General features: G+C 40.2%; 1 protein-coding gene and 1 non-coding gene across 2 annotated transcripts; both read left to right on the forward strand.

Annotated features, from left to right (window-relative positions):
• The first annotated feature begins 27,823 nt into the window (after positions 1 to 27,823).
• Positions 27,824 to 46,628, forward strand: ASNS (asparagine synthetase (glutamine-hydrolyzing)). Its single transcript, XM_054564011.1, has 12 exons — positions 27,824 to 27,948; positions 31,107 to 31,378; positions 35,044 to 35,281; positions 39,596 to 39,781; positions 40,038 to 40,139; positions 40,580 to 40,707; positions 41,834 to 41,960; positions 43,090 to 43,196; positions 43,878 to 43,978; positions 44,965 to 45,046; positions 45,678 to 45,833; positions 46,327 to 46,628. Exons 2-12 carry the CDS (start codon positions 31,130 to 31,132, stop codon positions 46,534 to 46,536), a joined length of 1,686 nt encoding a protein of 561 aa, XP_054419986.1. The 5' UTR covers positions 27,824 to 27,948; positions 31,107 to 31,129; the 3' UTR covers positions 46,537 to 46,628.
• On the forward strand, positions 38,980 to 39,116 carry LOC129063580 (small Cajal body-specific RNA 11). Its single transcript, XR_008528366.1, has one exon. It is a non-coding gene; the product is annotated as a small Cajal body-specific RNA 11 (non-coding RNA).
• Positions 46,629 to 72,089: the final 25,461 nt, after the last annotated feature.

Here is a 72,089-nt window from a genome sequence, read left to right on the forward strand (position 1 = left end):
ATTTTTATGAGATAATGCTTAAGTAATGGAAATAGCTAAGAAAAATATTTCCCCCCAAAATAGTAGGTAATTTTTCTTAGTTTAGCACACAGTGCTGTGAGGCAGAGCAGCCGAGGTGCTGGTGGGAAGTGCATTGGTTTCTCTCAACAGACCTGGGGATGGAGGGAGCTGCTGGCAGGACCAGGAAGAGCAAGACCTCCAGTCCACGGCTGTGATGTGAGCGGAGGGTGAGGACCAACAGCAGGTCTCACATTGGTAATCAGAGATGCTACTTTGTTTTTTTCAGCACCCTTTTGTGAAAGGCACTATGTTAAGTATTTCTCATCTAGTGATCTCTAATTTTCACAGCTGGTGCTGGAAAGTCGTTTCTCTATTTCTAATTGACAGGAGAAAGAACGAAACAAAGCTCAGAGAAGTAAAACAACTTGCTCAACATCACACAACCTGCAAATGATTTACCCAGGATTCTAGCATTCATATATTATCTGATTCTAAAGCCAAATTCTCTCACAGTTTCATAGGCTGAACATACATCCTGGGCCACCTAACACAGTCCTGACTTATTCCTCTTGCCTTGTGATTTTTAATAGCACTCCCTTTCATTCTCAGAAGTCCTGGGCTAGACAATAAATTATATGATTATCCTACCAATATTTCAACAAGAGCGCTTATAAAAAACAGGCTTTAAGCCAAATAAGGCAGCATCAGTGGTCCTCTTAGGTGTTCCAGAGGTGGCTGGCTGATACAGGAACTATGGATTTAAGAAGAATGGAAATCTGTGAGTCAACTGAAGAGCAGTTAATTGGAGAGGAGGTGTTTTGTGTGAACAGACAGCGTGTGCAACAGACAAATCCCACGGGGCAAGGTAGGCAGAGGGACATGGCCTCTGCAGCCAGAAAAGCCAAGGGACGCCTGGCTGGTTCTCCCACTTTGGTTACTGTTATGTTAAAAGATAATTCTCAAAAAAAAAAAAAAAGTAAGGTAAACTCATGATACTTATTATAAGAGATGAAAAAAATTTCCCCTCCCCCCCTTAGTTTCTTCAGCTGGGCCCTGAAAATTAGACTAACAAAAGACAGATTAATAAGAGAAGAACAAGTTTATTAACACATGCTATGCACATACATGTGAGACACACCCCAATAATGAATAATTCAACAAAGTGGTTAGAACTTTGGCTTAGGTAGTGTCTTAGCAGAGAACGATAAATCTGTAGAGAAGTGACAGAACAAAGGAAAAGACTTTTAAGCTTCCAAGGACAACACACTGTGGGAAGGTAAATACACAGGAAAACTAATGAGAGAGATAGGTGGCTTTAATAGTTTGTTATATGAATATCTTGCGGCACCATCTTGCCTCTGGTGGTCAGGTTACCTCCTTCCTGGTTATGGGAAATGATGGGCAGGGAGGACAGCCTCACAAGGGCGACTTCTGTTCTGCCCGCAGGTAGATGGAGGGCAGAGAGCTCATCCCATGTCTGCTTTCTTCTCAGTCACCTTCACCTCAAAAATAACTGATGCCAGAGTGGCCTATTTTAGGGCAGCTTACCCTGAACCTCTTCTTTATACAGATACAAAAGTGAACATGTTTGTTTAACTCATAAGGAAATCAGGCAGATGTCATTACCTGTGCAAAGGAAAAGTCAAAAATGCTCAGGTGTTTATAGAGCAAAGGGATGCTGAATTGAACCTGCAACTGAATATGATTTTTTTTCCCTGTAGGTTGGCAGGGAACAGAGTTGAATCTCTACAAGACAGGTCCTGGCCTGGTAACCTGGAGGAAGATCTTATGCACAACGCAGAGATTTCTTCTGAAATACACATTCTTTTCTATATCAGACACCTCGTAGGGGGACGATAGCATGGAGGCCTTTGAATTGAGTTCACCGAAGCAGGGATATGTCCACAGTTGGGGAACCCTGGCTATAATAACAGGATAATTTAGGATTCTTGTGGCAGAGGTTGGGGATAGCACCTGAAATGGAGGCCAAAGTCAGGCGCCCAGTGTTGGGGGTCAGAGAGCAGAGCTGTGTGCTGCCAGGCTGCTCCTGCTCCTGGTGGTAGCGTCAGGTCAAAGGCTAAGGAAGCCTCTTGCCAAGTCTCACCACCACCTGAGAGTCATCTCTGTGACTTCAAGGAAGATAATGCTCTGTCTCCCAGTTTCCTGGGAGGAGGTGGGCCTGACTTTAGCTGCCGCCCGATTCCAAGTTGAAACCCTGTCTCTAATCACAAATAAATGATAAATTTGCAATATTATCTTAAGAACAGGAATTTAATGGGCTGTACCCACTTAGCTATATAAAAGAGTAAGGTTTCTTCCCACCTTTGCAATCCCTTCAGCAGGTTGCCTGTGATGTGCATCCCATTCTAGTTTAATGGCTATTTAATAATAACATTCCTTTCTTTCTTGTCTGCCTCTGTGGAGAGGTTTTCTGACTTGGCAGGAGATTGTGTTTTTAATTGTTTCTCCACCAGCAGACACAAGGGGAAGGCAAACGAAGAGGCTTTGAGTACATCGCATCACCAAGGGCATGGCAGGCTATGTTCAGAACCACAGGTGGGGAGCTCTGTGGGGATGGGGCACCCATACCAGGCTGTGGGAGTCACACCCTGGTCCTGGCGAGGCCCTCTCAGCCTCACCACCCTACGACTGTCTGCTGCCTCCAGCCAGCCCAGCTCAGACACCTTCCAGGGTCTCCTGAAGAGAGAGACTCCAGTGCCGCTGAGACAGCCGGCTGGCCTTGTGGCTCTACCTTGTCAGGCTGACGGCTTTCCTGGAGGGGCAACCTCTGCTCCATGGGAGTCCAGCTTCGCAGACTCGGTGGCTAACTGGCGATTTTGACTGTCGGACACTGAGCAAGTGGTGAAATTCACCCACATGAGGAAGGCCAAATTCAATAAGTCATGTTTATTATTGTGATGTCTGGATCTTGGCAGCTTTAGTTGCTGAAGGCCAAGGTGGTAGGGCCCAAAGCCATTTTACGTTTATATGAAGGCTGGATTCTGAGAATGACACCATCCTGTTTGCATTAACATGACCCTGTTACTGCACTGTCTTTGTTGGCACTCTTTAGTTTCCAGAGTCTCCTGGCCAGGCAAATAGTTTGATTATTTATTATAGGAGAGTTTTGGAAAACAGGATAATGTCTACCCAAAGATGTCCATGTCTTTATCCCTGAAACCTGCATTCTTATTATAACCAGTTACCTTATATTTTTTTCAAGATAAAATATGTTACCTTATATGGCAAAATGGACTTTTCAGATGTGACTGAGTGCAGATCTTGAGATGGGGAGATTATCTTGGATTATCTGGTTGGGCCCAAAGTAATCACGAGGACCCTTATAAGAGGAAGGCAGGAGAGTCAGAGTCAGAGTCAGTGAAGGAGATGTGACGACAGTGGAAGCAGAGGTCAGAGTGATGTGAGGAAGAGGCCTTGAGCCTGGGCGCACGGGCCGTATCTAGAGGCTGGAAAATGTAGGGAATCAGCCCTTCCCCTAGAGCCGTCAGAAGAAACGCAGCCCTGCCGACACTTTGCTTTTGGGACTTCTGACCTCCAGGGCTGCAAGATAATAACTTTGTGTTGTTTACATACACTAAGGTTGTCATAATTTGCTCTAGTAGCAATAGGAAACTAATACAGATCCACCAGCTCTTCAAGGGAAAGCATCAACAGTTGGCGCCAAAAACTCTTGTAATCCCTTGTCTCGAAATCATTGTCTCGCTGTATTCACTAATCCTGGATTTGCACGGTGAGCCTTACTCAATGCTAACTGACCCCCCTCCCTGCTGCTTTGAAAGAGCCACTTTAAATCAAACTTCTAATCTTCTGTAAATTCTGATCTTGTCATTCCTTCCCTGCACCCCTCCCTGAGACACTGCCAAAGCTCTGTGAGGCTGGTGGTCTCTCTTATCTTAGTAAACAATGAACTCAGCTCAGTCTTCTCAACAGGTTGCATTTGCTGATATTTGAGCAGCCAGCATTTGACGGTTGGCTGAGTAAGACTATCACCACTGGGTAGTTTTCTTAAGGTACTGCTTCTAGGGATGAACAGCAGCTTTGGCTAATAACAATTCTCGTTTCCAGCTCCCTGGCCAGTAGGTGAAGGGGTGGAGATCACTCATGCTGCGTCCTGCTGGAATATGCCAGCCTCTGCTGGGTTTGAAGTGTATGTCCCTGTCCCTTTCTTGGAGGGCCAGAATTTGGGCAAAGGTGGATTGAGACCTGGGCTCCCTGGGAGCGGCCCTTGAGGCTGGTATCCAGCTCCAGTGGAGATCCTTGTCCAGGTAGTTAGACAGAGAAGTTAGGCTTGGATGGGTATCATCTAACAAGCCTTAGGATTCCCTGGATGTCTGCAACACAAGGGTCTTTCCACACAGGGCTCATGACCACACATCAGGAATTGGTGAACATCCCGGCCCAGAATGCCCTGAGGAGAGTGGTTTGAAATACTCCTGCTACATACCAGTCTCACTGGGAAGGTTTTGAATGAGTCACTGACAGAGAACCTGGCATTGGCTGTCAGTGTTATAATCCCTACTTCCAGCATCGTCTTCCATTTTCATCCCCTTTCATTGCCTTATCACTCCCAATAGGCCAATTTATTCATACATCTACTTCTGGACGTCCATATCCTTTTTCTCCACAGCTCTGCTTGTCGTTTCACATCCTTCCGATCCCAGCCCCAAACCCAAAGTCCATCATATCAATGCCTCTTTCACCAAAAGTCTTACTTTCCTTGGCCTTCCATCCTTTATTTTGGCTGCAATTTGGAGCAAATTCATCTGTGTTAACCAGCCATTTGCTTTCTTCACTTCTGATGCTGGCTGCTAAGTAATGGCACCACTGGAAATGAATGGTCTCTAGCCTGTCTGTGACCTCAGGGATATTCATTCTCCCACTCATTTGTCCCTAGTCACCTCCTCTCCCATTTGCTTTCTCAGGTATTCCAAACTTCCACCAGTATCTGCAAACCCTTTCCCTAACCCTGCCGCTCTTAGCAGATTTCTTGGAGAAAATGGAGAGTTTTTGAAGTATAAGCTCTACCAACTTCCCGTCTACTTTTCTCTGGGCTTACTTACAATGTATTAATTTATTTCTAACCCTTCTCTCCTCTTGGGAGAGAACAGGGGACCCTGCTCTCAGACATCTGTCCCTTCCTCTGGACACTGAATGATATAGCTGCCACGCTCTTCTTTTTTGACTGTACTCCCTAAAGACACTTCTTGCATTGTCCCTCTGCCTCATAATGAGAGGCTGTTGCTTTTTACACGGTCCTTTCTCTAAACCTACCTTTGACCATAACCTCACAATAGGCTGCCATCCTGTGTCTTTCCTGTCCTTGCCTGAAGAACTTTCAGAAAGAAAAGTCTTTGAATGCTGTGTATTCTTCCCCAGCCTGTATCACTGCTATAATACATTACAGTATAGAGAGGAGGTGACGAGACAGGCAGGCAGGCTGGCTATCAAATGATCTCATGGGAATGTGTCATTTCCTGAAGGCATCACAATCTGAGCTTCGAACCTCAGCGCTTGCCTCCACAGTGAAAATGTCCAGGTGTCCCAGAAGTGGTCAGATCTAGGAAGATAGACTTATGGTGACCAAACTCATAGTGATATAACATCAAACCAGCATCCAACATACTACTTTTAAAAGTGAGAGATATTTCTACTCTGTGGACAAGAACTCATTTCCAGTAGTAAAATTACACCAGAAATAAAATTATGTGGAGTTTGTGAGTCAGCATTTTAAGCAACGAGCTTGACTGATTTGTTTGATATTTTAGTGGTTCATGGTTTCAACTGATCACACGTGGAGGTAACTATTTTTAGAACATTGATATTTGGAGAGCTTGGATACCTGCGTTTATAGCTCAGCGTCCTCAGAGTCCCAGGCTTGTGCTGTGCTGATAAATTTTGTCTCCTTGAGTAGAGTCGTGGTTTCCATGTGAGCCATGTCCTCTTCCCGTAAATCCCTGAGGGCCATGGCCGAGCCAGAGTGAAATCTTCTCTTCGTACTCAGTTTTGGCTATGCCGTCCTAGTTAGAATTATGTACTGATTTTACCAATCAGGCTTTCAGAGCTCCAGAGATCTACAGTCTCTACCCTCCCCACAGCCGGGCCGGCCCCCAGTGACTTCCTCATTGCCAAATCCAGGGGCCAGTTTTCACTCCCAGTCCTCCTTAAAAATGTTGACCAGCCTCTGGTTGTTCTGTCATGTTGTTCATTGGCTTCTCACTCTATCCCCTGCTGATTCTCTTCTTGCCTCTCTGACTTGTCCTCCTTAATGTGAAAGGGTATCAGAATATGCCACTTTGGCATAGGAATTATTTTAGCTAAAGGCAATTGAGAAAAAGCAGAAGCAGGAAAAGCTCTCTGCCTTTCCTACACCTTAAAACAGGGCATAAATTTCCCTTTGTGAAGGTATCTCCCTCTCTCCTACCAGGAAGGGAGGAACAATCTCTATCCCTGGAGGTGGAGACAGCACCAAGATGAGTCTAAATAGACAAAACTTTAATAAGTAACTCTTATCTTCCATTAGTTTCCCCACATATTTATCTTCTCACAATTTACTGCCCCTAGAAGCCCAAATCCCTTTCCTTTGTCTAGTTTGGTCTCCACCATTTATTATCCTTTGTTAAAATGGTATGTAAGACCCTGGGCCTAAATACCTATTTGGTTCTTCACTCATTTTCTATGAAGGCTCTGTGTGCATGTAAAAATGAACATCAAATAAAATTTGTATGCCTTTTCTCTAGTTAATCTGTTCTTTGTCAATTTCATCACAGATTCATTAAAAAGAACCTAAGAAGATAGAGGAAAAGTTTTTTCCTCCTGTACAATATCTTTGCTTATCTTCTTCCTACTTATAAAATATTGGCTGTGTTTTAAGTTAAACTCTCTCCTGGTTTTTTTTTTTTTTTAGGGCAACTGATTGTGCTCCCTAAATATTGTGTTGCTACTCAGATCTATGTTATTAGTCACCCAACTAATACTTGTTGAATACCTTCATTGGTCTCTGACCCTTGGGAGCAACTGTGATTAGAACGAATTCCCCACTTTCTTGGAGTTCACTTTCTAGAGAGGTGAGTTTTAAAATAAGGGCATACATGTATAATCTATCACATGGAGATAAGCAGAATGTAGAAAATAAAGCAGATTCAGAACATACTAGAAAAATAATCACTCCTACCGTTTACTATGTTGTCATCTAATTTAATCTTTACAATTTAAACCGCTAAATATTACTAGCCACATTTTGCAGAAGAGGCTCATCATTGTTCAGTCACCACTAATACAAATTAAAGGTAAAACAAGATTTAAACCCAGATAATCCAGCTACAAAACTTATCTTAATCAGCACACTATACTGCAAAATGTTTCAAATGCACATAAGAACGATCTATGGAAATTTTTTTTTAAAAAGTACAGGTGTCTATGTTTTAATCTAATACTACATCTCAATAAACATCTCAGTGGGTGGAGTTACATGGTATATTTTGGAAAAGTGCCAGATAATGTAAAACCCGTTCTTGACTATCTCCTGAATGTCTGCCAAGAATCTTAGTTTAACATGTACATAACAGAACACACTGTTTTCTTCCCAAACCTCCTCCTCTCCCTGTTTTTCATATTTATTAATAAAATGACCATCCTTATGAATTTAACTCAGGCACTGTATGTTAGTCTGGCCCCATCCAGAGAGGGAAACCACACTGGAAGGAGAAAGTTTAATATAAAAGACTATTAATTGTAAGAGGGAATAGAAGTAACAAGAGATGGGCTAGGAAGAGGGGAAAAGAACTGACACGCCCCCGGGAACAGGAGACCGAAGGGGCAGCCAGGCTGAGGTCGGGGGCACCCGCTCCGTTCCAGGCTGAGACCAGACCTTGCCGGAGGGGGCTCAGCCCGCTCACTGGTCGGGAGAGGAGTCGCTGTGACGCAGTGCCGGTGGAACGTGCCAGAAATGAATCCTCTGGGGCGCCAAGGGAAGCTGCTCACAGGGGGGTGTGTCAGTGGAGGCATTTCACTACAAAACCTTCTGAGGGGCGGTGACAGGGGAAGCGGCTGGCCGCCGGGGAAAACTGCGGGCGGCACGGGAGCGAGCGCAGCAAGACGCGCGTGCTTCGCCAGAACCCGGAAGCAAAGCCTGTGCCTCCTGTGCCCTCTACTGGCAAAGCGTAACGTTGCGCCAGTTGGCAAAGGAAAGACAATTAGAGGCCCACGTTTACTCCACAGAGCAGGCTTTGGGTGAATCGGGAGCTGGTGGCTATCGATGGCTAACTGGTACAGGGGAAACCATCCCAGGTTCTGTCTCCCCTCATCTTTCTGGCCCACTTGGCACCATGTCTTACGGAGCTTGCCCTGAAGGTGTCTGGGCTTCTCCATGGCTGCTTCATCATCTTCTGTGTCCTTAATGCTCTGCTCTCCTGCTTCTCCGTAGTTCACATTCCAGCTCTCCTTCCCATTGCTTCCAGAGACATGGTCCTTAAAGTGTAAAATGCATCTCTTGATGGATTATGTTAAAAATTCCTCTATGCATTATACACGCGAAACCAAGAGGTCCGGTACTAACTCGTCTAAAATGGCGACAAATGAACATGGCAATGCAAGATTGTATCTGGAGACTAGAAATTCTCTTCTTGAATTTTCCACCCTGGTTTTTAGCCAGTTGAATTACGGTTTGGAAGCAATCAGTGCACTCACGGAATCGTATGAGACAACCAATGGACTGGAGAACTAAAGATCAGAAGCTTTTTAAAAATTTGTATTTCAAATACTGAAAGAGAAGTCCTTTTAGGTCCTAGATTGAAGAGAAAAAAATATGATTATTTGGTTATTGACTAATAACCAACTTAATTAGTGAGTGCTTGCTGTATACACTGCCTCGAAGGTGCTCATACCTGGGCAGGGCCGGTTGCTCCGTGAGGCACAGTGTTGAGGACCTACAAAGAAAATGTTTTCATTTCTTTTAAAGTTAGGAGGAAAAAATGAACTTTTAGGTTAAAGAAAATATTTTAACATAATATTAATATATCTGTATACCAGAAAAGTTATAAAATATAAAATTTAAGGGTTTTTTTAATAGAGGGAAGGATCCATAAAGGCAAAGTGCTAAGGGCCCCGGAGAGTCATAGTGTGGCCGATGGCTAGGGACTCGGACCTAAGCTGGGCATCTAGTTCAGTGTTTTCTAATCTGTGGCTCATGGACTCATAGTTGTTACTCTTGTATATTGTATGTAGACTGAATGATAATCTCTGAAAAACAATTAGATGTACCTTAGTGATGAATAAGATGGGAATTTATGTTAAAGTGATTCTAAAGTCATTCTTTCATATATATTCTCAGCAATGATTACCAAGACAATAACTACTATGATGCATGTCTGGAAAAGGTCCATATAATTTTGTGATGTTAGGAAAGTCTTCCATAAACTAAAATGGCTGAGAAGCACTAATTTGGTAGATCTGCACAGCAACCATGTCAACACTTTCAAAATCTTAATTATTATAACTGAAACTCTCTAGGCTGATCCAGGCAGGATATGTTCATTTATGCCAGAGATTTTAAACATATTTCATCTCATGGCACATACAAACTAATTACTGAAATTCTGCATAACAGCAAAAACTATATTTTTTGCTGATCTGACAAAATAGGTATAATTTTGATTTAGTCCCAGCAGATGGTTATTGTGTTGGCTGTTGTCTTTTTTTTCTTCTTCTTTTTTGACAATCTAAGGGAAAAGGGGTCAGTGCCCTGGCTAAATATTCAGGTATCGCATATTCTAAAAATTCTTTTGGCATACTGGTTGAAAATCATTGATGTAGGCCAAGGGCATACATGTACCATATGGTAAATCAGAGAGACGACTGACCCTGATCTTGTCTTAGAAGCGGAGGATTTTATTCCGAATTTCCCATAACCTAGTTAAATGACTGATAAATTCTTCCAGTCTTTACAACGGATCTCTAAATTGTGAATGGGGCTGACTTTGGAGAAGGTGCACATATATAATTTCCTTTTGTTTTGTGTTTAGTTCTAAAAGAGAGGGTACTTATTTTTTTTTAATTTTTTATCCTAGTTAAAGCCATTCTGTCCTTAGTCAATGCCTCTAGGTCAGCAGTACTATAGTAAAATACCAGTCTTCTACCATCCTAGAAAGTTCTTGTAGAAAGAAAATGGGCTTCATATTTGGACAAACCTAAGTAGAAATCTTTAATGAACGTTTTCTGGTTATATGTCTTTGGAAAATCACTTAATTCCTCTTGAACATAAGTTGCTTTTTTTCCTTGTAAAATGGAGAGAAAAATATTTTCCCCCAGATATTTCCCATTCTTACTGAGCCAACTTCTGGGTTCAATATCCTCTTATTTTGTCAAACAACAAGATTAAAATGAGAGAGTGAGTACAGCTTTGTCCAGAAACCAGTATAACACTTGAAATTCTATTTTAACTCTATAGAAGTTTACTGATTTTATTTGTAAAGTAAATATGGATTTCTTAAAAATTATCATTATATTAAATTCATAATTGCCAGATTAATCTATCAAATATCTGGTACTTCTTACTGCTATAATGTTTCATATTTTCATGCCATTTTCCCCCACATGTATCACTCTAATTCAGACTTCTATTTCTTTCAAAAATTTAAAAAAAAATTTCTGTACAATGTTTTGCAACCACTATGTTCCATCTAATTCTAAAGTATTTCCATCATTCCAAAGTAAAATCCCTCACCCTTTAAGCAGTTTGTCCCTACTCTGTCCTTCCCCCAATTCCTGACAACCAGCAGTCTGCAGTCTGTCTGTATGGAATTATCTATTCAGTGTGTTTCATATAAATGAAATGATACAACAATGTGTGACCTTTGGGTCTGGCTTCTTTCATTTATGGTAATGTTTCTGAGACTCATTCATATTATAACAGGTATCTCCACTTTATTCCTTGTTATGACTAAATTTGTATCTACATACATTATTCTATTGAGTGTGTTTATCACAGTTTGTTTATTCATGCTTCTACCAGAGGACATTTGATCAGTTTGGCTATTGTGAGTAGTGTTGCTACAGACATTCCTGTATATGTATTTCTTTGAAGTCTGGGGACTGAACCTGCAGCCTAGGCATGTGCTCTGACTGGGAATTGAACTGGTGACCTTTAACTTTGCAGGACAATGCCCAACCAACCAAGCCTTGCTGGCCAGGGCTCTATATTTAACTTTTTGAGGAACTGCCAAAATGATTCCCACAATGGCTGAACCATTTTACGCCCATACCAGTGTGTGAGGGTCCCAATTTTTCCACATCCTGCCTTAATAAAATACTGACTTTGCAAGGTTGCTAAGTGACTTAACTGAGATGGGAGTTCCAGAAGGAAAGCAATGAGCAGCCATCCTTATAGCGCCCTCTCATCGAGATTGCTCAGTACTTGTGTCAATCAGGGACACACATGGCTTTGCAGAGTTCACACGTCCACTGGTTTTGCTCACACAGGCACCGAGGCCGAATGCTTGGCTGCGGCAGAGCTGAGCAGGCGGTCGCAGGACAGAGGCTTCCTTGGGACGGCCTTCCTTTGTCCATGTTCATCGCAGCTCCCTCTCCATTTCCCCGTCCATGCGCCCTCTCTCTTGCTACCTGGTCTCTAGTCAGAAGGCATTTTTTTTTTTCTGTAAACAATAATAATTATAATTATATTTTCTAAATTTAATATTCAAACAATATTATAATGAAACATATGGAAACCAAAATAATGTGCCAAATTTCATTAGCTTGAGCAACTACTGTCATTTTATATAGTGCTTTCCTAGCCCAAAGTCCTAAATGTTCTGAGCATAGGTCAGTGATTTTCACTTCAAAACCCATGTGTCAGCAGGGAAAATTTGAAATATACCTGTGTCTGGATTCTCCTCTAGAACTATGGATTCATTGTCTCTGGAGTAAGATCCCCAAATCTGCTGTTTCTTGGTTTCATTGTGATATTCATCCACAGTCAGGACTGTGAACCACAGGAGAACATAGATCTTTTTTATTTGACTTTCAATTTACAAGTCTACTACCTAAAATCAACAAATTATAGTCATCTGTCATGGTTAATATTTGTTAGAAATATTTTAAAACTTGTTTTATAATCTTTTCAGCATCTGCCCTCCCCTATTTTAAGTACCCCCCTTTCACAATGCAGGCCTGTGAGGCAGAACAAAGGGCGGCCTATGTGGGCGGCAGGGAAGTGTCTGGTCTGAAGCAGCCTCAAGTCTGAAGGGGTGGGGCAGGCGAGAGGGTCTCTAACTCTGATGGGCAGCGGAGGTGTGTATACATTCAGAGGGCGAATACCAAGTCATGTGTTTATAATAACTGACATTTATCAACCCCCCACCAGGTTCTGGGGAGTGTGTTTGGTGTGTTACAAACACTCTCTTTAATTCTTGAGATAATCCTCCAATACAGCAGATGAGGGATAAAGTAACTCACCTAAACCCACATCCTCTTGGCTTCTCCGCCAAGACAGCTTACTGAGAATCAAGCTGGGGAGACATTTGGTTAACACCATCATTCGGAACTTGGAGGGAGTGAGTGGTTGGCCAGTAGTAGCGCCAGAGACAGGAGGTTATGGACGCTGGGCTTTGACCTGTTCGGCTTGAATACGCAGCCCAGGGCATGGCACAGCTGTGGTCCCTCAGGTTTTCTGGGAGAAAAGCTTCTTGTGCTCCAATGTATACACTGCGGGGAAAGGCAGCCAGGGTCTCCCACTCTGACTGGCCAGGCCCCTACTGGACATGGCCTTCATTATGAATCTTTGGACCACCTGAAGGTTATTTTGAGACAGCTTAAATGGGGTGGTGGCTAGAATGTTACTGTGCCAGGGAAAAATGGGGGACTGGGGAACTTATACTGAGAGGTCTGGGCAGAGAGAGAGGAATGGTAACTTGCTCTGGGCAGATTGGAGGTTGGAGGGGTAGTGATATCGTATCACTGGAAAACTTTGGTTAACAGTATAGTAGTCCCAGCCATGGCGGAGGATAATACAGGGCATACTTACAGATGTATAGGTCAGGACGCCTGTGGGAAATGAAGGCCATTGTATCTGAAGGACATTGGCAGCCAGGGCTAAGAGAGCAGGTGGTTATATTGTAGCCTCTAGGACCCAGAGAGATACCTCTTACATGGGTGCCACCACCGAAAGACCCTGAGAGTTGAATGTTTAGTATCTCACATAAAAATGTCAAGGGCGGAGGAGGGGACGGCAGGGCTGGAGGTGAAGATATCTACTATCGGTCAAAGCCTGGTCATTTGTATTTCCTGATAAAGCCCCCTCAGCTCTCTATCCTGCTCAGGCTTCCCTGAAGTCCCCCAGGATCTCACCCAAATACAGCTATAGATGGGTAACCCTTTCCTGCCGGCTCTGGGGCCCGCTGGCTGTTTCTGGTGTAGACAAGTTTTGGGAGTGGGGATCCCTCTCTTCTTTCCTGGAAGTCTAGTTTCTAGGTTGTCTGCTGAGTAATTCTGGCTACTGAAAACAGAGCAAAGGGTAAAAGTGCATCTCTGTGCTGGATTTCTTATTCCCTTTATGATTATACAATTAATCAATATTTATTGAACCTTTACATGCTATGTGCTCCAGCATCCTGGGAGGGTTCCAGCACTGGCTGTGGAGTCACACTGCCTCGGTTTGAATTACAGCTTTACTGATGTGATTTTGAGCAGTTTATTCAATTTCTTTGGACCTTGGTTTCTTTTTCTGTAACACAGTATGATATTAAAAGCTACCTTTTCATTGGGTTGTTGCTGGGATTCAAAAAATGAATTAGCACATGTTTCATGCTGAGATCGGTGCCTGAAAAAGGATAAGCCTTCAAAAGGCACTGGGAGAAAATGTACAGATAGAAGGGATATGACCTGGTTGGAGTGAAGAGGTCTCTGACCACTTCAGAGTAGGTGGCTTTTGCTGAAGTGGTGTCATTAGAGCTTCAAGCTCATGATACAAAGCAACTTGTTATGCTGAGATCTGAGGGTAGAGCGGTCCCAGTAGAGGAAACAGCAAAAGCAAAGTCCTAAGGTGTGAATAATCTTGGGAGGTGTGAGGAGGGGAATAGTCCAAGGTGTATGGGGTATGGTTAGCAAGGGACTGATATCAAATGATGTCTGAGAGGGAGGTAGGCAGGGGCCTGCTCAGGAAAAGCTTGAGGAGTTTGGGTTTAGTTCTGGGGGTGAATGAAACGCCTTCAAGGGTTTTGAAGGGGGAAGCATCATGATCTGATTTGTGTTTTTGTGAAATTCCCTTGGCTGCTGTAAGGAACTAAGGTTGAATCGGAGAGAACAGGCAACCCCTCTTTGTAAGCTCTATGTGCTCATGGGGTCAACCCTCGTTCACTGTTCTCTCCTGCTTTCTGAGATGAGTGCCTCACAGAGGTCTACAGCTTCCACTCTTGGCTGGAGCCTCAGTCATGCAAGGCAGTCCCTTTTTTGGTCATTATTCATTCTTCTCTTTAAGTCACCTGTCGACCACTTACTCTTAGCAGACAATGCTGCCTTGAAGGAAATAGAGGCCTTAGGGACAACCCTTTTGAACCTAATGTCCCTTCTCATTAGGTTTACTGATCACCTCTGCTTACCCTAACACCCTGCTGTTTGTTCCTGGGGAAGTAGAATCTGGATCTTTGCCAAGTAATCTCTTCACATTCAAGACCCCGAGAGAGGTACCAGTGTCCTTGAAGTTTTCATTCTGGAAGTAGGAGGTGGACAATAAACAATCCAGCAAAGAAGATTACTCAGACAGCAATAGAGCTGTGGAAGCAACAGAGCTGTGAAGGCAAAGGGAGATGCAAATAGACTGTGGGAGGGGAGAGGAGCTACTTCAATTGACAGTGCCAGGAAGTTTCTCTAAGGAGGTGATATCGGATCTGCAATAAGAATAACAGGAAGATCGGGAAGGTCAGAAGAAAGAGCACTCTGGGAGGGGAACGAGCAGGTGTAAAGGGCTTAAGATAGGAAAGCGCTGTGCTGCCAGAGGAAAGGAAAGGTGGCCATTGTGCTCAGTCTGTTAGTCAAAGGGGGAGCGTAGGGGGAGATGAGGTGAGAGAGATAGTCAGAGGTTCCTTCACCTTGAGCCTCTTTGCCAAGGGTAGGGATTGTATTTTAAATGCAGTGGAAAACACTGAAGGTTTGAAGCAGGGGGATACTATCTAATTCACACTTTTAAAAGATTCCTTGGGTAACTGTACAGAGAATTGCTTTTTGGAGGAATGAGATAAAACCAGGACACTGATTGATTGTCTAGTAGGTCGGGAGAGAGATGGTAGTAACCTGAACCAGGGTGGTTGTGATAGAGAACAGAGAAAGGGCAGATGGACTGGGATTTATTCTGGTAGCAGAACTAAAGTAATCCAATAACGGAGTGGATCTGGGAGGGGAAGAAAGGGCAGTGGAGTGACCCTCCTCCCACCTTTTAAAAATAAAAAAAGATTATTCTTTGTTTTGAATTAAAGTCTTCCTGTTTTGAATTTAAATTACAATCTCTTACCCTATATATTTCTTACCTGAGCGATTGACATAAAGGCACCACCTGCATGTTGCTGCTTCCCTCATCTCTCTCTTCACACTGAGGTGGTTTCAGGACAATGATTACTAACTCACTCACAAATCCAGGCTTGACTTTTAGTCTCTGTCCACAGTACTCAATGAAAATTGGGATGATATTCACCTCTTTCCTGGCTAGTTAAAACTCTTGTTTCATTGGTTCTTTCCTGGTTCTCTCACCTTTTCCTTCTCATTTGACTATTATCTTGGCGCCCATGAAGCTGCTTTGATTTTTCTCTTTTGTTTCTCAGGAGGAAAAATCGCTTTTCCTGTTTGACTTGCATGACTTCGACTCCTGGACATGTCTGATAATTTGCAAATCCATATGTAATAATGATTGCACTTAGCTTTGTGCAATCATTATATGCCAGCACATCTCTAATCCCTACGTCATGTTATATCATTTTTTGTATACTGAGATGTAGTATCACAATCCCTACATTGAAATGAGGGAACTGATCCATAATAGTTAAGGACATTACCCAAGATCACACAGTCAACAAGTGGCAGACCTTAGATTTGAACACAGGTCTGAACCCTAAAATCCTCTTATAACAAATGTGATCTACCGCCTTCCAATATTCCCACTCATTCCAAGTCCACCCTTTCCTATAAACTACACAAAACTCCACTACACAAAACTCCTTCTTTTGTATTTATTTTGCTTCATAAGTCTATCCTGCTTTCAGTCTCCAAATCTAGAAACATCCTTGGCTTCTTCCTCTCCATCATCCTCTGTCAAATTGGTCTTAATGTCCAGCAGCATTTAGTTCGCAAATGTCATGGCAAGTATGTGTTGCTGATATCATCTTCTGCCTCCTAACTGATTTTCTGGGCTGGTCTTTCCACCAGCCCACTAGTCCTGCGCACCATTACCTGATACTTTTAAATAAATCTGATCTTACCACTTTGCTTAAAAACCTCTCTTAGCTGCTTGAGTTCTTGTTGCCTACCAATCTCTGTAGCATTCATCTGAGGTCTATCACAATTGGCCCCATCTATGTTTTCTGTTTATAATCGTCTTCATACGCATGTCAAATATAATTTTTTCAGATGTATATCGATGATATATAAGGAACAAAATACAGAATAATTTTAAAGTATTACTAAATTTATAGTGACTTCTCATTGTGAATATCTCGATCAGGGAGATATCAAAAGTATCACTACTTTTACATGGGGTACTTCAATTTTTTTTTAATGTATTAAAAACAGTGTCTCACAAGTAAAAAAAAATACTGATTAGTCTCCCTTTTGATTGCTTATCATTTCATAAAAGCTTTCTGTGGGGTTTTAGAGTTTAATAATATTAATGAGCATGATTAGCCAGTGTAGTGCTAAGGGCGTGGGCCCTGTAGCCAAAGTCATACCTGGCCTGAATAATGAAATGAGGTATTTGGGTGATGACCTGTATGTGTATGGGGTTACTAGTCCTAGGATCTTTACAAAGTTGGGGAGAGTTTAATTTTCATTCTTAACAGCTCATTAGAAAGAACTTTTATACGTATCCATCCTTCATGTAGGCTTCAGTATGGAAATGGAGATGAAATCAAAAGAAAAAGTAATAGTTAGTTTTAATACTATATCCAGTGCAATTTGGTCTTCATCTGTGTCCTGTTGAAAGCAGGGGATCGACACTGTTTTCCAGGCTAGAGCAGCCACCTGCTTCTGGCAGCATCGCCGGGGCGACTCGCTCTGGGTGGCGAATGAGGAGGTTGGGCTCTGGGGTTGGACATATTGGGTTAAAAAAGATATGTCATAAAATACTACATTTTAAACATTTCTCATGTTCAATATAGAAACAAAGCCTATTTTTGTGAGGTTAATGGACATTTAAATAAGATAGAGTGGAACTTGAAAAGATTACTAAATAATGATTTCTTTATCCATGGTACCATGTACCCAAATTTCTCACTTCCATTTAGTGTTTAAAATTTACAGGCTGGATGAACCTTAACCCTTGTTTAGTCTAGCTCCTTATTTCACAAGTATAAAAATACCAAGAGGCCAAGTGAGATCCGTTGGTCATATCATAAGATGGTTACGTAATTGGGAATAGGCTGAAGAGTCGCCTTGCCTGGTACTGCCTATCTCTACTGATGCAAAAATTTATCTATAATCAAATGCTAATGAGATATTAAATGGATTGAATGGAACAAATAAGTGAGAATCTTCTTAATTCTGGCCACTGGGCTGGTGCTGTTGTGTATAGTGATGAATAAATATAGTTCCTTGATCTGAAATGGTGCTTAGGAATTCATAACACTAGCTGCACATAAGAATCACTTGGGGGAGGTCTTTAAACTTATCCATGTCTGGACCTTACCCAGAGTCTGAAATCAGAATGTTTTAAACTCTTTGTCTGGGATGTGACCCACATATAAGATCTTAACACAACTAAATAAGTATTACTTAGGATAGAATGATGACTGTGATGGAAGTAAGAAGTGCTTTGGGAACAAAGAGGAAGGAGGGTTTGCCTGGAGATTAGAAATAAGGCTTTGGGACACTGGATGAAGAATACTTCCAGTGTATCTCACCTATCATTAATTCAACAAATACATTTGGAGCCAAATGTCTCAACAAATACATTTGGAGTCAAACAAATTACAATTAGAATTTGGGACGGGGGGATATGACTAGAGGTCAAATAACAACAAGAATTTATAATCCTTCCCAAAAGAGATGTAAACAAATGTGGAAGCTCCTTTTTTTTATAGAGCAATAAACCAGGCAACCTCCAAGTTTTAGGTAAGGCAGGTCCTTAGAATTAAGATCCAGATCAGCCCTGGATTTTTATTACTCTCATTTGCATTTGTGTTCTGACATCTGGCTCAAAGATACAGCCACAGGGTTTTCTCCTCTCCCTTTATCCTTCCTCCCAACATTTGTTTCTGTCCCCAGACCTCTTTTCTTCTCATCCTATAGTTTGGAGTGCAGTTGGCCCGACCGCTGCAACCGAGGCCCCGCCCCATCTGGAGACCTAGTTCATTCTTGCAGAAATGAGGTAGTATCATCAATAGTAATGAAATATCAAGACAGGTGGGAGTGGGAGGAGCAGAGGGAAGGCTGAGAGCAGCTGAGGGCAGATGGAGCCCACCCCACCCGCTCTCCCTTTCCTCTGTATGTTACAGTAACCTCATGAATTGCCATATGCCAGAAAGTCATAATTTTACATACATAAATCCATACAAATTTGTATAAATCCCTAAAATAAATGATGGTGATGTGACAAGAACCCTCTAACATACTATCTCAACCAATGAATTGAGACTACTTTAGCTTCTATCCTTTTATATTCTTCCCATCCACCAACTGTTTATATCTCATTTTCTTTCCTTTCTAGCTTAAGTCCATGGTCTGTTACAATAGGAACAATTGTAAGTAGAAATCCTGGTCCTTGTGATATAACTGGATTTTGTGATAGAGGCAGGGTCGATGGAGGGCAGGGCTTGAGGTCTCAAGTGGACAAACTCGAAGAAGGCTATTTAAAGGGCACTGCAGTTTAAAGAAGTTATGCTATTTATCCAATAAAATATTTAAGATTTAAAAATAATTCAAAATATTTGTCCAGGGGAATAAAACATAAACATTCCATGAAGGAGTCACAATGTTTCTTCCGGAGAGCAGTAGACTAAGAAAACATTGAGATTTTATCTTTAGGATACATGACAAGATGTTCTGTTTTTTGTGGAAGCTGCTGTTCTTCTTCATCAGTTTTCCCCCCTTGTTGATTGCATGTCATATGGATACCTATATCTCCGGATCTGGACAAGTTTTAAGGGTGAGGGAGAGCAGGTTGCTTTGTGGTAGTGCTAGCGAGGCAAGTTGTGATTGGGTGGTGGTTGGAACTTGGCCACTTAACAGTTTAGGGTTAAAGGACAAGGGAAAGCTCAAAGGAATTCCAATCTGGCAGTTTGGTCAGTTCTGTATTTGTACATACTTGGCCTAGGCACTGGATCTTCCTTACTGAAGGGCCTCTCACTTTGCAAAGGGCTCTGGTGGCCACACTCCTGCCTCTTGAGTTTATATGCTGAAGATTCTTGGTGCCAGGTAATCCTGAGGACAGGGGTGGCACATTCACAGTGCTGTCTCTGTCAAATAACTCCAGGATTGCATTAATCACCAATCTGCTGTGAGGGAGGAGAACCAGTTTTAAACTGGTCAATGTGATTTGTGTGCTGTTTCAGGTATAGTATTCTGGAATTTCTGGAAAGCTCCAGCTTAAGGAATAAAGTTGGGAGTCATCAGCCTGTAAATTTTTCTAAAGGCATGATATTAGATTAGGTTGCTGAGTGAGTGATATGTGTAGATTTTTAAAAAATAGTAAGGAGGTCCAAGGACTGATTGTCCACTGTTAAGAGATTGAGATGATAATAAGGAACCAGCAAAAGAGATAGAGTAGCTGTTGAAAAAGGGGGAAATCAAGAGAATGTGTGTCCAGAAAGCCAACGGTTTAAAGGAAAGGCAGTGATTAATTGTATAACGTGTTGCTGATAGGACAACTCAGGCAAGGACTAAGAAATGACCTTTGGGTTTTGCAGTTGTGAGGGTTGCTGGTAATTTTTGCAGAATGTGGAAGAGAAAGCCTTTTGGAGTATGCTTAGGAGAGAATAAAAGAACTGTGAAAATGAGGAATTTAGGCCAACTACTGGAAGGGTTTTACTGTTGAAGGTAAACAGAGAAATAAAGTAGATGAAGGAAGAAATAGAGTCAGAGTCAAGAATTTGTTGTTCGTTTTGTTAGGATGGAAGAAATAACAAGGCCACGCACTGAGGGGGAACTTCCTAGAGAGGCCCGCTTCAGCTGCGTTAATGCTATTAATTAGCCCCTTCCTGTTCTTAAGCCAAATTACGTTCTTTCTCTTAGAATTATAGATCCCCTTTTAATAATTAAGCTTTCAGACTTCTAGAAAAGCTGAATGCTCTGTGTACTGCTTCTACCCTGTCCTCAAAGTACTTTTTGTTCATGTCAAGAGAGATATCCTCATTAACAGATCTAATGGTTAATTTTCTGCTCCATAACTGCTTAGTAGGTTTGTTCTGATCCATCCTCCTCCCTGTTGCCAACTTTTTCACTGGCATCCAGGTCACCGCCTCTCCTGATTTTTCTTTTCTCTTCTACTCCTTCTAAGTCTGTTTGCCTGTTTCTGCTGTACCTGCCCCTTCAGAGTTGGCACCCCTGAAGCCCTGCCTTTCATTATCCCGTCTTACCCGCTTCTAAAGTTATCAGCTCCGATCCTTTGGCTTCGATTTCTACCTGTATTCACGGTTCAGTTATCTATTGTAATAATAATGGCATTTAATATTTACTAAGCAATTACTATTATGTGTCAGGCACTTTGCTAACTGATGTATTTGCCTTGTCTCTCTCATTCAGTCCACACCAAATACTCATCCGAATCTAACAGTTCTCATTTTCAAGTAAGGAAGTTTATGCTCAGAAGTCTCCAAATCTTGTCCAATCCCATGGAGTCACTAAATGGTAAAGCTTCGATTTAACCCATTGTCTACTTGACTCTAAAGCTGTTGTTATACTACTGTGTTTTATTGTCTTCTAAAACTCTAACTCAGCTCTCCTTAGTTTTAGATGACTACACCCATCCAACCACCTGATGGCATTTCTATCTTAGTAGACATTAAACTAAACTCAATATTACTTACTGCTCATTCCAGCCCTTTTCCTACCCTGCAAATGTCCCTTTTTCAATATCTCCTCTTCTGCTATATCTTTTCTTTTCTTTCTTTCTTTTTTTTTTTTAGCATGGCTTCTCCTTTAGCCCATTCCCTAAGCCTAGAACATTCTGGATTTTCCCTCCCCCTCCCCCTTGGTCTCTAAGTGACTGCAGAGGTGCCAGGTCACTCCTGTGCTGCGGACATTCTCTAATCAACCTCCTGCCGATGGGCTACTGCTGCCGACCTTGGTTCTCACCACTGCCTTCCAGGTTAGCTTTGAAAAAGTCAGCCTGATCATTGCACTTACCTTACAAACCTCCCGTGGCCCGTCACCTCCACTGTCATTTCCATTCTCTTTAAATTTTAACTGTGTAATTGGCCTTGTCTATCAGAGACATCATCGACATACGTGAAGAATTATATTTCAAGATGTATGTGGATGCTATTATGCTGAAAAAACAAAATGTCTCAAAATCTTTACTACATTTTTACTGGCTTGTTATTTTTCTCAGTCAATGGGAAACAAAATGTACAACTATTCTTATATGAGACTGCTCATTTTTGACATTAAAAGAGACATTCATATTCATAATTACATACTAACTAGATTATTTTCATGTAAAAGTTCTTGTTTTAGTTAGTCATCTCAGCCAGAGCTATTCTCTGGATGCCGACCCTACAGCTAGGGTGTATTGATTTTACATAATAAACTTTGGCGTCATAGGAGTGACAGTGGGGATGGGTACGTGGAGATAAGAAGATGGGGATGTTGACACCAGTCTTTTCAAAACAGGAATGAAATTAATTCTATGTTCTTAATATATCAATTAAAATAATTTAAAAATGTCTCTTGTCCTCTGTTATAGTTTCCAGTTGAAAAATGCAAGCAAAGTCTGGAAAAGATCATACTGAGTAATAACTATATTTTAAGATAGCACAACCTGAGCCTCAGTTGTGTCCTTTAGTAAAAAGGATAATCATCTTGTATAAGTCAGTCTCCCAGAAAACAGAGAATGGACTCAGGTGTCACATCCATTTGGGTTCAAACTCTGGATACACTCCTGCATAACGGTGTGATCATGAGCAAGTCCTGCCCTATCCCTGATTCTGGATTATCTTTAAATGGGGGAAATCCTATTTGCAATGTAAATGTGAGGGTTCTTGGGAGTAAATATCAATAAGTGATAATTTCTCATCCTACCTTGGAATGCCCTAAATAGCTCACATCTATTTAGTTTTAACAGAACTCTTAGAAAGAACTAGAAAGTTTATTTATTTCAGCTCCATTATTTTACAGATGTGGAAACACAAGAAGGTCACATGAGTGGCCAAAGAAACACATCATAAACTATTTGTGTACCTGGGAATGGACCTTAATATTCTACAAAGGTATATTGGGTTGAATAAAATGCAACATTAAGTTGTTATTAACATGAGGTTAGCTTTTTATTATGTACATTTTTGTAGTCAATGAATACCAAAGGATAGCTACTATCATCATGTGGTATAGTCTAATTATTATATATTTTTTTAATTCTAGAAAAGGATCTACCTACCAAAAAAAAAAGAAAGAAAGACACATTGATAAAAACAAATGTGGTTGATATTTAAAAACATTTTACAAACTAGCCTAAATGTTTTATTTGGCAGAGGAGGATTTCATTCTGATTCCTCAGTGACTCAGGTCAAATAACTTTAAATGCTCCAAGGCTGCTTTTAGAGTGAGACTTTCATGTCGGGGTAGGATAAGATGTGGGAAAATAGGCCAACATAATTTAGTTTTCATTTGTGTCTAATAATTAAGAGAGGATATGAACCACCTTTTACTGCAGTTAAATCCACCATATCCTCAGTTATAGGTTAGATCAATGTATCGGTTAGGGTTCTGATAGGAAGCAGATGGCACACTCCAGTAGGGGCTAATTACAGAAATGTGGGCAGGATTTGGGAAGAGCAAGAGTTCAGTACCCATGCGCTAGGACTGAAGGGGAAGAGGAGATAGGAGTTCCTGGAATGTGAGGAGAAGGGGGTATGGATAGGGCCAAGAGACAGGCTCTGAGGACTTCAGGAGAGGAATTTTGTGGTAAGGGGGTCAGGCAGAGAAATACTCTGAAATTTCTCCTTCCCACCCTCCGCGTCTCCTTGAAGTGTCTCCCTTTGGACAGTTGCACTGGAGGAGGAGGGCAAGGGAGCCAGGGCACAAAGTGAGGTGGAAAAAGATGTTGGAGTGGCTCTGGAGGGATAAGTAGAAGACATTCAGCACAGCCAACCAAACTAAATAACATATCAAGTATCTGTCTTCCACTGCGTAGACAGGGTGCTAAGGCAAATGGGATCTGGCTTTATACAGATTATGATTTCAGTTCTTTATGATTTAATTCAAACAGTGTGTGTTCAACGAAATCCCTCAACTTCTCTGAGTCTCATTTTTACCTTTGTAAAATGTGGATAGAAGACCTACTTGCCCAGGTTGTTTTCAGGTTCAAGAAAGATTATGTATGTAGATGAGGACATAGCAAAGTCTGTTTGATGGCTGAAAACTTTAGGGCAATAGGAACCTTAGAACTTAGTCATCTATCATCTTTGTTCTTGTCTGTCAACTACTTAGTCTCCGCTGCATGCTCTGTGCTTATGGAATTTATATTCTTAGCAATTTTTGAACTAGTCAGGAATGTATTGTATGGGGATATCAAATTTGTATATTCTACAAGCATTGACTGTAGTCTGATCTTAGTATGTCTTGCATGTGTAATTTTACTATTTCTAATTTATTTTGGTGCTGATGTGACTAATAAAATACAAACTTATTTAAGAGTTATGAAATCATGTTACCTTGTTTATTTTTATTTTTTATCATGGTGGTATATTTTCTCCATGAAAGGGATACTAAAAGCACACTATCTTCTTGTGGGGTCAGGTCAAGAAAACCTTGTCTGTGTGTGTGATTCTAAAAGGAATTTTTTTATTTAAAATGTTTAGGGACCTCTAACCTATAATATTTTGGCTATCAACTTGACTTAGACTCTTATGAGGAAATTTGAGGCCTTAAAGATATGTTTCTGAGGACCAGTCTTTCCCTGTACTGAGTAATAAACTTGAGGGCAGTACTGGTTTGATAGTGCCTTTAAAATGGAGACTCTCCCCTTTCAAACTCTCAGTGCAGATTATAAATAGGGAAAAAGTCTAATTTTAGGGTCATGCTCCAATGTAGGAATGGGTATGAAATCTCAAAAAGAAATATATTTAATCCTGAATGGGAATCATTCATGTTCAGTAAAAATAACAGAGGCTACGTCAGCCCCTTGCTCTCTGCCTGCATCTCCAGTACAACCCAGCCCTACTTGCCATTTTAGTACATAGGCAGAATGTGAGGAGAAGCGAATGATCTATAGATCTAGACAACCCTGATTCCACATCCTGGATCTACAAGTAGCAGGTGTGTGAATTTGGATAATTCACTTCTAACTGAGCCTAATGTAAATATATCAAGATTACAAGGCTATTTTGAGTTTCAGTGAGATAGATTGCATTGTGAAAAGAAATTAATTTCCCTCCTTGGGTGCTATGGCTCTACAGAGTTCTCATCACTTTAGTACTTAGAATTTCAGGACTGGAGGGACTTCCGGTCAAGGTGGAGGCATAGGCAGACATGGCTTATCTCTCCGCACAACCACATCAAAATTACAACTAAAATATAGAACAACCAACACTCAGAACCATCAGAAATTGAGTTGAATGGAAGTCTGACAATTACGGAATTAAAGAAACCATATCCATTCAGACTGGTAGGAGGGGCACAGATGTGGAACCAACTGGTCCCACACTCACATGCGGTGGATAAAAATTTGGGAGGGATATCTTGGGAGCAAGGAATCCCAGCCCCACACCAGGTTCCCCAGCCCAGGGTTCCTGTGCCAGGAATATAAGTCCCCTCAACTTCTGGCTGCAAAAACTAGTGGGGATTGAGTTGGTGGAAGAAAATTCTGGAGCCCCAAGCAGCTCCTCTTGAAGAACCCACAGACTCACCTACTCAGGCTCACTTCCTCTGAGCTCTAGCACCAGGGTAGCATCTTGAAAGGCACCAGTGGTATACAGGGAGAAAGTGAAGTGTCTGGCATCACGGTGAGCAGAGGCAGTTGTCCCTTTGCTAAACCCTCCCCCCACAGAGCCAGTAGGCTGGTACCATATCTGAGACTCCATCAACCTGGCTAACACTGTTTGACTTGCCTTGGAGATCCACAGAAGCTCTGCCCCACCCAACTTATAGGCCCACCCAAGCTGCTTTTCCATGTGAATTATTGGTCTTGGTGCATGCTTTGCAACTTCCTAAATCCTATCAAATAAACAACATCTGGCTTCAGTGAGCCCCAGGCTTGGCATTAGCAACAGCCAGATTAGAACCACAGCTTGGCTTTGCCTGGGAATCTCAAAACCCAGCACAAGTAGCAGCCATCTCAGATGGCTTTATAGGTCAGGCAGGGTGCCTGGGCAAAACAGGTGGAGAATGACCTTGGCCTGCACTACCCAGGAAACCCCAGGGCCAGCGCATCTAGTGGACAGCTGCAGACCTTGTCGGAGCACCACCACCCTGTCCCTGAACAGCTGATCCTTCACCAACAGTGGAGGCTGGTGGTCAGTGGTCACAGCCAATTCTTGCAACTGACTTGCCTGGGTAAATCCCTTCTATTGACCAGCCAACAGCAACCAAGGCTCAACTACAAGAAGAGGGTATTCTCAGCCCACACGAAGGGTGCACCTCAAGTACCCAGCTTGGGTGATAAGGGAGGCTGTACCACTGGACCCTACAGAACACCCACTACATTGGGCCACACTACCAAGACACAGAGTCAAAGCATCTCTATCTAATACATAGAGAAAAACACAGGGAAGCTGCCAAAATGAGGAGACAAAGAAATATGGCCCAAATGAAAGAACAGATCAAAACTCCAGAAAAAGAGCTAAATAAAATGGGAGATAAGCAATCTATCAGATGCAGAGTTCAAAACACTGGTTATAAGGATGCTCAAGGAACTTGGTGAGGACCTCAGTAGCATAAAATATATCCAGTCAGAAATGAAGGATTCACTAATTGAAATAAAGAACAGTTTATAGGGAAACAATAGTAACGTGGATGAAGCTGAGAATCAAATCAATGATTTGGAACACAAGGAAGCAAAAAACAACCAATCAGAACAAGAAGAAGAAAAAAGAATACAGAAAAATGGGGATAGTACAAGCAGCCTCTGGGACAACTTCAAGAGGTCCAACATTCACGTCATGGGGTGCCAGAAGGAGAAGAGAAAAGAGCAAGAAATTGGAAATCTATTTGAAAAAGTAATGAAAGAACACTTCGCTAATTTGGTGAAGGAAGTAGCCATGCAAGTCCAGGAAGCACAGAGAGTCCCAAACAAGATGGATGCAAGGAGGCCCACTCCAAGATACATAATATTTAAAATGGCGAAGGTTAAAGATAGAGAATCTTAAAAGCAGCAAGAGAAAAGAAGTTAGTTACCAGATGGGAGGGGGGTGAGGAAGAATGGATAAAGGGGTGAGAGGATTAAGAAGTACAAATAGGTAGTTTTAGAATGGCCATGTGAATGTAAAGTACAGTATAGGAAATGGAGTAGCCAAAGGAGTAGCCACTTACACGTGTGACCCATGGACATGAACAATGGTGGGGGGATTGCCTAATGGAGGGTGGGTGTTGAGTGGAGGGGGGTAACGGGGGAAAACCCAGGGGAACTGTAATAGCATAATCAATAAAATATAATTTTTAAAAAAAGACCCCATTTTGGGACTGGAGGTATCCAAGTCATCTCTTATTTCCTTATTTTAAAGATAGAAACATAAGGAGGTTATAGGACGTACCTATGGTCATATAAGTAGTTAGTGATAAAATTCAGACCGGAGCTCAGTGTTTTCCAGAAACTGAAATTTGTTAGCCACCGAATATAATGAGGAATCGAGTTCAATACATGTTTGAGAACCTACCTAATGGTATCCACTGAGCTGATCCTGGGACTCAAAAGGTGAAGATATCAACACAACCAAGAAGGTGACATCTGGTGGAACACAAATACGAGACAACCACATCCCAAATTTAATGGTGATCCATCACAAAATACAAATACACTGAGCTATATCCAGGGGTAGAATATAATGAAATCTAGTTTGTATTTAATAAAAAGGATACTTTTCCAGCGATTCCTATCTGCCTAACTGTCAGGAGGAACTATAACACTCCTAATGACCTTGCAGTTAAGGATATGAGGGAGATCTGATGCCGAAAGGATGCTGCAATTAATTTTATGAGTATTTATACGAACCAAGTGTAGAAGACGACCTAACTGTCAGAACAGCAGGCAAGGTAACCCTAGCAGTCGATGGGGACCCTGTCTGACCTCTGAGCCTATTCTTCAGCTAACACTTTAAGGAGCCGGAAACGGAGCCTTTCCTTCCAGTTCCCCCGCCCCTCGCTCCGCGCATCGTCCTGCTCCGCCTGCCGGGCCACGCCCACGCCCCTGCCGGCGCTGGCGTTGGTTGGTCCCCGCAGGTCTGATGAAACTTCCCGCAGCATTACAGGAGCTAGACGGCTATAAAGTGAGAGAAGGCCTGCTGCCCCACCCCGCCCGCCTGCTGACGGCTCTCCGAGTCCCTGCTCTGCCACCATCTGTTCACCCTCCCGGCTCGTGCCCAGGTAAACCTGGCTCCTGCGGCCCAGCGCAGCGCCCCTCCCTGCACCGCTGGGGACTGCCCCGTGAGGGGATGGCGGATGCGCTGTAGCCTGGCCCCGCAGGTGGGAGGGTAGGCGCGGATCCCGGGTCCTGTTTCTGCTGAGGCTCCTGCGGCTTCTCCCGGGTTGCCGGGTAGCCAGTAGAGGGCGGAGCCGACTGTCGTGCACGTGGGAGCGAGCCCGAGAAGAAAGACCTCTGTCGTGGTGCCCGGTGGGAGGCCCGCGGCTTCGGCGAGAAGATGGCTTAGGCAGCTGCGGCCTAAGTTGCCCCCTGTGAATTGTATTATTTTTTATTATATTGCATAGAAGCGTGTGGAAATTTTCGCAGGCAGGAGGCCTTTCCGGGCACCGGCCGGAGGGTGCACGTGGCCTGGGTGTAGTTGGGACTTCCCGGGGGACTTGGTATCGTAGTCTCCTGGTCCAGGGGGAGAGTCTCTGGGGTTGTGGGTCTCGGCCTCGGGGTCCGTACTGACCTCCTCTCTTCCGGCTGCCTCCTTTTGCCTAGCCATCTCCTTTCCCCGGCTCAAGTGACTTGATGAGCAAACCTTGTCAAAAGGTATCTGTTGAAGGCGACAGGCGGCGTGGGATAGGAATAAAGGCAAAAGAACTGGCATACCCATTTTCCATGGATATCTATTCTATACGACTGGTTTGAGATTAACGTTACTATTTTGAGTAAATACCCAGTTTTCTTCTCGTTCCGTGTCCCACGTTATTTCTCTATGGTCTGTTGCCCTGGGGGCTTGACTAATGATTTAAAAGCACTGAGAACTCCTTTTTTCTTCATTGATCGCATTGCTGAAAGATTGGTTAGAGACAGTTTAGTCTTGCACCTGACCAGGATTGGTTGCCGAGATCTTAATGTAAAAATAAAGTGGTATGAAGTTTAAGTAGTTAGTAATTAGAATAGAACGCACTGAAACAACACTATGCAAGTTCGGTAACGGCTAGTCACATGTAACTCTAGTGAGAAATTGAAATGCTAGCTAGTTCCAATTGCTATGTATTGTAAGTGTAAAATATACCGGGTGTTGATGATTTAATAGAGAAAAGCAATGTAACATGTCTCCTCTATAATTGTTTATACTGATTACATGTTGGAATGATACTATTTTCAGTAAATTGTGTTAAATAAAATATATTTAACATTAATTTCACCTTTTCTCCCTTTTTAAATGGAGCGACTAGTATATTTAAAATTACGTATGCGGCTCACATTTATGTTGGGCAGCACTGCTCTAGAAGTTTATGAGGAAATACAGAAAATTGTTAGGAACAAGGAACAGCAGTAGGAAAAAGCACTGCAATAGGACCTTTGCCCTCTAATGAGACTGATTCCTATAAAAATAGGTGATGGTTTTAATTTGCTGTTTTCTGCTGGAGAAATAAGTGAGCTTCACAAACTTGTTACCTCTCTCCCCTCCAAGTTAGTGGTTATAGTATTTCGCTTTAGCAGACTTAATAGGATTCTCTAAGCAACAATGGGAGGACCCAGGTAAATAAAGGATTCACCGATGACCTCACCTGGTTTTCAAAGCACTTTCCCAGCCCACTTTTTTAAAAATTTAAGTTTCAGTTATACAACACTGATTTGATATCTGTCTACACTACAGAGTGATCACCCCCCAAAAGTCTAGTTATTATCCACGGCCATACAGTTGACCCCCTTCATGCCTTTTGCCCACCTTCTAACCCATTTCTCTGGTATCCATCAATCTGTTGTTCTCTGTATCTATGAGTTTTTGTTTTGTTTTTTAGATTTCACATATAAGTGATAGAGTACTTATCTTCTAACTTACTTCACTTAGTATTATACCCTCATGGTCCATCCCGGTTACTGCAAATCGCAAGCTTTCATTTTTTTTTTATGGCTGATTAGTATTCCATTATATATATACATATTATATATATATGGTATAGAGTCAAAGGGAGATGACTTATCAATAGTAATCTCAGTTAAATCTCAATGAATTTTCCCACTAAATCTCAAAGTAAATATCTCATGATTAGCTATTTGGCCCAGTGTGTGGAAGAGACTGTATAAGGCATGTGATAGTTTATTTTCAAGTTGCTTGAATTAATACCATATTTCATTAATTTGATCTAGTCTCATTAAAACGCCAAACAAGCTTTGGTTCATTTAGATAGAAATGAGATGCCCTCAGATGATTGCTCAAAATGACTGGTATAACTTGAATATATTTTTTTTCTTTATGATCTTTGTCCCAAGTTATCTAGTCATTTGCTGCAAATTTGCATTTTTAAAAAAATACCAGAATAGTTTCCAAATTAATATTTTGGTAAAATAACTGTTTTGAACATTTTGTATCTCTGCCAACATAATTTTTTTTTGTTGTTATAAAGCCAGGATATCTGTATCAGATAATATTGCTTTGTTTTCCTCTTTATAATTTCTTGTGTCACATTTGAATAAATCATTTAGATGTTAGTTAGAAGTTGTGAAATGCTTGTAAGAGCTGTATAGCTTAATATTACACTTTAGCGATATGTATCATTTCCATTCTACCTACCATATTCTATTTGCAGTTACTACAGGTAAAGAGAGTACATTTAATTGTCGAGGAGACTATAGTAATCTAGAGAGTCTCATGGATTTTTGAGGGCTTTTGAGATTCTGGGCTGAAGAGAGCGGGGCTGGGATCTCTGGGTAGATTGGAGCCCGCCTACATGAGCATCTGCATCTTGGCAGTAACCTGGGATGCGGAACAGAATGTGTCCTGAACACCGCCAGCTCTAGCTGACCAAACCCTAAGGCGAAAGACATGCAGGCTTTGGGTGCTAAGCTTCAGTAGCTGGCTGGACATGAAGGTTACCCATCTTTTCTGAATACTTTTAAGTAAATTGAAATAGTCTCTGCTCCTTTGTGCCTGCCAACCTAATGAAAAATGGCTGTAAGAAAAGATAGTTTATATGTATATATTTTTGAGTATACGATCTTTAGTATATTTTTTCATTACTATTTAGTCCCTGTATATCCCCTTCCCCCAAGATAGGTTAGATTTTGATCTTCGAAGTGGTTTATGCAAGGTTTTGGAATCAAGATTTAATACAAACTTGGAACAGATACTGAGTATTTAAGTGATCTGCTTTTCTCTCCGTAGAGAGCCCATAACTCCATCGCACCATGTGTGGCATTTGGGCCCTCTTTGGCAGCGATGACTGCCTTTCGGCTCAGTGTCTGAGTGCTATGAAGATTGCACACAGGGGCCCAGATGCATTTCGCTTTGAGAATGTCAATGGATATACCAACTGTTGCTTTGGATTTCATCGGTTGGCAGTGGTGGACCCACTGTTTGGAATGCAACCAATTCGCGTGAAGAAATTTCCTTATTTGTGGCTATGTTACAATGGAGAAATCTACAACCACCAGAAGGTAGACAAAATGAAGCCAGAATATGTCTTGATGTGATTAACCCTCATAGCTTGTTGGTTACAATCATTTTATATATTTTGTATAATGATTTTTACTTTACAAAGCACTTTCCACGTTTGTGATGTTATTTGTTCCAGTTATGTAGATAAGGACCTAATGCATAAAGAAGGGAAGCGACTTGGTCTTGCACAAAAAAAGATAAAATGAGGATTACAATTCAGGTTCTTTAACTCTTTGAATCTTTTTTCCCCTATTATGAATTTATATATTAACTAGTGCTAGGCTCTGTGGTAGGTGCTGGGGATACAGTGGTAAATAAGAGACGGCATTGTCTGCGCCGTCAATGGAGTTTATTGGGAAGCAGACAAAAAATCATTGTACAAATAACAGGCATTCTGAAAACATGAATATGGAACTGATGGATACAGGAGATCCAGTTTTAGGAAAGGTGGTCAGAGAAGGCTTCTTGAGAAATTGACACTTGAACTGAGAAGCAGTGGACAAGGATCAGCCAGCAAGGCTGGGAAGAGCATTTCGTGTAGAGGGAATAGCCTATGTAGAAGTCCTGCAGCAGGAAGCAGCCCTGGGGTAGTCCTAAGGACACACGAGAGAGTGGGGAAGGCAGGCAGGACCAGATCAAACAGGAGTTGGTATAGTAAGGGCGTTGGATACTATTCTAAGAGCAGGGAGATTTGAGGATTTTAAGGCAGGGATAGAATTTAATAGCTTGGAGGTGATTCTGTGTGCAGGTTTTCTACAATGCTGCCCTTAAGATTTTTATTGTCACTGCATACTTCCACTTAATCAGAGCCACAGGACAGAACAGTGGCCTGATGCAGCGGAGTGCAAGTAGGCCTTTTAGCAGCATTAAAATGGGAGCAGCTTTCTAATCTGGTGAAAATTTACTCTGAGGATGAGAGTGGGTGAGGGGATGGGAATTCTGACCCGAGGAAGCTAAATTTGCAAGAAGCTTTCAATCTGGAATTATTTGGCTAGTGTTTCACGAGAAACTTTTTAATCTAAAACTTGCAGGGGTTTTGTTTGTTTGTCAGCCTCATTTCCAACTTTTAATTTTGAGAAGTTCAAACTTACAAAATGTACCTAACAATGGAAATCTGTGTTGAATAATTGTTAATGTTTTGCCATATTGGCTTTATCTTTCTATCTCCCTATATTTATACACATACATGTTTTCAATTGTATTTAGAGTATATTACAGATATTAACTTCTAAACATGGAAGCATTTATCTCTTAAGAATAAGGACATTCTTCAACCTAACACCCGTATTACTATTAAACCTAAGAAATCGACGATACCATCTAATATCTAGTTCATATTTTCCCGGTTGTCCCAAGAATATATTTATAGCTGCTTTTTTGTTTGGTTTGGTTTGGTTTGGTTTATTTTGAGCCAGATTTCATTTAATGTTCGTACCTTTGGTAGTGATGTCTCTGGGTATTTTTTAAGCCTCCATAATATATGCCTATCATTCATGGGTAGGGCTTTATATATTCAAGCTACCCTTTGGACATTTTTATCTCTAAACAGTAGCTTTTGCCATAGTTTTTTGTTAGTTTATAGGAACACTGTCAATGATAGGCTTCTCACTTGAAAAATTTTTATAGTTTTTCACTGAATTCCTTTCACATTTTATTAAGGGCCTACTATATATACATCAAGCATCGTTTATTTAGGTGTTTGAAAATGAAATGATGAACAGATAAGGTAGCAGTGGCGTTTCATACTAGTCGGAAGACAGGAGAGAAGCAATTAAAACATCTTTCTTACTGAGCCAAACTAGTACCAAATACATGAGAGAGCCAGGTTGTACTATGGCACTATCAGCCTGACTTTCACCTTGAATGAGGCAGGAAGTTCCTTGTTTACTTGAACAGCATTGCTGCTTTTGTGTGTTTTGTTAACAGTTATAAAAAGTTAAATATTTTGAAAATATTTCTATTATAAATTAGCCAAATATGTTTTTATTTTCAAAAGCAGAGAGGTTCCATTGCTTTTATCGGTCACCTATGGTAATGCAGTATGAACAGCTAAAAATCTGCCTGTAAAGATTAATGGGCATTTTAAGCTCATACAGTATTCTGCAACGTAAGCTCCAAAGCCCTCCTGTTTTTGGCGAAAATAAAATTTGCTACTAAAACACAGCCTGAGGTGTATTGGGAGTGGAGGGAGAGTAAGTCAGGGCCAGGAGGAATCTGAGTAAAGGCTGGGCATGGAGGGGCCCTCTCCCTGCAGGGGTGACAGAGGCTTGCAGCCGAGTCCAGAGGTGCTAGGATTTTTGGATGGGGGCAAGATAAGGGGGCTTTTGTCTCAGGAGAGTAGTAGGAAGTGGTGCACGTGAATCATGGTCCCATAGATGACCTGTGAAGTTCAGGCCCGAGAGAGGTGCTGACATGGTGGGGGATGGGGGTGGGAAACTTGGGAAGTTGTTGCTTGCTGAAATCATTGGATGCTTTAGCGTCATTTATCCTTCAGGTGCTTAAGTCCAGAAGGGTCAGCGGAAGACCATTCCCAAACCCCACCTGCCAGTGACAGAGATCATCCCTGACAGTCTCTCAGAGTAGGGAGGGGCACCCAGGAGGTAGCTTTGTAGACACTGGAGGCAGCCAAAGCCCATTTTTGGACTTTGAGTCCAGTTCTGTGAGGTCTTAGAGACAAAAGGCTCACAAATTTATAAAGCAAGTGATACTGTGAGGCATGTTTTATAGGCTAGACATATGCAAACATGTAGACTTACCTTTTGAAATATAAAAACATGTTTTAAATGTTTAAACTTACCTAGAATTTCCACTTGATTTTCTACGAACCCTTTTCTCTCCATTGTCAACCAAAAACCATGAGGTATGTACAAGAAAGAGAAACATGCTAAGGGCTTTTCACCCTCACAGTTTGCCAGTGGCGGTAGAGAGCCCCAGAGTTTGGGGGCATAACTTAAACCTCTTTCTCTGTACGCGGTGATAGTGGTGGTCCCTTCGCTGTTCCTTTGGGATGTGTGCACTAATAAGCTCCACTGTCATCTTGTCCATCAGTGAGAAGCAGCTGCATTTCCACCGCGGCCGTGGGAGGACTGGATGTCATTGTCCTCCCCTAGGGACCAGCTGCTTGGTTTTGGACCCTGTGTCTCTATTGTCCTGATGGAATCATTTATTTGTCAGGGAATAGTGACAAATACTTTTGCTTTCTGTTTTCATAGGTAGATCTTTAAGGCTGAACTAGAAGAAACTTGGCCAATACTATCTTCCCAAACCAAAATCTTGTAGTAGCAGAAGATATATTTCTAGTGTCATGGCAACTGGACAACCTATTTGCTTAACTTACATATGTATATATGTAAATATATTTGTATTACCTACACAGTATGTACATAATATGCATTTCCATCCCTCCATGTATTACTCTTCTGGTACATTGTCTCTGCATTCTGTTTATCGAATGCAACTAAAATATTCACAGGTTTAGCTTTTATAAAGAATGTGTAGGATTGCGAGTTCAAACAAGCTACATTTTTTAATGCCATGATTCTTCTAAATCACAAACGTGCATGAAATGATCAGTCAGCACAGAAATATTGAAACAGCTTGGAAAAAAATTATTAGCGAATGCACAAGGAATCTAACATTTTTATTTTGCTATTGCTTCCTTAAGCTGCAGCGCCATTTTGAATTTGACTATCAGACCAGAGTGGATGGTGAGATAATTCTTCATCTTTATGGCAAAGGAGGAATTGAGCAAACAGTTCGCATGCTGGATGGGGTATTTGCGTTCATTTTACTGGATACAGCCAATAAGAAAGTGTTCCTGGGCAGAGACACTTATGGAGTCAGACCTTTGTTTAAAGCTATGACAGAAGATGGATTTTTGGCTGTGTGTTCAGAAGCTAAAGGTAATGATAGAATTTTTGTATAGATTTTCATTATTATCCTGGATTTTGTGTGTGTGTGTATGTGTGTGTGTGTGTGTGTGTGTATGTGTGTTTTTCCCTAGGTCATATTTGCAAATCCCATAGGGAGCAATATAAAATTTTACAATCGACTACATAAGTCACAGATCCTCTGAGCTTTGTGTCTTTTAGGCAAGGAGTTGGATTCTCCTTTTTAGTACTTAAATTCTGTGATCCTTGAAGTACAAATCTGTGTAGTAAAATCACTTAATTTTTCTTGTGCAGATAAGCATTGCATCTACTTTGGTCCTGTATGTGCTGGCAAGTTTACCTATATCATATTGTAATGTTAGGGTTGGCACTACAATTACCTCACTGTGTTATCAGGCCACAGATGCAGCAAATATTTATTTAGCATTTTGAAAACAACTTTATTGATGATATTATTCACATACCATACAATTCACTCACTCAAAGTATATAATTCAGTGGTTTTTAGTATATTCACAGATATCTGCAATGAAAATTCCTGTCAATTTTAGAAAATTTTTTATCACCTCAAAAACTTTGATCCTTTTAGCTATTACTCCCTGTCCCTCTATATCCATCAATCACTGAACCTCTCTATGGGTTTTCCTATTCAGGACATTTCATGTAAGTGGGAATGTGTCTGTCATATGTGGGCTTTTGTGACTGGTTTCTTTCACTTGCATAATATTTTCAAAATTTGTGTATCTTGTAGCATGTGTAGATACTTACCTTTTTTTTTTTTTTAACTTTGTGTGGACAAAAGATATTCCATTACATGGATGTACCACATTTTGTTTATCCATTTGTCAGTGGATGGATATCCCTATCCCTATTTGTCAGTGGATTGTTTCTCCCTATTGGCTGTTATGAGTAATACTACTGTAAATATTTATGGACAAGTTTTTGTGTGGACATATGTTTTCATTTCTCATGGGTGTATGCCTAGGGGCGGACTTGCTGGGTCACGTGGTAGCTGTGTGTTTAATTGTTTGAGGAACTGCCACTGTTTTCCAAAGTGGCTGCACCATTTTATATTTCCAGCAGTAGCATGTGAGGGTTTTGGTTTCTCATCCTCACAGACACTTTTTTTCTGACTTTTGATTCTAGCCATTCTAATACATATGAAGTACTAGTTCATTGTAATTTGATTTGCTTTTCCCTGGTGACAATGATGTTAAGCATCTTTTCTTGTTTGCATGCCATTTGTATATCTTCCTTGGAGAAATATCTATTTAGTTCCTTTTTTTCCCCTGTTGAGAATCATTTAATTTATTAATGTTTTTAAAAATTAATAGACTACTTTTTTAGAGTAGTTTTAGGTTTCAGAAAAATTGAACAGAAAGTACAGAATTCCCATACCGGGTGGGACAGAAGTAGGTTTACACTTATGAGTACACAGAACAGTGTATTCTTGTATTATTATTTATTAATTATTGTATTATTTGCCATATGAACAACTGTAAACCAACTTTTGTCCCACCCTGTATATTCCTCCAACTATGTTCAGCGAGGTTGCAGAATACATGATCAATATGCAAAAATCACTTGTATTTGACACATGTGCAGTGAACACTATACACTTGTAATGAATAATCTAAAAATGAAATTAAGGAAACAATTTTATGTATAATAGCATCAAAAGGAATAAGAGACTTAATATTAAGTTTAACAAAAGAAATGTAAAACTTGTACTCTGAAAACTATAAAACATTGTTGAGAGAAATGAACGATTTAAAAAAATGGAAAATCATCCCATGATCATGAATCAAAACCATAACGTTTAGTTAAGATGAAAGTACTCCCCAAAGTGACTGTCACATTGGTGTGACCCCTGTACAAATCCCAAATGACTTCTTTGTAGAGATTGACAAACTGACTCTAAAATCCGTATGGAGGTACAGGGACCCAGGATTGCCAAAAGAATCCTGGGAAAGAACAAAGCAGGAGGACCTACACTTCCTGATTTCAAGACTTAACTATAAAGTAAGAGTAAACAGGACAGGATGGTGCTGGCACAAGGACAGATGTATAGACCAGTAGAACAGAATTGAGAGTCCAGGAAATGAATCCATACATCTGTAGTCAACTGGTTTTCGACAAGGGCACCAAAACCATTCAATGGGGAAAGAATAATCTCTTCTACAACTGGTGCTGGCACAGCTGGATATACACATGCAAATAAGTGAAGTTGGACCTTTACCTCACACCATATACAAAAATTAAAATGGGATCCAAATGTAAGGGCCACAACTAGAAAATTCTTAGAAGAAAACATAGAGGTAAATCTTCGTGACATTGTGTTTTACAGAGATTTCTTAGATATGACACCAAAAACAAGCGACAAAAGAAAAGTAGATAAATTGAACTTCATCACAAAAAACACTTCTGTGCTAAAAAAGAACAACACCGAGAAAATGAAAACAACCCACAGAATGGAAGAAAATACTTGCAAGCCATAGTTAGCATATTTTGACAGTAAACTTGAGGAAGACATTCATCTCTCTTACCTGGACAGCAGTAACATTCTAAAATCCGGTCTGCCTGCCTGCCTCTCTCTGCTTTATTCCTTAAGTCCTTTCTCACTTCATTTCCAAATTTACCATTATTTGAAGCATGGAAAATGAGAGCAATAAGAGGGTCCTTAGGACACCAGTCACGGTGTGGGTCCTAACAGATGTCTAAGTTGGTCTATTTTCAAGCATTTCAAATGGCACAGAACAAGTTTATATGTTAAGTACTATTAGGGGAGCCCAGTAAAAAGAACCAAGAGAAAAGCAGACCTCCTCTGTGTGTCTCCTTTGGGCCTAATTAGCTTGATGTAGAATTACAGTCTTACCTTTGATTTACCTTGGAAATTTCTTGACTTATTTTTTGCCTCCTTCATAGTACTGCCCTTTTCCAGACTGAATGATCTCAGCCAGAGTCGGTGCTAGTTTTCATTTCTCATTGCTTTTAGAATAACTTAGTAAAAACTCATCTGATCATGATGCTGCTCCCTGCTTAAAACCTTTTAACTGCCCTTCAGCCTCTGCTCCGGTTGTGTGGCTCTATTAAGGTGTGCTAGCTAGTGATGGGATCTGAGTATTATCTAGTCTTTGAATTTGGTGCTACACAGTAGATTACTGGGTTAACAAACTCAAATCTGTTCCTGTTTAAAATAAAACATTGATCTTGTATCTCAGATCATGATGATGTCAGGCTGGCTACTCCCTGCGAGAACTTATTGAAGAAATTTATGTTATACTGTATATATAATACCTGTATTTTGCTGTGTGTAATGCACACTATTTTGCCCAAATTGTTGGGGGAAAAATAAGGATGTGCATTATGCATGGGCAGTACTAATTCTGTATCTATGTAAGTGTTTCTCTTATTTATGCTTATGCGTTAAAAATGTAACTCTAGAAAGCAATAACGGTATCCATATTCAAAATAATAGCTTGGAATACAATAATTGGTTTTGTTTCTAAATATAAATGAATAAAAATTAAAATGAAAGATTTTTTTCCTTGAAAGTTCGGGCCAAAAAACGTGGGTGCACATTATACACAGGAGCATGTTATACACAGCAAAATATAGTAACTGGTTAAGGGATAAAGGCCTGGCATTTTAATATCAGACTTTAAAGTACTTAATAGTGGCTCGTTTTGCTCGTTAAAGGACCGGGAACCTTGTCCTGGCCTCTGCTTCCTCTGCTCCGCTGTGCTCAGCTGTAACAGGGGAGTCTGGCAGGACACACAGCAATCCTCTCAGTTTAGGAGGGCTGTCCTGAGTGTGGGGCTGGCTCTTAAAGGCACAAGAGGACAATAAGTGAAAAAAAAAAGAAGACTGGGAATCATGGCTGTTTTCTTAAAATACCTTAGTGATGACAGAGAAATAACTGCCAGGAGGTTATAAAAGTAACATTTCAGGTCTGTCTCTCTGCTTAATAAATGTATCTTATTTTCCTTTTTATATTTGCTTGCTTTATTATAAAAAATAGATTTTCTTGGTCAGAAATTCTAGTTAAGGCAGGAGAAATGGAAGATTGGAGATTTTCCTATTGCTTTGAATTACTACAACTCAGTGTAATTTTGCTGTGCACCCTCTGTTCCCCTATTATCTCTGTAGTAATTAGATGGTAGGATTTAAGTGATTAAATTTATTTTCCTATTTTGCTTCTAGAATGGACATGCATTTGTATTAAAAAGGGGAAATAAATAGGAATTTAAAGAATATTAACTGATTATGAAAGTTCCCGTGAAGCCTCATCCTGACTTGAATAAATGTATCTTTGTGAATGTGCAGGTCTGGTTAACCTGAAGCATTCCTCAGCTTCTTTTTTAAAAGTGGAGCCTTTTCTCCCGGGCCATTATGAAGTATTGGACTTAAAGCCAAATGGCAAAGTTGCATCGGTGGAAATGGTTAAATATCATCACTGCAGAGATGAGCCTCTACACACCCTCTATGACAGTGTGGAGAAACTGTTCCCAGGTAATAAAGCAAATGTCCCCCCACCTATTCCCTACCCGTGTCCCCCAAAGGGAAATTATACTCTCACATCATTGGAATGACTTCAGTTTGAAGATCTTATTTCCTATTTAATTTGGAGGTGGTATATTGCCATCTGGCAAACTCCACTGTTGAACAAATACCAACATGATGGATATCGATGAATGTTATCTTGTTTCAGTAAATAACTGAGCCCAGCCTTTCCAGAGCTGTTTCACTGACTTGATGTGTTTATTAGGTTTTGAGATAGAAACTGTGAAGAACAACCTCCGAATACTTTTTAACAATGCCATTAAGAAACGGTTGATGACAGACAGGAGGATTGGCTGTCTTTTATCAGGTAAGGACTGTTAATATTTAACCTAATAAAATTGACCTAGTGATATTTCATGTGTATTTGTTTAAATTAAATGACTTGTAGCTATCCCTGAGGTTTTGCCTATAAAATATTTACTTTATGACTTAATCTTTTCTTTCTGCATGATAGGATGAAAGTTTTTGGTAAGCTGCATTTAATATTTATGATAATTTAGCAACAAAATTACACTGTATTATTGGTATGAGTGAGTAAACATCCTTTAGAGTTGCAGATAGTGATTTTTAACCAATTCAATACTGTTCCCATTATCACAGGTTATATGTTAGATTTTTCTCTTATTAAAGTTGTTTTTTATTTTATAAAACTTAGGGATTTTAAATGATAAAACTCCAATCTTGGTAAGTCATCTGTCCCATCCTATGCAAGGCACGTAACCAGTACACGTGCTGTCTTGCTCACAGGGGGCTTGGATTCCAGTTTGGTTGCTGCTACTCTGTTGAAGCAGCTAAAAGAGGCCCAAGTCAAGTACCCCTTCCAGACATTTGCGATTGGCATGGAAGACAGTCCCGATTTACTAGCTGCCAGAAAGGTAAGACACTGTCTCTGCCTGTTGTTAGAATGAAGATCAAGTCAATAATTGGTGATTCTCTACTTCCGCTTTTGCATTGACTCCAGTAATTGTTTTAAATTAAGAATATTAAAATGTTATGTAATGAAATGCGTGTTTAATATCAACTACTTTGGATACATTTATCTACCATGGTCAATGTAATTCTCAGAAACACCGTAGGACAGTAATTCTCCTTTAGAAAGTGAGGGCCTGGTGCAGTGGTTAGGACTGCAGGCCTTGGGGCCTGACTGCTGGTTTCAGATCCCAGCTCCCCCGGCAGCTCCTCACTTATGCGATGGGAGTAATAATATCTACTGCAGGCTAGTTTGGGGGTGAAAATTATATAATTCATTTACAGTGCATAGGCCAGGGCCTAGCATGAAGTAAGTACTTGGGGAATGTTAGCTGTTGCTATTATTTAGTTTTTTTTTGTGTTTTTTTTTTTTAAATAAAGTAGTCTGTTAAGAACTATGGGTAAAGGGGAGCTGGTACTCAGTGTGCAGAGGACATCATTCTTGCTCTGGAAAAAACTTACATGGAATGATTGAAAAAGAGCTGGAGAGCAGTCCCAAAGCAAGCTGACGAGTGCTGAAAGAATCCAAAATTGCCAAAGAAAATAGAATAAGGGGAGGGGTCATTTCATTGAGGCATAACATCCTGGGTGTGAAATCAGACATTGCAGGAACAACGCTGAAAGGTGGCCCGCGTTAGAGCAGGGTCATGCTGGGCGGGAGAGAGATGAGGTGGGTTTGGTGAAGTAGCTATGTGTTTGGCGGGTGGGGTGGTGTGCTAATTGGAAGCCTCTTGACCGTTAGGTTAAAGTCTTGGAGTGGCAGAGGCTGATGGGAGATCTACCTCGTGGTGGCTGAGTGGAGGGAAGGGACCAGTTGGGGGTCGGGGAACTTGACTAGGTGCGGCTTCTGTGTGGTGGCCTGGAGAATCATTTCCCGTGTTGTGGTGGCTTACGGAACCACTTCCCCTTATTATGCCTAGTTTCCCACTATTGTTAGCTCATGATGCCTTGTGAACTACCGTCCTGTTTAATTTTCAAGGGCAGTTCTGTTTTTTACATAACAAGTATGTGAGTATTTCTTTATGTAATCAGGTGGCAAATCATATTGGGAGTGAACACCATGAAGTCCTCTTTAACTCTGAGGAAGGTATTCAGGCCCTGGATGAAGTCATATTTTCCTTGGAAACTTATGACATTACAACAGTTCGTGCTTCAGTGGGTGAGATATTTTATGATATCAAAAGACTTTTAATTGTGAAAAAGTATAAAGTTTAAAAAGTACTATTTCAAGCAACAGTTTAAAAATCAGTACTCAAGAATGCATACAAATAAAATTCCTGTGTCATGAGTTGTCTAAGACAAGATCATTGAAGAATTCCTTGAATCTCTTGGGGTGAGAGGGACAGTAAATACATAAACTTCCACATTTATAGTATCACTATTTATATTTCTCCAAAGAGCAGATACATACTTTCTGTGACCTCTTCCCTTAGTTTCTCTGTATAAAGTTTCTTAGGCTGTACAGAGAAATAGGTCTATGTTGTAACTAATCTTCTGTAAGGAATACTCACTTTGGATATGTCTTGCTACATACTTCATCATACAACTTATCAGTCAATAACAATTATTGCCCAGCAAGCAATACTAGTTTTACCCTGTGGATACATACCGAGATCAGATGTGTACTTCCAATCGGACTGATCCAATGTTGGGCCTTTAATATGCTACCAGCTTTGATGTTCTTCTCTTTTAAGAGACTCAGAACCTGATAGGGTGATCTTGCCCACAAGGGAGCAAAAATACATGAACAGATATACAGTATTAGTATTTCATTAGGAGGGAGCAGTTAGGAAAAGCATCTAAAAAGTCTCCCTAGAGAGGCAAGAATGGAAATGGTTGAGAACAAATACTGGGTTATAGGGATGTGGAGCAGGAACCAATGGTTATCTTTTAATAACTTACATAGTATCCTTAACTATATGTTAATTTGGTGGATGGATAGTATTAGGGGGGAAAAAAAAACTACCAAAACCTCAACTCTCACTGTTTTTGTGTGCTTAATTTAAAAGACATACTTTTGCAATGAAGTAGCCCAAAACCATTCCACAGTTTTATATATAGGTTTTAAATTTTAATGCTTTTAGACCAAGAATGCCCACCTTAAATTTTTGTAAACTGAACAAGGATGCACATATCAAAAATTTATACCTTTCATATTAGTATCTCTATACAGAAATAATAAGAGTCTAACCTAAGAGCAGAGCTTGCAGTTGTTTCCAAAAGCCAAATAAATGACATTTTTTTGTGAAGAGTGATGTCGACATTAACAGTCATTTCTCTCTTTTAAGGTATGTACTTAATTTCTAAGTACATTCGGAAGAACACAGATAGTGTGGTGATCTTCTCGGGGGAAGGTTCAGATGAACTTACACAGGGTTACATATATTTTCACAAGGTAAACCTTTGGAAATGGAAGGATACTGATGTTAGATTAAGAAAAGTATGAATCATTTGACTATTTTCTGTCATCTTTTTTTTTTTTCAGTATAGCAGTAACACTTTTGAGTAGCTTGTGAGGTATATGAGGAAATCTAATAGTGTCTGCTTTGTGGTTTTTTTTTTTTTTTTTTGCAAATTTAAAAGATTTTATTTATTTTTAGAGAGGGGAGGAGAGGGAGAGAAACATCAATGCATGGTTGCATTTCATGCGCCCCCTGCTGGGGACCTGGCCTGCAACCCTGGCATATACCCTGCACTGGGGATCGCAGGCTGGCGCTCAAGTCTGCTGAGCCACACCAGCTAGGACAGCTTTGTGTTTTGGGGAGAAAGAAGTCTCAATCATGTCAGAGAGCCTCTATTCTTTATAACTAGTTAAGCACGAGAATCATGTTTCTTATATTTCTTAATCTCCAGTGATATTTTAGTCTTTACACAGTGTGCCCATTTCTTTTATTCTTTGCTGTGAGGGAAGATCTGTTTTATACAGCCTTTCCTCCCTTTTCTAAACTCTGTTTAGCTTTTTGTCTTATCTGCCTTTAGAGTTGGAGTATGTGTAAGAGTAGGAAAAACTGTTTTATTTACCCAAAGCAGATCTGCCTGTGCACTTGTAACTTTCAGCTCTTTGTTTGTGAAATAGGCCCCTTCCCCTGAAGAAGCGGAGGAGGAGAGCGAGAGGCTTCTGAAGGAACTCTATTTGTTTGACGTTCTCCGTGCAGATCGAACTACTGCTGCCCATGGGTAATGCAGGAGAATGAGGCTTGTCTCTTAGCCCCGAAGGAATCAGGCTGATTTCAAAGTGCTGTTGTGGGAATGGTGGGAGGACTTTCACAGGCCGGTCTAGACGGAGCTGCTACCTTCAAAGTATAGCAACGTTCCGCTCATATCTGAGCAACCGAGAGGGAAGGCACTTGCAGCTCTTTTTAAGTCTTTAAGGGCAGTAAAGATTCTACACCTCCTCGTAACAAATGTTGAACACCTGCCATGCCTGTTTGATGCTGTGGTGACCCAGGGTGGGGAGGGGCAAGGAAGATGCGAGAGGCTGGAAGGTTATAGCTTTGATAAAGCAATCACGGTTTCTTTAGTATCATTTCTGGTTGGCTCAAGTGTTTACTTTTTACCTGAGCATGGAGAATTGACGAGTCTTGCTGTACATGATAAATAACCAACATTTAATGTTTTAGTTGCTCCTACCAATCACACTTAGATTAGAGAATGATACAATATGGGACTGGGAATGAACCAAATCTGTGGTTATGATCCTGTGCGCTTGTCCTAGTAAGGGTCACCAGGATTCAGGAAGCAAATGATGTGGTCTTTGAGGAAACGTTGTGAAACACTAGTTTACACTGAATCTTGTATGTAAATTATTAATCAGTTGAGTAAAAATTCTAGGTCAAGGCAAAGGACATTCTTAATGATCAGGTCACACAGGATTCTTTTACTGCTTTTTGAGATAGGTATTTAATTGTACATAGAAAGGAAAGTAAAAGTAATTATTCTCAAATGGTTTGTTTCACTCCCTAGATGAGGTAACATATATCATATTGAATGAAGATTTTTGTGTTCATGCATTCTTATAGGGCAATCAGTTAGGACTGTAAAAATGACATTATAATCTTATGACTTAGAGGCTGGTTGAACTGCTGGGAAACTCTAAATCCAAATCTAAACTGATAGGCACTAAATATTCATTTTGATTTCATTTTCTTCTCTTCCCCTTTAAGCCTTGAACTGAGAGTCCCATTCTTGGATCATCGATTTTGTTCCTATTACTTGTCTCTGCCACCAGATATGAGAATTCCTAAGGTAGGTGAATCAATTGAAGATACTGAGTTGGCCAAAACACTCATTTTTTTTCCCCTGTAAGATGGCTCTAGTAGTGCTTAATTGTCTTTAACTTCATTTGAAATGATTTTGTTAGGTTGTATTGTGACAGCTGTCATATCAGGGTGCATTAAAAAAAAAACTTACCAAGCTTGGTGAATTTTTATGTAGCCATTTTAATATTGAAGATGCAAGAAAATATGCAACATTTTCAGCATGTTATGCTTATTTTAAAAATGGTAAAAATGCAACTGAAACAAAGATTTGAGCTATGTATGGAGAAGATGCTGTGACTGATCGAACGTTTCAAAAGTGGTTTGCGAAGTTTTGTGCTGCAGAATTCTCACTGGATGATGCTCCATGGTTAGGTAGACCAGTTGAAGTTATTAGCAATCAAACTGAGACATTAATTGAGAACAATCAAAATACCATGTGGGAGATAGCTGACATACTCAGAGTATCCCAATCAATCAAGTTATGGGTAAAAATGAAAAATGTGTCTTTTATTTTATGGAAAAAAGTAACAGACTTTTTGGCCAACCCAATAAAAACTGTCCATTGGTATTGATTATATTTGGAGCTTTTACTGATGATGCTTTTGTTTCCAAGTCAGAATGGGATAGAAAAACATCTGCTGAGAGAGACGTTTGAGGACTCCAACCTGTTACCTAAAGAGATTCTCTGGCGACCAAAAGAAGCCTTCAGTGATGGTATAACCTCAGTGAAGAATTCCTGGTTTAGGATTTTACAGGAATATATTGAACATCAGGTATGATGCTTTTAAAAATACTTTCTAGACTAGGACAATGTGGATGCCAAGTTTATTTTGTATTTACTGTACGTGTTTTGTGTCTGGAGGAGAGATTTCCTCTTTTATGTTAAGTAGAATGCAGGGTTTTAAAGTAGCATCTAATGTTAAAAGACAGACAAAAGAGACTTAACCAATCATCACTGACCTTCATTTAACACATTTTTTGGGCACTTGCTGGATGCCAGACGTTATTAGGCATAAGTGAATAAAACACTCAGAGCCCCCACAGATTAGAAATACGCATCTAAATGTTCTTCAGAAGTTTCACAGCTATGCATATTATGGTAATTTAACATTTCTAAGTGATGGGTGATTCAGAGGGTCTCTGGCACTATTTACAGTTGAGCCTTTTCATATTTTTTTTTTCTTTTGGTTTTATGAGCCAGATTAAATACAAGAATTTCCATGCTGTTGAAAAAACCATTTTGCTTTTATGCTCTTATTCTTACAGGTTGACGATACAATGATGGCGGCCGCAGCCCAGAAGTTTCCCTTCAACACTCCTAAAACGAAAGAAGGCTATTACTACCGTCAAATCTTCGAACGCCACTACCCAGGCCGGGCTGACTGGCTGACCCATTACTGGATGCCCAGGTGGATTAATGCCAGCGACCCTTCTGCACGCACTCTGACCCATTATAAGTCAGCCGCCAAAGCTTAGGCATGTTCTAGGCTATAGAGTGAAAGCATACATTTCTTATTGTGAAAGGTAGAGGACTTGGGGGCCGGAAGGGTAGCGGTGAAAAAAATAAATAAAAGTCTTAAATCAAAAGCATTGCTGTACTCATTTATATTCATACTGTGCCTTCATTAGAGGTGACTAGAAACCGAGCAGCTTTTACTGTGTCATGGTAAGGTAGAGAGTGAGCTGGGAGAGCTCACAAGCCCTCCCCTGGCAGGGCTGCTGTGTCTGCAGCCTACGTGGCAGTCCTTCCCTCATCGGAGTGTAGGCTCTGACTTCCCTCTCTCAGTTCTTTCTGCGTTGCTAGCAGCTGGCTGGGCAGACTCTGCAGAAGTTAGTCCTTTGCAAGAGTTCATGACAACTCTGTCTTTTAAGACAGTAATTGGCCTTTTTTGTTGTTGAACCAATGCATCCTGTCTTCTGGAACTGTTAGTGGTAAGTCACACAGATGTTAGACCTTGGTCCTTAAGTTTGGCTAAGAAGCTAACTCAGAGTCAAGCAAAAGTTTATTTAGAAAGTCACCAAGGTAGAAGAACTGAGCCAGCTGGGCTACAGGGACTCAGGAAAGAAGTTACAGAGGCAAAGGAAGGGCACTTGGAGCCAAGGGGAAAGAAAGCAAAGGTAATGGGCCTTGAGGGAAGAAAGGGAAAGAAAGGCATTTGTCTTAAGGGGTTTTAGCTGTTTCCCAAAGGCGGGATTTTTAGGGGAGGATCTCAATGGACTCCTTCAGTTTTCCAGGTGTATCTCCTCAGGGCTCAGGGCCATGGTCTCCACGGATTGGTTGGTGCCAGGACAGGGGGTCATTATTCATCGCAGCTCGTTCTGAGTCAGCCCGGGTGTCGCCCTGCCTGGCCTTACTGATCTTCTGGTCCTGGAGCTGAAACACAACTGAGGACTCATGTTCTCTCTCGTTTGACCAAAACTCTGTCTCTGATCAGTAGATCCAAGGCTTTGTTCCTGAGATTATTTGATGTGCGTCAGAACCTCACGGCCTTGAGTACTTAATGCTTAAGGGACTGGTCTTGTGAGAACTTGTAGGGGATTCTTATGAGGCTTCTCTCTGGTCCCCTGGTATCCCCTCTAAGGGGGTCTATCACATGACCATCAACATGCAGAGGAGCAATAGTCAGAGGAGGGTCTGAACTGCATGACAGAAATATGCTAGGGGAGGAAGGGCCACCCCGGGGGCAGCGCCCCACCCTACAGTCCTTGTCCTCCCAGTTCTGCCCCCTGCTAGGTATTGGGGCTTTCCGCCGCGGTGACCTTTGTACCTGGCTTATTCCTGCTCTGCTCATCCGTGTAACCGCCTGCTCTATCAGAATTATTGTTCTTGGTCAAAGGTCAGCAAACTTTTTCTCCAAAGGGCCAGACAGTAAATCTTTTAGGCTTTGCAGGCCTCTGTTGGAGCTAACTGCCACTGTAGTGTAAAAGCATCCACAGACAGTGTGCGAACAAATGGGCAGGGCCATGTTCAATGAAAACTTCAAAAAGTAGCCAGTGGGCTCGTTGGATGTATTCTGTGGGCCGTAGTTCTAGAAGAACAAGCCAAGCCAAGCGTTTCTGATAAAAGGAAAAAGCTTTCTGAACCCAGTTTGGGAAAGAAAATATAAGAAGGAAACATTTTCTGAAGAAAAAATTATCCTCTCCCCTCATAATAATAGAATGAATGTGACAGATCAGCAGGAGAAAAAATTTAATAACGCATTCCTCCTGAATAAGAGAGAGATCCAGGAAAACTGAGTAACTTGCCCTTTCTGAAGCCATCACCTTAAACACCAATCTCAGTTGAAGACAAAAGAACCCAGGAAAGGCACCTCGAACAAGGGTCAGGTTGCTATGGACATTAAGTCCAAGACTTCTCCCTTGATAGTGGCACAGTGAGGGAGACGCCCTTACAAATGCAAATATCCTTTGACAAGAATAGCTACTTGGTTTTCAGAGCTTCTCCCACATCTGCCCTTGATTGAAATTAACCAGCCTAAAATAATCAATTTTCACCAAGAGGCATATTTTGAAGTGGCCAATTCTACTCCCCTTCACATTCAATTAACAGAAGATTTTCATTGGAATGCTCATTGGTTGCTTAGGGACAATATTTTGAAATACATTATAAAGATGAACTTTATTACTAGAATTGAAGAGGAAAGTGCTGGTGCACAGGGAAATGAAGAATGCTTGATGGCAGGAGGGAGCAGGCCAGGAATTTAGCTGGTAAGTTGGAGGATTGGGACTGTTTGAAGCTAACTATAGTTCTTACAATTTTAAAATGTCTCTAAAAAGCTGAAGAAATGTCATTAATTAATAATGGATGACTCTTAATGTATCTTGTATCTGCAGGTGCTTGAATCGCTTAAACCTAGCACGATTTGGCTCCAGGTGTAACTGTTCATGGTACAGCCCCACCCAGCCAAGCTAAGTGATCCCAAGAAGGCTTGGGAAATTTGGCTCATAGTGATTATGAGGCAGGAAAGTTAGGAAAGGGAACAAAGACCTCAACCCTACCCCTCCACTTCTCCCTCTTGGCTGGAACTTCACAGACAGGACCTTCACTGACTACCTGTTCTCTCACTTCTCCCTCCCCAATTTCCTGTAATTGAGAGGATGGGAAAAAAATCACTAGAGAGAAGGGACAAGGATGAGCGGCATTGGCAGTCACCGCACCAGCGTCAGAGGACCACCCTGTGTTCCCTCACGCCCACTTTTAATGACAATCTCCCACCCAGACCCCACCGGGGTGTCCAGTTCTCTGGGGTTGCCCCCTCTCCTCAGGTATGTCCTATCGCATTAATAACTTCATTGTCCTTTGCTAAGTCCTCCTGTAATGCTCTTGAATCCTTTCTTGTGTCATGACAAGGACTTGGTTTGGGTTGAGGCTTCCCTTGGTCTCCCCAGGTGCCACCCGACATCTGCCCAGTGTACAGTTGACCCTTGAATGATGCTGGGGTTAGATGTGCCAACTCCCTGCACAGTTGAAAATCTGTGTGTCTTTTGATTCCCCCAACACTTAACTACTAATAGCCTGCTATTGATCGGAAGCCTTACCAATAACATAAACAATCAACACATATTTTGTATGTTATGTGTATTATGTATTCTTACAGTGAAGTAAGTAGAGAAAAAATATTAAAATCCTAAGGAAGAGAAAGTACACTTACAGTATATATTGAAAAAAAATCCATGTATAAGTGAAGCTATGCAGTTTAAGCCCATGTTCAAGGGTCAGTTGTACCTTGCAAGATTAAGGTATGCCATAAACCACAAGTTGCCAGACTTTGAAGGTGTGAGTTTGGCTCCAGATTTTAAATTTTAGTGACTATGAAACCTGGCATATTTACATACCGCACAAAAGTTTGCCAGCTTCATAGTGAACTCAGCCCTACAGGTCAACCATAACTGCAGCAGCTCACTGTGGAATCTACATACATCTTTTGGCTCATTGTATAAAGTTAGCCTTTTCTTCTGCAACTGAAACAGGTTTGAAGAAACTATGCCACTAGGGCACGTACAGATGATTCAGCAGCTTCATCCTGGCCAAACCTGGTTCCCTGGACAAATCTGATGTTGGTGACTAGGCACAAAAGAGGTACGTGGTTTCTGGTCCACACGGCATTGCTAACAACGGGTAATCCAGTCCTGTTAGCATAAACGGAAAGATTATTAGCAGACACTATCCTGCCTTTTCAACCTCACTCGAGCGCCCTAGTGGATGATGTGCCCCTTAAGAGGATTTTTTCATTTTGCCTTAACACTGACTCTGTAAAAGGTACTGTATTTTGCCGTGTATCATCGGCTCCTGTGTACAGTGCACACCCATGTTTTTGGTCCAAACTTTCAGGGAAAAAATCCTCCATTTTAATTTTTTAATTCAATTTTTAATTTATATTTAGAAACAAAACCAATTATAGTCCAGGGTATTATTTTGCACACGGATATAGTTACTGCTTTTTAGAGTTACACTTTTAACGCATGAGCATAAATAAAAGAATTAAAAACATTTATATAGATATGGAATTAGTACTTCCCATGTACAATGCACACCCTTATTTTTCCCTCAAAAATTTGGCAAAAAATTGTGCATTATACATGGCAAAATACAGTACTTTTATAGTTTTTGACAAAATGATAAACTTTCAACAGTATGGAGATACGTCAACAAATAAAAATAGAGCTGCCTGCCACATGCTTCAGCAATTCCACTTCTGAATATTTATCCAAAAAAACCCCAAAACACTAATTTGTAAAGAGACATGCACTGCCATGTTCATTACAGCATTACTAGCAATAGCCAAGATTTGGAAGCAATCAAGATGTCCATTGATACTTGAATGGATAAAGAAGATGTGATATATATATATATATAATGAAATATTATTTGGCAATAAAAAAGTGAAATCTTGCCATGTGTGACAACATGGATAGACCTGGAGGGTATGCTAAGGAAAATAAGTCAGAAGAAGATAAAAACCATATGATTTTGCTCACATGTGGAATCTAAACAAAACCAAACAGAAACAGACACACAGATACAGAGAACAAGCTGATGGTTGCCAGAGGGGAGGGGGTGGGGGATAGGAATTTTAAAATGTGCAGGGAGTACATTAAAAAATACAAATAAAAAATAAAAAAACCCTAAAAGGCCACCTAATCCTGTCACTGCTTTAAACAGTTTTAATGCTTTCTCACAGATCTTCCTATAACCCTCACTGTGTTACCCTTCTGAGGATTAGAATATAGCATGTAATTATGTACATGGAAAATACATATAATTCCATAACTTCTCTCTAATTCTATATTTTAATGGGAATATGTATTCCATTTTATGGGTAGTTCATAAGTCATTCAGCATATCTAATTAGACATAAGATGATTTTTTCAATTTTTAAAATGTGTGACAAACACACATACGCACACATCACTTGTACGATTTAGACCTTATGTGACTTAAGAGTTTATGTGATTTAGATCTTACATGAATTCTTATCTGATTTCAGGTCCTAGCAGGCCATTAAAGGGATGCCAAGAAATTAATTCATAGTTCCCGTTGTAACTTGGAGAATTTTTAATAATGCTTGGCGGGGGGAGTCATATGCAAACTGTTGGTGTATGTTAGAATTTGATTGCTGGAATATAAAATATTTGATATCTGAGTTCCAGTATAATACATAAGACCACAAGGTGGCAGTCATGACTCATGATTGCATCTTCAGGCAACTTTATGCATTTCTCAAATGCCGTGATATTGACAAACAATTTTATGCCAAATTGGAGAGACGTTTTGTTTGTTTCATAAAATAAATCTTAGCATGCAAGATTTGTGATTTGCTATTGGTAATTAGTAAGTGGTTTTTACTTGCTAACAGCATATGACTCTTTTATAGAGAGCTTATACATATCCTTTTTTTAGAACATTTTATCTCCCTCCTCTTTGATCCACCATCCTAAACACACCTGTACAAAGTATGTCCTTAAAAGGTAAGATCTTTTATATTCTGAAAGGTAAGAAAGAATGTGGATACCCCTGAATCTGGTTTTATTTGCCTTTCAAACAAATAGAATAAAATCTATACATAAACTGCCATTTTTATAATCACCCACTCGGGCTAGCCCTGACTCATTTCAGCTTATTCTAATTCACCGACAAGACAAAAATCTTGTACCTTGCACTTTGTTTACACATAAAATCAGCTGACATGCGCTGTGATGACTTACTGAGTCTAACACACCGAAGACTATACCAGGTCTCTATCACAATTCTGAAAGATACCCACTATTGTTGTCATTCCAATTTTATGGATGAAGAAACGGAATGTACAAGCAGCGTAGATAATGAAAGAGAAGAAGGTCAATTGGTGGCCAAAGGAATTGTCTGTTGTATAAAATGGATACCACAGAAAAGAGTTCTATATTAGCAAGGTGATCTTTATTTGCAGAGAGATAATCCATAGAAACTTGGGGAGCCCCAATAACAATGACCATTATCATGTACAAGAAATGCCTTCTTTGGGTCTTACCAGCAAAGTGGTAACTTCTATCCATTAAGTTTATATTTCTTTGGGTTGAGCTCACCAGTCAAGATTTTTGTGGTAATGCTAGAATTTCTGGAGCAGGAAAGCAAAGAGGCAGGGAAGAACCCTGGTTCTGTGTTGTCCTGTTTCAAAGAGTGAGAAGAAAACCGTTGAAAAGAATGGGCCATTACTGGGTAAAAGGGCAGGGTTTCTAGGGCTGTGCATAAGTTTTGATCAGATCAAATTTTATGAACTTCTGTCTTAGGATCTTTACTAAAATGCACAGAACACAATATTATACTAATCCTATTACATTATCACCTGACCAAGCCACATTCTGTTGTATTTGGTATGGAAACAGTCTGTGGTTCTCATATGACCACCAGGTGGGGTAAGATGATACTCAGTCAAATATGTTCCACAAGGTTTTTGGGGGGCGGATTTTTCTGTCAGTTTTAATATTTGAATTGTGTGTGTGTGTGTGTGTGTGTGTGTGCGTGTGCGCGTGTGCGCGCGCTTGTATGCATGCATTTGTAGTCTAGCATTTTTTTTGTGGACGTAGTTTAAAAATACAAACCCTAGGTGATGACCTTATAAACACCTCTGTTAATAAACCCAACCAAAAATTACACCCTCAATAGCTGAGAGTGGCCAGGCAGGTGTTGATAGTGAGGCCAGCATGGGCAGGGAGTGGTTTGCTGTGGCCCAAGGTAAAGAAAGACCACACCTGTGTATAAGGCACTCCTGCTTCACAGGAGAGCCCAGGTTCCAGTCTTTCCTTGAAAGAGATCTACCCGCATACTTTAAAAGCTGCTGCTCAAGGGTCCACCTTCCAGCCAGCCTGCATGCTGGTGCTGAATGAGATCCTCCCTTTTGCAACACTGACAGGTTTTGGCATACCCTCAACTATCAGAAGGCACAGAGAACAAGAAGGCAGACTGGATAGTCGCCGAGCAGGTTTGAGAGACAACCAAAGGTTCTGGCCAGACTGATGAAGAAAGTTCACCTCTTGTATATGGGACCACTTTGTCAAGACAGGGAGAGGTGACTTTTATTTAATGCATAGAAACCAATACATAGGATCAAGAAAAATAAATAAAGAAATATACCCTAAACAGAACAATATAAAACTCCAGAAAAAGACTTAATGAAATGGGGTAAGTAATTTACTTGACAAAGAGCTAAAGATAATGGTCATAAAGATGCTCACGAAGGTCAGGAGAACAAGGCATGAACAAAGTGAGTATTTCAACAAAGAGATTAAAAAATATAAGAAGGTACCAAACAGAAATCACAGAGGTGAAGAATGCAATAGCTGCATTGAAAAATGTAATATAAGAGTTCAACAACAGGCTAGGTCAAGTGAAGAGTGGATCAGCAAACTTGAGAGAGGGCAGTGAAATTCATCCAGTCAGAGGAGCAAAAAGAAAAAAGAATGAAAAACAGTGAAGATAGTAAGGGTCTTATGGACACGATCCAGTAAACTGATAGGAATTCCAGAAGGAGAAGAGAGACAGAAAGGGGGCAGAAGTCTTCTTCAAATAAATATGGCTGAAGGCTTCTTTAACCTGGCGAAAGAAACAGACATCCAGATCCGGGAAGCCCAGAGAGTTCTAAAACTAATAATAATAAAAAACCAGGAAGACCTGCACTGTAACACATTATTATTATTAAATTGTCAAAATTGAAAGGCAGAATGACAATCTTAAGAGCAATGAGAGAGAGAGAGAGAAGTAAGAGAGAGAGAGAGAGAGAGAACCTCCATAAGTACAAGGGAACCTCCATAAGACTATCAGCAGATGCAGGCCAGAAGGGACTGGCATGATATATTCAAAGTACTGAAATAAAATATTAAAAAAAAACCACTGTCAACCAAGAATATTATCCCCAGAAAAGCTGTCATTCAGAATTGAAAAGGAGATCAAGCTTTCCAGACAAGAAAATTCTGGAGGAATTTATTATGATTAGACCAGCCTTACACGTTAAAGGAACTTCTTCAAGCTGAAATGAAAGGATGCTAATTAGTAACAGAAAAACATGAAAGTATAAATCTCAATGGTAAAGGGTTAATCCAGAATACTCTAATGTTATATTGATAATAGTAGGGGCTAAGTCACTTTTAAATATATTATGAATGTTAAAAGACAAAAGTAGTAAAAATAATTATAACTGCAATAATTTGTTAATGGATAAACAAGATAAAATATGTAAAAAATATAAAACAGGGGGTGTAAAAATATGGAGCTTTTTATATGTGTTCACACTGAAGTTGGTATGACTTAAATTAGAATGTTACAAATATAAGTTGTTGTATATTAGTAAGCCTCATGGGAACCACAAAGCAAAAAAACTGTAATAGATCCATAAAAGACAAAGAGAAAGGAATGTATTGTTACCACTACAGAAAATCATTATATCATAAAGGATGAAAAAAAGGAAAGAAACAAAGGAATTATAAAACAGGTAGAAAACAATTAACAAAATGACAAGAGTAAGTTCATACCCCTCAGTGATTACTTAAAATGTAAATGGACTAAATTCTTCAATCAAATGACAGAGAGCTGAATGAATTAAAAAAAAATAAAAGACCCAACTATACTATATGCTGCCTACAAGAGACTCACTTCAGCATTAAGGACACACACACACTGAAAGTGAAGGGACAGAAAAAATATTCTGTGCAAATAGAACTCTCCAGCCTCCAAAAGCAGTGATAGATATACTTAGACAAAATGGACTTCAAGTCAAAGACTGTAGTAAGAGACCAAAAAAGTCATATATAATGATAAAGGGGTCAGGTCAACAAGAATATATAACATTTGTAAATATTTATACACCCAACATAGAAGTACTTAAATATATAAAGCAAATATTAATAGATCTAAAGGGAGAAACAGACAGCAATACAGTACTAGCAGGAGACTTTAATGTCCTGCTTTTAACAATGGATTAGTCATCTAGACAGGAAATCAGTTTAAAAAATTGAAGTTAAATGACACATTAGACCAGATGAACTTAAGAGACATTTATATAACATTCCATCCAAAAGAAGCAGAATGTACATTCTTCTCAAGAGCACATTAATTATTATTAATTAATAATTATTTATTCTCTAGAATATATGTTAGATCACAAAAAATATTTTAATCTAAGAAGATAGAAATTATATCAAGCATTTTTCCGACCACAATGGAATGAAACTAGGAATCAATTACAGGAAGAAAAATGGAAAGTTCACAAGTATTTGGAGACTAAACAACATTCTACTGAGCAATCATTGAGTCAAAGAAGTCAAAAAGAAATTAAAACCAAACTTACTTACGGGATGCAGCAGAGATATTTTTAAGACAGGAGCTCATAGCAATAAATGTCTATGTTAAGAAAAAAGAAAGAGCTCATATGAAGAGCTCAAACTTTACACCTCAAGGAACTAACAAAAGAACAAACTAAACCCAAGTTTGTAGAAGGAAGGAAGTAATAAACATCAGAGTATAAATTAAATGGACTAAAAAGACAACAGAAAAGATCAATAGATACTTAGGCTACTTGGCTATTGTAAATAATGTTGCAATGAACATGGCAGGAGTGGGGTGCAGATAGCTATTGTGTGGAATAGCTGCCTAGAGAAAAAACAACAGCAAATCTCATTTTGTCAATTCTTATTTGCAACTGGAATTAAAACCTTATCAGATGGTGTAAATTTTAATGTGATGATGCTAAAAGTGGTATACCTCAGACTCCGATCTAACTTTCTATTGGGTATCAGGTATGCCCTCAACTGCATGACAAACTTTGTTGCCCAAAGCAGAACTCATTCCCCCTTCCCCACCCCACTTTCTCTTTTATTCCGTTTCAGTTGAGGATCTGAGTTGAGGAGAGCAGCTTCCCTCACCACCAGCCAAGGTGAATCGCAGAATCAGGAAGGTACATTGAAGACTGACATTCATTAATGTCAGGCCGATATAGGAGAGATGTAATGTAACCCAAGGTCTAAGTAAGACACAAACAGTATTGCCTTAGAGCATACTGACTTCCAGACACACACAGGTCACTCAACTGTTCAGTTAAGACATTATGATGGAAGAGCTAAGCAAAGCCAAAGCTTCTGCTAATGTTCATTTTCAGTCCGTTCCCATGGAGAGAGTGAATGGCATCACAACATTATCTTCCCTTTAGACAAGGAGGCCAGGTTTTGTCTGTCTATATCAGTCAGCCCTTGGCCATGGATGCTCTTGAAGGAAGGCCACACCTTCCAGGCACTTGCAGGTGAGGGAGGTTGCACCGGATGAGGGCGGCTCTGGGCAAGGCTGCGGCTGTGAGCTGCGAGTGGCTCGTTTTCCTGGCAGCTGGGGAATTTGGTGTGCCAACGTGGTAAAAGTGATGGAGTCAATGAAGCCCCAATAGCATTGCAACATTTTGCTACGTTGATATCTACAAATCTCTACTGACCTTTACAGAAATAATCATTAGAGAAAACTCTGTTTTATACTCTGTCAGCACGCTATTTGTAAACCTGGTAACTTATAGTCTTGTGGGGCTTTTGTCCCTTTAAAGATGGTTCTATTTGGATAGCTAGTCTTTCTAAAACCTTGTTTGTTTTCTAACTGCTTTAGTCTCTATGTCTTCCTTTGGACCTGGATTCTTTCTTTCCTTTTTAAACTTTATTTTCATGGTTGACACAATTACAGTGGCCCTCATTTCCCCCACTTGCTCACCTCCACCCATCCTTCACCCTCCCCTTCCCTCTGGCCATCACCACCACACTGTTGTCTGGGTCTATGGGTCACGCATATATGTTCTTTGGCTGATCCCTTCCCCTTCTTTCATCCTGGACCTGGATAATTTCTTTCCCCCTTTAAGACTTACCTCAGATGCCAATTTCTCTGGGAGGCTCCTCCTGATCATTCTAAAGCTGGGGTGCTTTCCCACCACTCAGCTCTCATAAAACCTGCTCTACTCCTGTAGCATTATGCTGTGGCTAGGTTGCAGGAATCCCTGTGTGTCTATCAGTCATGGCTCGGTCAGGAAAACAGAAGCCACTCCATGCTTCCTGGGCCTACAGGGTTTGCTGTGGGAATGAGGGGCTTACTTGGCAGTTGGAAGAGGGAAGGGAAGGGAGTGATGAAGGCAGAAGAGATGCAGTGGAGCAGCGGGACACTGACACTGAAGCGGATCTGGTGTGAAATCCACAGAACAGCACAGGTGGTTCTCAGAAACTCACCAGGAAGCTGCCATGGTTCTTCTTCTTTTTAAGATTTTATTTACTTATTTTTAGAGAGAGCGGAAGGGAGAGAGAAAAAAAGGGAGAGAAACATCCATTGGTTTCCTCTTGCCTGCCCCCAACTGGGTACCTGACCTGCAACCCAGCCATGTGCCCTGATGGGAAACCAAACCTCTGACCTGTAGGTTCACAGGCCAGCCCTCAGTCCAGTGAGCCGCACCAGCCAGGGCACTACTGTGAGTCTTAAGGGTCTCCCCGCAAGCACTCTCAGGGTCTCAGGGTGCAGCAGTGACGTGGAGGTCCCCAAGAGCTCACCAGGCAGCCACTGAATCTCTTGTCTCCTTATGAGCCTGGCTGCAGTCGCCTGTGGAGAATATAGCTTCTCTTTCTCTCCAGTCTTTTAAATCTCCAGCAACTGCCTCTTCTGGGCAGCTCCACACCCCAGAGAAGGGGATTCTGAAAGGAGGGCTTAAGGAGGATGGCGGTGAGGCCAAGCTGACAACAGATTGTACAGCGTAGCATCACATGATAGGTTAGGGAGAAAGTATCTTATTCATCTGTATGTTCTTAATGCCTAGAGCAGTTCATGGAAATTAGAGGTGCTCAATAAGTGGTAATCAAATGATTGAATAAATGAATGAGAAGAGGACCGTAAATCTCTGAAATCAGATGATTTCGGCTCTATTATAAACCATGCTGCAAGAAGTCAATGGTCAATCTCCAGACAAGCTTTAAATTTGGTAATATATGGTAACTATAATAGCAGTTCGGGATGCTATCTTTCTGGAGCTGACCCGAGCCCTCATATTTCCGAAATCTAAAATCCTAAGTAGTAAGGAGTCTTTCCAATTCAGCGCACTCAAGTTGGTAAATCACGTTGGGTCAGAGGGACAGTCTCGCCGCACAATACAAAGTTCTTCCCAGTACCCGAGAACCAGGTGCATAGTAAGTGAGCTACCACTAGGTGGCACTCTTGCTTGTTTGTTGTGGTAGGTCGTTGTGTTTTCTAGACCAGGGAATTGAATATCAGGGAGACAGAAATGTTACAACCTTTTTAAAGCAACAAAACTGTCTCTCATCTTATAACTATAAAATTAACATTGGTTGACATAATATGCACACCTCTTCAAACATGAACCAAAGCAAACATACGCTAAAAATCAAAGAGCCTACCATCTTTTCTACACGGCTTTCACCGTTTTAGAATTACAGTACAGAATCGTGTTCTTTTCCCAGGGCTCTTCTCCCCAGTTATCCTGTCCCTGCTTCCCTGATAAGGTGGGATAGCTCAGAGGCTTACTGTTTTACTTCTGAAGTATAGGTGTTTGGGGGAAGGGGGACACGCCCTCCCCTTCCTCCAGCAAGTGAGTAGGTACTTACATGAGTTCAAATTATGGCTAAGAAATAGCTGATTGTGACGACATCATGACAAGTAGCAGCACAATTGCTAGAGCATGTGTAAAAATCTTTCCCTTTAAGACCTACAGATTTCTTTCTAACTAAATTAAGCTTTCTCTATGACTTCTACTTTTTTGAAGTACAAAAGTAATACATAGTCATTGAATAAAACCCAGAAAATAAAGATACACGAAGAGAAAAAAGTAAGAAAAATTAATCTCAGTCCTAATAAACATTTCAACGAATATTTTTATAGTCCTTTATTAATTATTCATTTTTCCATATGAGTGACTTCTTCACCTCTGATATACACTCTGTGTTCTAGGGACTATGCTAGGTTTTGAATTTACTAAGGAAAACAAGATAGTCTCTCTCTCTTCCTCTGTCTCTCTCATAACATACACATACTCATATATGTTTTATAAAAGTTATTGTTATACATATTATATCCTGTTTTTTCCCTTAAAGATATTCTAAGTATATTTTCCATGTCACTAAATATTTTTCAAAGGCATTTTTAGTTTATAATAGTTTATTTTCTAGATATGCCATAGCTAATTAATCCACTTTTCCTACTCTTGAAAAATGTAAGTTGTATCTTCTCTATTACTAGAAAAAGTAATGATTTATTGAACAACGTTGTATCCAAATTTTTACTCACAATCACAATTATATTTCTAGTCTAAATTCCCAGAAGAAAGTGTTGATGGATTAGGTGATATGCAAATTTAAGGCTTTAATAGCTATGGTTAAATTTCTTCCATAAAGGCTACATCAATTTTTGTCTCTACTTACTCACTTCATTGAATTCTCACCAAAATGGAATTTTTCTTTTAATCAAGTTTTAATTCTACAGGTAAAAAAATACTTCTTTATTGTTTTAATTTATATGATTTATGTTCATTAGATTATTAATGAGGTTGAATATGTTTTGTTATGTTTATTAATCATTTTTCTTATATTTGAATTGCTTGCTGATGTCCTCTGTCCAGTTTTCTATTGGGTGTTAGTTTTTTTCTTAATGCTGTGTTGGGATTCTTTATACATTAAATTTACTAACCTCCTCAAATATGTTTCTAGTTTTGATGGGGGAATTGAAGAGTTGAAAATTTTTTAGTTTTAAGTTATAGTGAATAAGCTTTGGAATTAATGCATTTAGAAAGCAATTGTTCCAGGAACTGGAATTTATGACCAGACCCACCCTGACTCTAGGAGACCCACAAGCAATTTGACCTTTGTGTTCCAGGAGGACGACAGGCGATCAAGGTGGTACCTGAGCCCTTGCGCTCCAGGGAAGGAACACCTGCTGACCAGGATGCAGATCAAGAATCCCTGTCAGTGGATGAAAGGATGCTAGGAAAATTGCCAGACTGCAGCTTTTATCTGCTTAACTCTTTTCCTGAATTCCAATCTCTTTACCTACACTTTTCTTCTCAAGCTGAAAAAGGTCAGCTTGAGATGAGCTGTAAGATGGTCTTTTAGGGTACGTAACCTGCAGTCTTCTCAGATCGCTGGCCATGTGAATAAAGCACCTATAAAGACTTCAGTCCTTGTCTCTGCTCATTGGTAATGGCAGTGACAAGCAACATGAGCACTGACTTTTCCAGTTTCAGTTTGTCATTTATTATTGGTGGGGTTTTTTTTTAGTCACATAGAATTTAAAATTACTAGGTTTCTACCTTTGGGCCCCTGTGAGGCATCATTGAGCAAAAGGTAGAAGCAGAGGTCAATATATTTATGGTTCTGGACAAATTTCCCTCTAGATTAAGTTTTCCATTGTATCTTTGGTTTAGAATTTTTCTGACGAGTCATGCACCACACAGTAGGCAAATTACTTATTAAATCCTTCAACTCCCGGTGGGAAACCTTTCTGAAAGGTCTTTTATTGGGAGAGAGAGAGAAGAATTATTGCCCTAGAAATTGTTTTGAAATATATGGGAGTATTTTTTATTGCCAAAAGACTGGGAGATTCTCCTGACACATAGTGGGTGGGGTCCAGGGATGCTAAACATCTGCAGTGGACAAAATAATCAGGAACTGTTCCCCCTGAGTGCCAATAGTAGCTGTCATTGAGAAACACTGAGTGAGACTGTTGTCCAAGGATGTATTTTTAAAAGTACTATTTCTTGAACATGTTATAGCAAAACATGTTTGTTTTTCTTTTAGTTGACATATGGTAGTATTTTCTCCATACTGTGTTTACATATGCGCACTTAATGAATTGGAACACATCAATGTCTTTCTCTAATAACAGATCATATGCTTGAGTTGAGTATGGATACCAGACAGTTATTCAGCATGTGAGTAGTTATCAATATAGCTTATAAAGTAAGTTTTATTACTGATTTGCTCAGAAAAGTTACAGAGCGAGCTGTAATAAATAAATTGTATTTGTCAACTGAGAGTAGTTAGGTTCCAAAACAATTCTGTTGGGGGACGCATCCGTTTCCCCATCTGCATCTTGCCTTTACTCTATATTCTCCAATAACGACTGTGACTTCAGGGTTGCCAGTGCAACTGCTTTTGCTCAGTATCAGTCTTCTGTTTGCTCTGGGTGCTGTTTGTTCCAATGTGAACGTGGAGGGCAGGAAATAACTAAGTCTGTTTTTATCTGTGAGTGCATTGTTCCCTGGAAATATAATTATTTTGTTCATTTGCAATTGCCTTTGATCAAATAAGTTGGTATAAACCGGGGGTTTTTTTTTGTTGCCTGCAGATGGCAGTGATTATTAACTTGTCATTTTAAATACAAGGTATTGATTTTACCCAAGAGTTCTAAAGTGTTATATTAATGGCAGGGTTTATTGTGTTCTAATAAAAATTAGTAAGATTTGCATCCTGCCTTTGAAGGAGAGAGCTGAATTTATATGCTTAACATTGTGTCATTTAAAATATTAGGTAAGTAGACATGGAACACAAAGGCCTATTAAATTAACATTCTTCATCTGATTATGCAAAACACTGAGTATTGACAAAATAGTTTGAGAGCAGGGTTTGATTATTATGGCCCAACTCAAGTAATATGTCTTAGAAATTAGATTCCAAAATATACTTAAATCATGATAAATGTTTTCCTTTAAGTTTATCCAGAACAGGATATAAGAGTAATGACTGATTGTTCCTTAAAAACATTGGCAAGATACATTCTGGAATGCAGACAAAAATGGCGTTCAAATGGAAGGAATCACTAGGAGGGTAATGAAAATAAAACTGTCAACACCATCTTCCTCTTCTATAAGCTCTTGAATAATATATGAAATTCTAAAGTTATGAGAAAGCTATAGTGGAACTGCAGAACCCTAAGAAGAGTCCACTGAAATGGTCAAGGGAAGTGAGTAGGAATCATGTAGGGGTTGACTCAAAAGGTGGGTGTTCATCAAAGCAATAAAGGAGGAGTGGGAAAGTAGTCAGAATTCCTTTTTCATGGTCACCAGGCACTGCTTTACCTTTGGAAGTGGTTAATGTGGGCACATGCAGAGAAGGGCTGCTTGCAGTTGTAGACATTCATGGAGTCTGCTTACTAGAACTGTGTATGAGAAATGCAAACATGTTCAAGGTGATGTATGTAAATATTGTTTTCTAATAAGTTACAAAGGGAGCACAATGGAAGTTTTGGGGAGACACCTGTGCTCTTCTGAGGCCGAAGTAATGGCGTGTCAACAGCCCTGCCTTTCTGTAAACTCCCTGCATTAGGGAGGCAGATGCTAGAGCTGGAAGGACTTCAAGCCACACTCAGTGCCAATGCTCACAGTCCTGTTTTTATAAGAATTACAAATCAGTTTAGAAAAGTAAATCCAAAGCACTGCATTATCACGAATCTAGAAAATTCACAGACATATCAGATAGCCTGATTGGAAGCATTCAGAGAAAGCAGGACAAGATCTTGTTGGAAATGTCAGTGATTTGTATGTCAGATGTGTGTGATCAGATTAGATTTGTCATCCTATGACTTGCTCTTTTGAGCAAGAGAGGAAATGAGCATCAAGATATGAGTGGAATGAACCTGAGTATGAAATGTTTTGATTTAGCATAGCTATCTGGGCAATGGAGCTACTAACTCTCTTCATTTCCTTTGCTTCCTTCTCTCTAAGCCAAAATTTTCTCATTATGCATTCAGAAGATACTTGTCAAGCTTCTATCCTGAGCCAGCGTTGTAGGCCAACGGTAGTCTCTTGATACATATTTATTTGTGAGTAGATTATGATAATTAGTAGTAAGACAAAGAAGATAAAAATCATAGTTTACATCTGCACATGGATGAAAATAAAATAATCTAAGAGGAACAGAACTGAAGAGATGGGATATAGAACTACCAACGAATAATTGTAATAAAAAGAGCTATAAATTTCCCTAAGTACAGCTTTAAAATCATCCCACAAATTCAGAAATACTGTGTTTTCATTTTCATTCTGTTCAACATACTTTTTAATTTCCCCTTTGATTTATTTTTCTTTGACTCATGGGTTTCTTAGGTGTTTGTTTCTTAATTTTAATTTGGGAATTTTTCAGATTTCCTTCTGGTGTCCATTTCCTAATTTAATTCATTATGGTCAGAAACATATTTTGTATGATTTGAATTCTTTGAAATTTATGGAGGTTTTTTTTCTTTTTCTTTTGCTGAATGACTGTATGGAATGAAACTCTGGGTTTGGACAGTCACTTGATATTGTATATTGTAAAGTAAAACTAACTGCTAGTTACTGTAACAAACAAAACCCAAATTTCAGTGGCTTAACATAATAAATGTATTTATCTTTTTCATAGTCCAAAAATTTTTCGATGGGCAGCTTTTCCTGTGATGACTTAGGAAACTTGACTCCATGTAGAGGCTCCATCATCCTTCAGGGTATTCTCAAATTTCTACACTGGAAACCCTGCATTCAGATGCCCCATTAACAAAGAGAAAGACCATGGGAAACCATATGGGAAGTTCTAGAAGTCAAGCCTGGAAATGCTTTAGATTATGTCTGCTCACTTTCTATTAGCAGGAACCCATTCATATGGCCTAACCTAAACCTAAGAGTAAGTGGAGCAGGAAATGTGGTTTAGGCGCTGCCTCAGGAAGGGGAGAAAGAGTGTGGATATTGGGTGACACTAGCATTCTCTACTGTAGTAAATTTAGAATTATCTGGAACTAGGCTGCCTTTGGTGAAGGCATATGTTCCACAATTTCTTAAATTTTCTGAAGTTATTTACTCCTTTTATCTCTAAGTAAAGCATCGCAGGATTTCTTTCAGTATAACTGCAGAAAATTGCAGTGAAGTTCTCACAGGACTTCTGCTTTTCACCTATCATCCAATAGCTTTACTCCCGACTTCTGTTTCACTTCTCCTACTGCCTGTTGTCCCACTGCCCTATGAACATGGACACTGCTTCCTTCATTGTGAGGGCCATGCTGATACAAGACAGAAAGTGGGTAGTAGTGAGTGTTAGAAAAGCATTACAGAAAATGTAGGTGGACAATCAAGGGTGAATTACAACATGGAAAGGAAAGATACTTGATGTTGCTGTTTCAAAGCTCCAGCCGCCAAACCCTACAATAGAAGTCAGTCGGTGGTCAGTTCTCTCTAGATCTTGGGATTGGGCTTATTGGCATGTGTATGGAGGCCATGGAAGGCCATGTTCCAATCTTCTCTCTCCTCCAAAATCCAGTCAACCAACCAACCAACCAACCAACCAACCACCAAAACCAACCAACCAACCAACCAACCAAACAACCAATCAACCAGACAACCTTTTTTTTTTTTTTAGCTGCCAGGAGAGTCAGCAATGCTCAGTTTAAGAAAATCAAACCTATTGGCCAACCAAACAAACAACAAAACCAATAGGAAATAGCCTCTCTGCCAAAGGGAAACATCTTTTTACCACATTATGCTGAATAATTCCCAACTCCTTTAGACTCAACATTTCCCACACAAAGCAGTCACTGGTTCTCCTTCATCCATCTAAAAACCTTTAAATAATTCTTCCAAGTAACAATTTTTCTCCCTAAAGTGCTTTCCAACTACCTAGATAAAACTACTTTTTTTTTTTTTGCCCTGGCGTTATTTGTTTGTTTTCAGTCCCTCTGGTATGTTTTTCTCCTTATACCAGTGGTATATTCTAATAAACTTTTTTACTATTACCATTTAAATGATACCAGGAAATCATTTAAAAAGTGAAAAGAAACCTGAGCTTTCAAACAACATTAAGAAAACAGCAGACAATCTCAAGTGTATCTGCACATTAGAATCGCCTGGGGAGCATCGGAGACGCTTGCTCCTCAGACCACATTCCAGAACAATTAAATTCGCAGAGGAGAGGGGGTGGGAGCTAGATATCAGAACAGCCATATTGTTCTGACTCCAATGTGCAGTCATGATATAAAGCTGCAGGGCTAGAAGAAGATCTATCTTCAATTTCAAGGAGTTAACTTTTAGATGGTGGTCAAACTGCAAGAAGATATATGTGTTTACAGAATTAGAGAACTAGGTGTACCCTTTGTGCCATTTGTCTTGGGAAAGAGCCTACAATTTTCTTGGGTTATTGCTTTTTTAAGATACTGACCCTGGATGTGATGTATTGGCTTCCAGATGAAATCGGATTGCCGTTTCCTCTGAAAGCAATAGCATCAACTGTGGTCATCGCTGGATTGTCAAATGTGTGTATTTCATCCCAGGAATGACTCTCCTTGCCAGCTGAATTTTATCCATGGGAAATTAAAACATTTCACAATAACTGTAATTTAAAGTAAAAGAAATTTTATTAAATTTCCCATAACTAAGATTATTAGATGCTGGTAAAGCTTCTAATAGTTGTGATGTGTGAATATCCGTGAATCAGTGATATGAAGGAAATGCAAGAATGATTAAACAACTCTACAGAGATCTTAAACTCTCAGCCAACCCAGTGTATAACTCTTTGCAGTATTAATAAATTAATTTCAATATGAATTTTCCCGGCCCAGCATTATCTTCTCAAAAGAGTGAAAAATGGTCCAAATTGCCTGAGAGTCCACCTTTTTCCACAATTCAATAAATGTTTATAAAGGAATTGGAGAATTTTGTACATATATATGAGATGTTCAAAGTTTGGCCTGTAGGCTGTCTTTCTTACTTTACTTATTTCAGCTCTTATTAATGAGGCAGACTGAGTGGCTGCCTCCCTTCTGAGGTCTCATTCCTATTTCATATCTGTCTGGGCTATCATTCTATTTTAGTCATCAAAATAAATAATATCTTATTTGGGAATTCCTTTCAGATATTCTGCATCCTCTGCATTTCCATGGCTGCTTTTTGTAGATCAAGACTTTACAACTGACCTTCCCAGCTGGTGTCCCAGCTTCCATTAGTCTTCCTCTTACTAATTCACCCTCCTCTGTTTGAATTTTACCTTTTTGGTCACCACTTTTAGCAAAGCCATAGATTCTAAACTCCTCGTCTGCCTTCTAAGGCCTTTCATAAGCAGGATAGTCTCTGGCTTTCCAACCTCTTTCATATTATTCCAACACGCCCCAACCACTTGCTGGAAACGTAGATTTCCATAGGAAAGTCTAAAAAGACATTTAAAAAAAGGGGAGGGTGCTTAAAGATAATTATTAGTTATCTTGAAAATTTCTTCCAATGCAACCAGCTTTCCAAAGATGCAATCTAGTTGGTCAACAAAAACACCATTTATTTCCCCTAGAACCAACTGCTGTGTGCCTTGGTAAGTCACTTTGCCACTTGCCCTGGCTGTACAGGGGTGATAGAGTAACTCCTGATCCCCATTCACTCCTTGTAACTAAGAAGATGGTAGCCAGATAGATGTGGGGCTTACTACACGTTTATGAGTCAGAAAGCTGTTATGTTATTTTTGAACTTGGAGCATACAAAGCTGATCCTATTCAAAGATCCACTCCTCCCACCTTCAGGGAACCAGCACTAACGATGGTAATTAGTGTGGCAGCTCCCGCTCCACTGCCTCTAGTCTATGGGTCTGGCTTAGTGTTCAAATACTCTGCCCCTCAAGGGATGGCACTCCAACCAGCTGAGCCACCTGGCCAGGGTTTGGCTGAGTCTCTTCAGAGAACCTGAACTAAATAACACTGAGAAGCACGGCCCAGGCCTGTTAATGGCAACTAAGAATGTTAATTGAAAAAAAAAAAGAAAAATTAAAGTGCAATTTCATTAACATTTTGCTCATTTTATTTCATTCCTTTCCAACCTCCTTCTTTTATGTTTTTTAATGCAAATTCCACACATAGTTTTATTTCACCTTGTTAACTAAACAAAGAGGCTCTTAGACTGATGTAGCTCTAATGCCCTGATGGCCAGTGTAAGCAGAGCAAAATGTAAGCCTGCAAAGGCTTCAAGGTTATGAAATAGAAACCTAAGGAGCGCCAATCATGGATAGCCAACTAGGCTTTAAGCCACAGCCAGTCGTTAATGTCCTGCTTTGCCTCTGACTTTCCTCTACAAAAGCCCCTCCCCAAGTTCACGCTGGTGGAGTGCTGCTAACCACTTCTGGTTCGGTGCAGCCCAGTTGCAACTGAACTTTGCTGAAATAAACTCTTAAAACTTAATATGCCTAGTTTCTCTTTTAACCAACTCTAAATACTTCATTGTGCCCTTACCAGATAGATTTTTTTTTTTTACATTCAACATGATTAATGGTATAGGAAAAGAAAAATAATTTTTCCTCCATCCTTCTGATTCTTAGCTGAGGCCCCTGTAATAAAAGGCAGAAAAGCAAACGTAAGTTCATTAACGTGTGTTAACAAAAGATCCAAAAGAAAGTAAAAGAGAATTTTATTCATATATGATTTGCAAATCAGAGAATGTAAGCCTTGGTTTAAACCAAAGACACTCTTTCAAGGAGGGGTAGGGGTGGCTGGAGAACAGGGTTTTTAAAAGAAGATTGTTAGGAGACAAGGTTATACACTTACATCATTCATTTTCTGATTGGTGGGGGCAACTGAACTTTCAATGATAAGAACAATGGGTAACGTGATTAAGCATTTATCAATGTCCTAGTTCCAGTTCAGGCTCACAGAACCAAGGCTTTTGGTTGAGCAGTTCCTGTGCAGGGGGTATTGTTTATCAGCCATACAGGGGGACCATTTATCAAACAGTACAATCAGCACAAGGAACGGCTTGCTTTGCAGGTGGTTTTGGAGCCCAAAAGGACAAAGTTATGTCTTGTAAGCAACTTCGGGGCTCAAACTGCAAAAATTCAAATGTTGGGCACAAGTAATGATATTAAGGTTCTTAGAAGTCCTCACATGCGTAACTCAGGTATGGGGGGGTGGATATCCAGGGAAAAGTGAGTGACAGTGGGGGTGGCTTAGAATTCCATCTTAAATACCATTTTCACTGGGAAAGGAGAGAAGGGACGGAGGCTTCTAGGGGAGAGCAAATGAGTTTTAGAAAAGATGAATGGGCTCCTAGAAGAATGCATGGGAGGTATGATAGTGTGTGGCAAAGCTTATCTGGATGTGACATTGATTTCTAGTCTCCTCTCCTGTGGAGTCCACTTTCTCTTGTTGACGAAACTCTCTATACAGGGTCTATGACATTTGTGTTCCTTTTGGAGGATTTGTCTTTAGGTAGATATGGAGAGTTCAGAGAAAGTCTATCTTTGCATTTGCCATTTTTCAAGTGCCTTCTGTTCAAAATAACCAATGTGCCAAAGTGGTATATTTTGGGGTGCCATAATCGGCTACCCTTTCATATCATCTAATACTCAGTTGAAGGGTATTTGGGGGTACCACTCTAAAATATGTGTTTTTGGCATAAGGATTTTTTAAGTTAATTTTTTTCTGAGAAATTCAGACACAGGAGAAGCTCTGAAAATAGAGTAGAAGTTACCCTTCTGTAAGGGAACTTTACATCAGAAGTGGTAATGGAGATCACGGGGAGCTGTACTGGGAAGAGGGCTGTTACCACAAATAACCTGGTCATCTGAGAGACTTATATGCACGGCAGGGCAGCCTTTGTTTACCAAGCATTTCCTCTTCTTATCATCCAGTAAATTGCATCCTCCTCCATGAAGGCCCAGACCCCTCTTCCTTTCCTTAGCCCAGGATGGTATACAAGCCTCAGTTGTCTGGCTGCCTTTGGTTCTCATATCTTTGTAGGGCTCTGTGTGTAGGTGTGTACGTATGTAATTAAAATTGATTTTTTTCCTTCATGTTAATCAGTCTTTTATTACAGGGACATTTCAGCCAGGAACCTAGAAGGGTAGAGGGAAAATTATTTTTCCTTCTCTACATTATCTAATTTCAAATTTCTCCAATGGTCCCAAAGGTGTCTTTTTACAGTTTGTTTGAGTCATAATCCAAAGAAAATCTTCAAAGTGCCCTCTGATTATTTGTCCTGTAGAAGAATATCCCACATTTTGGATTTGGCTGATTGCTTCTATAAGATGTTGTTTAACTGAGAGTTATAGGCCTGGGGAGATGTTCAGATTTAATTTCTTAGGCAAGATTACTTTATTGCTACTGTTGTATACAGGGGGACTCAGGAAAAAAAAAACCAACCAGAATTATCTTCTGGAGGATGGTCCCCTTGTAGAACAGGCTTCCCCTGCTAAGTGAGCATTCTAGGAACCCATCTGTGTAAGTGTACCAGCTGGCATTGTTATGAGAGGCTGTGTTTGGTTTCAGTGAATTTTTTTTTGAAGGCTCTGTCAGTGTGTTTGCCCATTTCATGACGGGTGATTTACGAGTGCACCTGCCCCCACCACGCTGAGTGTTCGGCAGTTTTTGACCCAAATGGCATGACCCCCATGCCCTGCCCTCCCTACCCGATCTCACCCCCGAGCAACTTTTTTTCATTTCCCCAGATGAAAAACGTCCTCAAAGGGAAATGTTTCGCTCATATGGGAGAGGTGAAACAAAAACAGCAGAAGCAATAAAAGGCATCAAAATCAACGCATTAAAAAACTGTTGTGAGAAGTGGAAAACTTGTCTCGATAGGTGTATTGCATCAAATGCAGGGTACTTTGAAGGTGACTGACGTTTAAACATGTAAGAATAAATACACATATTTTATAAATAAATTCTTGTTTTTTTGGGTCCGCCCTTGTACTCTTCATTATATCACATTATGAAGCAGATAATGTTGGGTTGTTTTATTGCATCACTTCTAGAAATGTAGTGGCAGATTGAAGATGGCCACATGTTCTCGGTCATACCTCCCCTGGAGAGGTGGAAGCCCTTCCCTTTCCCTTGAGTCTGGGTTGACTGCTGTGAGCTGCTTGGCCCCCGGAGTGCCACTCTGCCAGTCATAGGTCTGCACTCTGGGAAGCCTGGCAAAACTCTAAAATAAATTACTCTCAGGGAAGTTTGCTTCTGTCTCTGGCTCATCCATCCTCTTTTTCTCTTTTCTACTGCAAAGAAGCATTTTAATTAATTTTGTCCATTTTTTAATGAAAGTAGGAATAAATATGCACATTTGTATATATATTTATATTATATATATTTTACCTCAAAATATAACATACTATACTATGTATACTAGTCATTGTTTATTTCACTTTACGATATGACCTGGAGATCATTCCATATCAGTATATAGAGATTGTTCTCATTGCTTTTCATGGCTACACTGAATGGACTATGAAAATCTATTAAATCAGTCCCCTTTTGAAGGAAGTTGGAAATTGGGTTGTTTTCAGCTTTGTGCTCATACAATAATGCTACAATGAATAGCCTTGTGTAGATAGCATTCTGTAATTTTGCCAGCATGTCTTTGTAGTTGATTTCGAGGAGTGAAGTTGATGAGTCAAAGAGTTCTGCATATTTAACTTTGTTAGCTGTGGTAAGTGGAAATGGAGAGTAACAAAGGAAGCCTGTTCAGTAGAGAGCTGAGAAGGCAGTAGAAGCCCTGTGGAAGGTTGAGACCCACAAAGAACTGTTAGGTTAACCCTCGGGGGGCCGCAGTGAGAGCAGGCAGTTTTTAGAGCAACTTGAGTGCCCATGAGTGTTGGACTCCAGTTTTAGGTCCAGTACACCTTTGTTCTTAAAATATATTTTCTTGAGGAAACTTGAGAGGGGAGTGGGTCTCTGATCATTGAAACCAAAAGTATCTAAATAGAAGAGTAAGACATTGAGAGTATATTGTCAAGGTACCATCATTATGAGTTTTATAAATTTTATACAATCTTGAACATTTCATTAAAAAATTTTCAAAAGGACAGAAAAGTTGAAAGACTAGTACAATGAACATCTCTATAGCCACCACCTAAACTCAACAATTACTAGAATTTTTCATATATACTCTTTTTCTGTAGCATAATTTGGAATTAAGTTTCAGATGTGACACTTCACCCCCAAAATAATTCAGTGTGCATCTCCTGAAATAAAGACATTATCCTAGGTAACCACAATACTATTATCAGAATTAAGATAATTAACAATAATTTCCTAAGGTAATATAATATCCTGTCCATATTCAAATTTTCTCATATTTGTAGAATGATTTTATAGTTCTCTTTTGTTTCCCCAAGGTCTGTCCAGCCAGGTTACATGCACTGCATTTGGTATATATAAATAAAACAATTTATATTTAGGAAGTATGTTTCACTGTAAAGTACATTAAGTTCTATTAAAAATGTTTTAGGTTTTAAAAAAAAGATTTTATTTATTTATTTTTAGAGAGGGGAAGGGAGGGAGAAAGAGAGGGAGAGAAACATCAGTGTGCGGTTGCCTCTGAAGTGCCCCCTGCTGGGGATGTGGCCTGCAAGCCAGGCATGTGCCCTGACTGGGAATTGAGCCAGTGACGCTTTGATTCTCAGGCCGGCGCGCTCAATCCACTGAGCCATGCCAGCCAGGGCACAATTTTTAGGTTTTCGTGAGTAAATTTAACACCGATGGAGAAAATCAAGTGAATTTTCTTCTTTGGTCTCTTAATATAATGACTTTTTTATTAATGGATTTTTCCTTTAAT

This window comes from Pteronotus mesoamericanus, unplaced genomic scaffold (assembly GCF_021234165.1).
Source record: "Pteronotus mesoamericanus isolate MK-2021 breed Mesoamerican mustached bat unplaced genomic scaffold, CSHL_Meso_final scaffold_85, whole genome shotgun sequence".
NCBI lineage: Eukaryota > Metazoa > Chordata > Mammalia > Chiroptera > Mormoopidae > Pteronotus > Pteronotus mesoamericanus.

Coding starts and splice junctions, on each gene's coding strand:
- ASNS (XM_054564011.1), top strand. CDS start 31,130: ATGTGTGGCATTTGGGCCCTCTTTGGCAGCGATGACTGCCTTTCGGCT. Junction 43,197..43,877: donor GTTACATATATTTTCACAAG/GTAAACCTTTGG, acceptor TTTGTGAAATAG/GCCCCTTCCCCTGAAGAAGC. Junction 45,834..46,326: donor AGGAATATATTGAACATCAG/GTATGATGCTTT, acceptor TTATTCTTACAG/GTTGACGATACAATGATGGC.